At 35.4% G+C, this 72,089-nt stretch overlaps 5 protein-coding genes and 1 long non-coding RNA gene across 6 annotated transcripts in view; 4 read left to right on the forward strand and 2 right to left on the reverse strand.

Moving 5' to 3' along the window:
* The window catches only part of ferry3 (FERRY endosomal RAB5 effector complex subunit 3), a 17,510-nt gene extending 2,852 nt beyond the window's left edge, over positions 1–14,658 (forward strand). Inside the window, exons 5-14 of the mRNA XM_073831803.1 lie at positions 2,081–2,180; positions 2,279–2,400; positions 2,781–2,887; positions 3,752–3,949; positions 4,037–4,165; positions 6,431–6,502; positions 6,583–6,785; positions 9,190–9,247; positions 12,324–12,391; positions 13,865–14,658. Coding sequence (XP_073687904.1) covers positions 2,081–2,180; positions 2,279–2,400; positions 2,781–2,887; positions 3,752–3,949; positions 4,037–4,165; positions 6,431–6,502; positions 6,583–6,785; positions 9,190–9,247; positions 12,324–12,391; positions 13,865–13,957 — 1,150 coding nt within the window. The 3' untranslated portion in view covers positions 13,958–14,658. The remainder of the gene's footprint in view (positions 1–2,080; positions 2,181–2,278; positions 2,401–2,780; positions 2,888–3,751; positions 3,950–4,036; positions 4,166–6,430; positions 6,503–6,582; positions 6,786–9,189; positions 9,248–12,323; positions 12,392–13,864) is intronic.
* Positions 14,659–19,821: 5,163 nt separating this feature from the next.
* LOC141301667 (solute carrier family 45 member 3) lies at positions 19,822–53,221 on the forward strand. Its single transcript, XM_073831863.1, has 6 exons — positions 19,822–19,891; positions 38,839–39,173; positions 43,965–44,792; positions 50,220–50,485; positions 50,626–51,061; positions 52,217–53,221. The coding sequence occupies exons 2-5, from the start codon at positions 39,026–39,028 to the stop codon at positions 51,043–51,045; spliced, it is 1,662 nt and encodes a 553-aa protein (XP_073687964.1). The 5' UTR covers positions 19,822–19,891; positions 38,839–39,025; the 3' UTR covers positions 51,046–51,061; positions 52,217–53,221.
* A 1,435-nt stretch (positions 53,222–54,656) lies between these two features.
* Positions 54,657–61,606, forward strand: fgf6a (fibroblast growth factor 6a). The gene is made up of 3 exons (XM_073831869.1): positions 54,657–55,640; positions 56,160–56,263; positions 58,168–61,606. Exons 1-3 carry the CDS (start codon positions 55,304–55,306, stop codon positions 58,342–58,344), a joined length of 618 nt encoding a protein of 205 aa, XP_073687970.1. The 5' UTR covers positions 54,657–55,303; the 3' UTR covers positions 58,345–61,606.
* Positions 61,607–63,305: 1,699 nt separating this feature from the next.
* On the forward strand, positions 63,306–65,155 carry LOC141301675 (uncharacterized). Its single transcript, XR_012342211.1, has 3 exons — positions 63,306–63,517; positions 63,610–63,710; positions 64,036–65,155. It is a non-coding gene; the product is annotated as an uncharacterized lncRNA (long non-coding RNA).
* Positions 65,156–67,004: 1,849 nt separating this feature from the next.
* tigara (TP53 induced glycolysis regulatory phosphatase a) lies at positions 67,005–69,740 on the reverse strand. The gene is made up of 6 exons (XM_073831868.1): positions 69,522–69,740; positions 68,913–68,950; positions 68,620–68,741; positions 68,307–68,384; positions 68,093–68,203; positions 67,005–67,724 (listed from the first exon to the last, which is right to left on the reverse strand). Exons 1-6 carry the CDS (start codon positions 69,551–69,553, stop codon positions 67,338–67,340), a joined length of 768 nt encoding a protein of 255 aa, XP_073687969.1. The 5' UTR covers positions 69,554–69,740; the 3' UTR covers positions 67,005–67,337.
* Positions 69,741–70,974: 1,234 nt separating this feature from the next.
* ccnd2a (cyclin D2, a) overlaps positions 70,975–72,089 on the reverse strand; it is a 9,300-nt gene continuing 8,185 nt past the window's right edge. The window contains exon 3 of the mRNA XM_073831620.1: positions 70,975–72,089. This exon is cut by the window's right edge and continues 2,811 nt beyond it. The gene's annotated coding sequence lies outside the window, so the exon portion shown is untranslated.

Below are 72,089 nucleotides of genomic sequence, written 5' to 3' on the forward strand. Positions count from 1 at the left end.
ATGAGGAAAAATGCCAGGGAGTGTAATTTTGGATAATGAGCTCCCAACATAAATGCAGAATGTTACCGTACTGAGTAATTAACAAGTAGTGCTGGGCAACAATTAAACGCAATTAATGTGTGTGTGCTGTGTGTATTTATTATGTATATATGAATACACACACATGCATGCAAGTTATTTTTGTATATTAAATATATTTATACAAAATATAAATTATATGAATATAAATATATACATGTAAATACTTTCAAAAGATATACTCTATGTGTGTGTGTCTATATATATATATATATATATAAAATGTATAAACAGTACACACACGTATATTATATAAAGAAAAACTTATTTTGGATGCGATTAATTTGCATTAATTGCAATATTGTAAAATATTGGTACAATTTAAATGAACTGTTTGCTATTTCAGTACATTTTAAAATATAATTCACTCCTGTGATGCAAAGCAGAATTTTCTGCATCATCACGTCAGTTCTCAGTGTCACATGATCCTTCAGAAAAGAAAATTTTATTATTATTATTAATATTTGAAACAGCTCAATATTGTTGTGGAAACCATGATACATTTTACAAATAAATTATTTTAAATTTAATTATTACATAAATTCAATTTAATAAATGAATTTAATTAATACAAAGTTAAACTGAACAGCATTTATTTGAAATAGAAATCATTTGTAACATTATAAATGCCTTTACTGTCACTTTTAAACAATTGGATGCGTCTTTGCTGAATAAAGTTATTCATTTAATGTAAAAATTATTTTTTTTACTAATTACTGAATTATTATATACTATAAATATTAGATTTAATTCTAATAGATAAATCTTTATCTTTAAAATATTACCAAGTTAAAAAGATAAAAAGTTATTTTAAATAGAAATAATTTGTAAGATTAAAATTGTCTTTACTGTCACTTTTGAACAATTGGTTGCATCTTTGCTGAATAAAGCTATTAATTTCATTAAAAAATGTTTAGTAATTATTTAATTATACTATTAATAAATATTATATTTAATTATATTAAATAAATGTAATTAATCTTTAATCAATACATTGTTAAAAAGAACAGCGTTTATTTAAAATAGAAATCATTTGTAAGATTAAAATTGTCTTTACTATCTCTTTTAAACAATTGGATGCATCTTTGCTGAATAAAGCTATTAATTTCATTAAAAAATGTTTAGTAATTATTTAATTATACTATTAATAATTATTATATTTAATTATATTAAATAAATGTAATTAATCTTTAATCAATACATTGTTAAAAAGAACAGCGTTTATTTAAAATAGAAATCATTTGTAATGTTATAAATGTCTTTACTGTCACTTTTGAACAATTGGTTGCATCTTTGCTTAATAAAGGTATTCATTTCATTTAAAAAATGTTTAGTAATTATTGAATTATTATACTATTAACAAATATTAGATTTAATCATATTAAATAAATTCAATTATTCTTTAATCAACACGAAGTTAAAATAAAACAGGATTTATTTGAAATAAAAATAATTTGTAATGTTATAAATGTCTTTACTGTCACTTTTAAACAATTGGATGCATTTTGCTGAATAAAGCTATTAATTTAAAAAAGAAATTTGAGTAATTATTGAATTATTATACTATTAATAAATATTAGATTTAATCATATTAGATATTGGATGCATCTTTGCTGAATAAAGAAGAAAAATAAATTCTTAGAAATTATAGCATTAATATGTACTATAAATAAATATTAGGAATTATATAATGATATAACATGTTAAATAAATAAAAGTTATAATACATTTAAGCTTCTTCATGAGAAAAACCCATCCAAAATGTTCAAACACTTTGTTTTTTTACAATTTATTTCTTGCCATTTTTTCCTTTAATTTGATAAGACAGTAGGTAGACAGAAAGCGAAGTGGGAGAGAGAGATGGCGGGGCAGGATTGGGAAAGATCCACGAGTCGGGACTCAAACTCGGGAAGAGTTGCGCACAAGGCTAATTGCGCTGACAAAATGTCTAAACTTTAATAATAAATAAATGTATATAAAATATTTGAATTTGTCTTTACAGACAAGCTGTTGAGATGAACAAAGTCATGCAGGAGCTGGGAAAGACCTTGTGTGACCAGGATGTGAATACGGTGGCTGCCCAACACTTCGATGCACAGCAAGTAAGACCAATCTGACAGTCAGATTAAAGCTAACAATAATAATACAGAACACATCGATGACCCTTGATTCTTCTTTTTGGTCTTTTTGTGATGAGAAGGTGCTAGAAAACAAGTGGGCCAGTGAACTAAGGCAAGTCACAGGCATTCAAAAACAAGAGTATCAGGAATGGGTGATGAAGCTTCATCGGGACCTACAGAACCCCAACAACAGTACCATAAAGTGAGTAAAAGAGAATGTTTTAAAGATGCTGATGGAATTGAGTTGATCAATGATTGTGCCAGGAAGTCAATAGTAGTGGGAATCGAGTGAAGCAGAGGAGCAGAAAACTGCTGACACAGATATTCCTCTTGGTGATGACTCTGCAAATGCTGTCTTGGTGATTTCATTCAGTTTCATTCAGATGTTAGTGTTCTTGCCACCACATTAGATGTAGTTTCAGTTTTTACGTTTTACGACAGCCCCACTTTGACACATTGACACCATCTAGCTCACAAGTTAATAGTGTTACACTTGAGCCAACAGCAAAACAACTGTATTCATCATTGTGATTGATGGACGCTGAAGAACTTCAGAAGTCGAGCCTGTTATTTGTGTTTCAGCGAGGAGATCAAGGTGCAGCCCGGTCAGCTGGGGGAGGCAGGGGAAGCGGGGGCCCGGCTCTTCGAGGAGCAGCGACAGCTGGAGGAAAGCTTTACCATCCACTTAGGTATGGAGTTTCCTTGGAAACATTGGCCGCTACAAAACGCTGCATAAAAATACCCGCATACAACACACTGCCACGGTAATTTGCGCCCACTTCCAATGTCTTTTCAATCTGTCTGTGAAGTTTCAATGTAAAGTTTTATTCAACATCATTTTGTGAATCTTTTATGCTAATGTTTTCTAGTTATCTAGTACAATGACGTTCGTATATATATATAATGTTAACAAACACAAGTTGTGATTTTAATAATGCATTAGTAAATGCCAAAATTAACATGAACTAAAATTAATAAATGCTGTAGAAGTATTATTCATTCATAGTTCATGTTAACAGATGTAGTTAACCTTATTGTAAGATGTTACCATTAAAATTGAAATATCTATATTATTTGGGCTAAATAAAGTATTAAAAGGGACTAAGAACTTAATTTTTAAATCATTTTAACATTTAAAAAATTATCAATTTTTTATGCCAAAAAACAGGCAATTAAGTAAAGATCATGTTTCATTAGATATTTTAAAAATTTCCTACCATAAATATATTAAAACTTATTTTTTAGTAATAGTAAAATGCATTTAGTAGATTAATAATACATATTGCTAAGAACTTTATTTGGACAATTTTAAAGACAATTTTCTCAATATTTTGATTCCAGATTTTTAAAATTGTTGTATCTCACCCTAATATTGGTACCATACATCAATGGAAGGTTTATATATTCAGCTTTCAGATCATGTATAAATCTCAATTTAAAAAAAAAAATTGACCCGTATGACTGGTTTTGTGGTCCAGGGTCACATATGTCATTTAAAAAAAAAACAAAGTAAAATGGATACAAACAGATATAGTGCTTTGATATACTTTTAGGGGCTCAGCTGAAGACCATGCACAATCTGCGTCTGGTGCGATCTGACGTTCTGGACTTTTGTAAGCACCGGCGTCACAGCAGCAGTGGGGTGAAGTTACGTCGATTACAGACTGCTCTTTCGCTGTACTCCACATCGCTTTGTGGCCTGGTGCTGCTGGTCGACAACAGAGTCAACTCATACAGCGGCATCAAGAGAGGTATCGGATCTAATTTCTAAAGAATATATGTAAAGGATTTTGCTATTAACATAACAGTAACATCTGCAATTGTTCCTATGGCATCAGACTTTGCAACAGTGTCTCAGGAGTGCACAGACTTCCACTTCCCCCGAGTGGATGAGCAGCTGGACATCATCCAGCAGGTGGTGCTGTACGCACGAGCTCAGCGCAGCAGCAAGCAGAAAGAGCAGCCTGGTGAGTGACACAACAACTGTGTGTGTTTGTGTCCGTCCAAAACCAGCACCTCTGCATTGCACCATCACATATCCGACTTCAGTCCTACCGCGAGGAAGTGTTCAGTTTCATACGACAGGGACTAGCTACAATGAAACGCGATACACATTTTTTCAACATGCACAAATGTTTTGGCAGAAAGTGGAATGCTCTGGTACAGTTTGCATTTTGCTAACTGTTTGTAATAACTGTTATCGATCTAATGAACACTGTTACATAATTTCGATTGAAAGAGAACACATATTACCATAATATTATCTTTTAGTATTGTTTTTTTTTTTTTTTTTTACTTGATTTGCAGTGAAATGAACCACTGAAATTCACATTTTATTGTGTGGTATTTATATATACACATTACATTATATATTATATTACATATTTACTGTTTTTACAGTATTTTTTTAAATCAAATAAATGCCGCCCTGGTAATTTCTTTTTTTTTTGTGAACGTTTTTGAAAGACATCTGGAGATATATATATATATATATATATATGTATGTGTGTGTGTGTGTGTGCCCAGGTCACATTTAACACCAAAATCAAAAGGAAATAATATGAAATACATTTGTTTTTGCATAAATTATTTTATATTTTTATATTTTCTATTTATTTTTAAGCACGTCCTCCCACCTCAATTTTACAGCAGCCTGCTATACTTATTACAAATTTTTTTAAAGACTTAAATGTTTTAAATTGTTAAAAACATTTTTTTTTTTACATTTTATGCCCTTTTTGAACATTACAATTAAGCACATTTCTTCTTTAATTCAGTTATTATAATGCCATTAAAATGATATATTATTTAAATTGTAAATTAAGTTGTAAATGTATTTTACTATTATGCATTATTTTTATAGATTTGTATGTGGGTCAAAGATGTGCACGTCAAAATAAATTTACAAAAGTAATTTTATGTCTATAGAAAGCACATTAAATGTAAGTAAAGTGTCTACTTTTAAGGTTTCAAATAAATTTTTTGAGAATAAAATGTCAAAATTTGGTTGAAATAATGTTAAATTGTCATTCAGTGTAACACAATATTTATGTAAAAATTCAAACAACATGCTTATTCTGACTTGTACATATCAAAATATATAAAAGAATAAGGGAGCAAATTACATTTTATTGTGTTAAATGAGTAAAAAATTCTTACTGACAAATGGGCAAAACCTAGGATAGTGGCACATTTTAAAAATGTAGAATTACAACTAATTAGTATTTGGGGTAAAAGTAATTCATCTTTTAATACGTCATAAATTGATTTTTGTTGTAAATATGCTTGACAAGACTGTTACACTGAATGACATATTAGTGGGTGCCTTCTGTAAATTAGGGAAAAATAATTGATTTTTATTTTTTGCTCAGAAAAACAAAAACAAAAATGCAATGAAATTAAACAGAAAACTTATATATATATATATTTATTTATTTTTGGGGGGGGGGGGGGACTATTTAAAGCAGTATTACTCTTGTTTTTATGCTTAAACTCTTTTACATCTTTGACCCATGTATGTTATTATTATGTATTTGTTGGACTAACTTTCATGTGTATGAAAGCCCGTTTCCACCACTAAGTTATTGCGACTTTTTATCTCATAATTCTGACTTTTTTCCCAGAATTGCGAGATATAAACTCGTTTCTGACTTTTTTCTCAGATTTACATAATATAAACTTACAATTAGAAGTCAGACTCACAAAGGCGAGTTTATGTCTCGCAATGAATTTTTTTTAAAGATATAAGATATGAACTCGTAATTGCGAGTTATAAAGTCCAATTTTTAAAGGAAAAAAGACTGTTCTCAGAATTGTGAGTTTTATCTCACAATTGTAATTTTTTTTCTCAGAATTGCGAGACAAACTCATAATTCCAATAATTACAATTGTCATTTATTTCTCACAATTCTGACTTTATAACTTGCAGTTGTGAGTTTATATCTCACAATTCTGAGAAAAAAAAGTCAGATGTAAGATGTAAACTCACAATTGTGAGAAAAATGTCAGAATTGTGCTGTAAATAAAAAGTCGCAATTTTTGTTTTTTAAAATGTTTTATTCAGTGGCGGAAACGGGCTTCTGTAGATGTGTGCTGATTTGGATAAAAAAAGTGTCCATACAAAAAATCTAAATCTAATGACAATTATTGTGAAAAAAATAATCAAACTTAAAAATGACATATAACATATCTGAACGTATTACACTAATGCATTTCTTGAATTTGTTTTATAGAGATGCCAAGAAACGGAGGAAGTGAAGACAAAAACAAGATCGTAGACAGAAATTCCTCCAACATCCTCCCAGGTAATTAAAACATTATCTCATGTTTTTAGTGCTCTGTTTGATGATTCGTAACATTGGAGGATGCTGTGCTTTCTCTTCAGGTGAATTCTACATCTCACGCCATTCAAACCTGTCTGAGGTTCATATTGTGTTCCACCTCTGTGTGGATGACAATGTGCGTTCAGGAAACATCACAGCCCGGGACCCAGCCATCATGGGCCTGAGGAACATCCTGAAGGTCTGCTGCACCCATGACATCACCACCATCACCATCCCATTGCTACTAGTCCATGACATGTCAGAGGTAAGAGTAGATGGATGATCTTTCATTAAATAAACAGATTTAATGCTGAACTGTTTAGTGAAAATCATGGGGTTGTTTTAAGGTCTGAAGACCTGAAAATGTCCAAATTCTGAACTTTTGAGTTGTTACACAGTATTTGTAAAAATGGCATTGGAAGACATTGCCAATATCGTAGGGTGTTCAAAAACCTAACCAAACCTCAACTTACTATTCCTGGAATTTACAACAATCTGCATTCTAAGGGTGTTCCAGTGCTTTCCTCTGCCAACTACCATCATTTAAATGTTTTTTTGTGGGAATTGTTGAGGGTTTGGCCTTTACATTGGCATCTAGTTCTAGAACAAGAAAACAATCAGCCAAACAAAACATTCCAGTTCCAGTTTAACCACCTGCGTCACGCTACATATCATCTGATATATTTGCCCTCAAGATGCAAAAAGCATTTTTTTTTCACTTCAGCTCTGTGTTTCTATTATGCAGCATGCATTTCTATAATCTTTGAAAATATATCATTGTTCACACTTAATTACTGTAAATTGTTAACAAGCCAAAGCTTGTGATCTGGTTTGTATTGATGTGTTGCAAATGAAAATAACAGGCTATCTCTTAGAAACAATTCTATACTACCTTTGTGGTTAATAAAAGAAATAAATAGAAAGAAAGAAAAAATCTTTTAAAATGCAAGAGTAAATTTAGGCATTAAAATGTTATAATTTAGTAAAATAAAATAATGGATATTCATTTTTAGATGTAACAGTTTTATTAAATTATTAGTGATATATATTTTAAGTGAGAGTAACATGACAGCAAAGGTAATTGCAATTAAATAAACTACCAGTCAAAATTGATTTGATCCAAAGTACAGCAAAACAATAACATTTTTACATTTTTTACTAATTAAGATAACTGTTTTCTATATGAATATATTTTTAAAATGTCATTTATTTCTGTAATTTCAAAGCTGAGGTTTTAGCATCATTACTCCAGTCACATGATCCTTCAGAAATCATTCTAATATTCTGATTTGCTGCTCAAAAAACATTTTTATTATTATGTAAAAAACAGCTGAGGAGATTTTTTTTCAGGTTTCTTTGATGAATAGAAAGTTCAGAAGGACAGCATTTATCTGAAATAGAAATCTTTTGTAACATCATAAATGTCTTTATCATCACTTTTGATCAATTTAAAGCATGCTTGCTAAATAAAAGTACTAGTTTCTATAATTTCATTCCCAAAAGAAGAACAAAAAAAAAAAACTGACTGGAATCTTTTGAATTGTATAATATATTGAATGGTGTAGTGTATAATGTTACAAAAGCTTTTAATTTCAGATAAATGCTGATCTTTGGATCTTTCTATTCATCAAAGAATCTTGGAAAAAAAACAGCAAATCACAATATTAGAATGAATTCATAAGGATCATGTGACACTGAAGACTGGAGTAATGATGCTGAAAATTTTGCTTTGACCACAGGAATAAATTATATTTTAAAATATATTCAAACAGAAAGCAGTTATTTTATATAGTAAAAATATTTACATTTTTTACTGTTTTTTCATACTTTTGATCAAATCAATACAGACTTGGTGAGCAGAAGATACTTCTTTAAAAAAACATTACAAATCTTACTGTTCAAAAACGTTAGACTGGTAGTGTATCTAATATCAGCCGGTTTATATCCAGTATTTGACGTATAAATAAAATAATAAATAATACCCAATATTTTCCATTCTGATTAAATTGAACTCTTTAACTTTAGGTTTAAACCAGATTCATTTGTCTTTTTTAACTTGAATGCTCAGCCTCAAAACTTGTCTAATTTGGAAATGGTCTATTTTGGATCAAGCTGTCTGGACTGACCGGTGCTGGGTAAATGAAAGCCTCAATCACAGCCTTTCTAACCACAGGCCGATGTTGAGGAATGTTCAGTGTTCAGGAAATGTTTTTCATCTGAATAGGAACTGTGTGTTCTACCAGCCAAAGGCCAAGGATGGTTTTAAAGCCGATGGTTTTCAAGCTGTATCCAGACAGGATTCGTTTTAGGACATATGTCTGTGAAATAATTGTTACTGTAGACATCTGTAATGTTTATCATCAAACCCAGCAAGATTGCTTTGTTTACTGCATTTATAGATATCTGTAACACATAAATGACCTATCACTAAATTATGTTTATGTTTGTGTTATCAGGAAATGTTAAAAGAACAGCTTTACTAGGAGTAAATATACAATACAAATATACAATTAAAGAACAATGTGACATTTATTGGAGATCTGAATAGTCTTGTTTGAGAAGTTGTAGTTCTTTACTTTGTGTAAAGGAGTGGTTCAGTACGTTTGTAATCTGGTTCACCACATGGTTAAATATTATCTCAGTCTCTTCTCTTTTCCTCATCTATACAGGAGATGACCATTCCCTGGTGTCTGAAACGAGCTGAGCTGGTCTTCAAGTGTGTGAAAGGTGGGCAAGTAATGATGTCAAATGTAAAACAGGCAACTGTCACTGATTATTATTGTATTATATCATTATATAAACTGTGTTTACATTCTGCTTAATATTTTCCTTAAAGGAACACTCCACTTTTTTTGGAAATAGGCTCATTCTCCAACTCCCCCCAAGTTAATAAGTTGAGTTTTACCGTTTTGAAATCCATTCAGCCGTTCTCCTGTTCTGGCGATATCACTTTTAGCATAGCTTAGCATAGATCATTGAATCCTATTAGACCAACAGCATCGCGTTCAAAAATGACCAACAAGTTACGATATTTGTCCTATTTAAAACTTGACTCTTCTGCAGTTATATCAAAATCAAAATCAAATCAAATCACTTTTATTGTCACATCGCCACAGCACCTCTGCCTAGGTGAGTGAAATTCTTGGGAGCGAGCTCCAGACAGTGCAGGGACAATTTACATATAGACAGTTACATACCTTACAGGATTATACAGAGTGACAATATGCAACATATACATACATGCATACATACATAGTGCACACAGTGTACGATTAGACATATTTACAGTTAGCAATACAGTGCAAGTTGAGCTGTATTTTCAAGAAATGTGCAAAAGAGGTATTATTTATATGAAATTGAGCAGAAGAGAGATTGGGGAGGATAGCACATAGTGCAAAGATTTCAGTGCAGTTATAAACATATATTATTCATATTGTGAATGTGCAAATAGAGCAGAGTGTGATGCTACAGGTGGTTTGTATGGCCCACTCACCTGTGTGTAGCACACTCAGATTCCACTAAGGAAGATTGCAACAGTGCAAAGGTGCAGTGGATTATGTGTAGATTGGATATGCAAGGACAAGGATGTGTATTGGATGGTTTACAGTGTAACAGATATATTATTGTAAACCATCGTGTACTAAGACCGGCGGAAAATGTAAAGATGCGATTTTCTAGGCCGATAAGATTAGGAACTACACTCCCATTCCGGCGTAACAGTCAAGGAAGTTTGCTGCCGTAATATGGACGCAGCAGGCGCAGTAATATCACGCAGCACCTGAAATTAGTTCCCAGCTAGGTAACTTGCAACGAGGAATGCTCCTTGTGCATTCAGTTGGTCACGTTGTGCTGCGTGATATTACTGCGCCTGTGATATTAAATCGCAGCTTTACATTTTCCGCGGTCTTAGTACACGATATAACTGCAGAAGAGTCAAGTTTTAAATAGGACAAATATTGAAACTCGTTGTTCATTTTTGAACACGATGCTATTGGTCTAATAGGATTCAATGATCTATGCTAAGCTATGCTAAAAGTGATATCGCCAGAACAGGAGAACGGCTGAATGGATTTCAAACGATAAAAATCACCTGATTAACTCGGGGGGGAGTTGGAGAATTAGCCTATTTCCAAAAAAAGTGGAGTGTTCCTTTAATGTTGATTTCAATGCATTGGATTCTATTTGAGGAATTTTAGATCTAAAACATGGTTGTAATATATTTTTAGTTAAAAAAAGGAAGATACCCATTCTGCTTTGTCATGTAAAACCAGCCTTAATGTGAATATTCTTCCCTACTAGTAAATATTACAAGTAATTTTCCAAGTTAAACTCTCTGGAGCAAAAGAATATAACAAACAAACTAATAAATAAATAAGAAAAAATTAGATAAAAAGTAAATTACATTATTTACTTTTTGTGGTCAACATGTATAGTTTAATCAATCAGTTTTGTCTAGTGTTGTTCACATTTACCAGCACTGTAAAAAAAAAAAAAAACTGATTCAACTTAAAAAATTAAGTACGGAGCCCCTTACGTCACCTGTAGAAGAAAAATAATTAATCCGTGGGGACGGTTTTGCAATTCGTTCCCTCAGTTTATAAACCGTATTCACGAATTCTTAAACTGTTCCCTCGGTTTAACAAACCGTGCCCACGAATTTCCAATCCGTGCGCTCAGATTTTGTAAACCGTACCCTCGGATTTTGAATCCGTACCCACAAAATCATAATCCGTGCGTACGCTTTCGCAATCCGTTCCCACAGTTTGTAAACTGCTCTCACGGATTTGTGATTATGATAAGCTTTTCACCCAGAGTTAGATACATGCTGCTCTATTAATGTTATTATTAAATAAGGCTTATTATTACATTGCATTTAGTTTGAGAGCAAAGGAATGACAACATAACCTGTACATTATTTGTTTTGTATTGCTTTTTACCTTCTCCTCTCCAAAACTCGTTTTTTTTTTTTTTTTTTTTTTTTTAATTCAGGTAATTTTATATTTTGAAAGATATTATTAAATAAAACAAAGCCGTTTGAACAGCGCTCTTCACTTATTATTTTATTTTGGTACCATGACCGCACTTACAAAACAGGCTTCTTTTTAGCGTTTATTTTACATTAATAACCAATAGGATAAAACACATGGTGTTTTGGCCGCTAATCTATTGGTGATCAATATAAAATAAAGCTAAAAACTCTGTTTTGTCAGTGTTGCATAGTCTCATATAGCCTACTGAGAAATAAAGTTTAATAAATGCAAAACAATGCATCCAGCACTTAAACAGGTGGCCTGGTTGAATTTGGGGGCGGGGCCACAAATCCGTGAGAGCAGTTTACAAACTGTGGGAACGGATTGCGAAAGCGTGCGCACGGATTATGAATTTGTGGGTACGGATTCAAAATCCGAGGGTACGGTTTACAAAATCTGAGCGCACGGATTGGAAATTTGTGGGCAGGGTTTGTTAAACCGAGGGAACAGTTTAAGAATTTGTGAGTACAATTTATAAACTGAGGGAACAAATTGCAAAACCGTCCCCACGGATTAATTATTTTTCTTCTACAGGTGACGTAAGGGGCTCCGTAAGTAAGTGTTCATGCTGCCTTAAAATTTTAAGTTTAGTCAACATGAAATGTTAAATTGTACTACACGAAAATGTGCATATTTGAGTTGGATAAACTTAACATTTTAAGCCAGCACAAACCCTTACTTTTTTAAGTTGAAACAACTTTTTACAACGTGCCTACCAGTAATTTTCTCCATCATCTCAACATAAAATGATGTAATAATGTGACCTTTTCCAGGTTTTATGATGGAAATGGCTTCCTGGGATGGAGGAATCTCACGGACTGTACAGTTCCTTGTTCCACAGGTAAGTTTTGCCCTCTTTGACAGTACAACCATGTATTTTTTTTTTTTGTAAATCTAACTTGAGGATATGCACTTTATTAGGAATAGATTAAATTAAAGGGATAGTTCACCCAAAAATGAAAATTACCCAATGATTTACTCACTATCAAGCCATCCTAGGTGTATATGACTATCTTCTTTCAGATGAATACAAATGGAGTTATATAAAAAAATGTCCTGGCTCTTTCAAGCTTTACTATGGCATTGAATGGGTGTTGATATTTTGAAGTCCAATAAAGTGCAACCATCCATAATAAAAAAGTACTCCACACAGCTCCAGGGGTTTAATAAAAGCCTTCTGAAGCAAAGCGATGTGTTTTTGTACCAAAAATATCCATATTTAGAACTTAATAAACTGTAATCTCTAGCTACCACTAACTAGAGAGTTAGCTCCAATGAGAACTGACAAACGCAGAAGCGCAGAGGAGAAAGCAAAACAAAACCAGTCATGAATTAGAAATACAAAACCAGGATTTGTCAAGAAAAATGCTGGAGGATTTCGATATAAGCCAAGAGGAGACTGGTTTTCCTTTTGTGTAAACAAAACTTGGTTCTCAAGAGAGCATATTCTCACCAGAGCTTACGCTAATACAGTGTGTATTCTCAAACAATAGTGTCCATCGTTTGACACATGCTTATAGGCTCAAGGGACTCTTCAAATTCACAGCTGCTTGTTTTACTCTTTAGCACCTTTTAAAATAACTCCCCTAAACTCTTGTCTAAATGTCACACACACACTGTATACCTACATTATTGTTCAAAGGTTTTGGTTAGTAAAAATATAGTAAAAACAGTAATACCATTGCAATTTAAAATGACTGTGCAATTTAAAATATTCTGTTTTAATGTGTTTCGAAATGTAAAGTGATTCCTGTGATGGCAAAGCTGAATTTTCAGCATCTTTACTCCAGTCTTCAGTGTCACATGATCCTTCAGAAATTATTCTAATATGCTGATTTGATCAAGAAACATTTCTTATGATTCATTGGGGCAGCCGTGGCCTAATGGTTAGAGAGTCGGACTTGTAACCCAAAGGTTGCAGGTTCGAGTCTCAGGTCCGGCAGGGTTTGTAGGTGGGGGGAGGGAATAACCATGCTCCGGGTGTGTGTGTTCACTACTGTGTGTGTGCACTTGGATGGGTTAAATGCAGAGCACAATTTCCTAGAATGGGTCACCATACTTGGCCTCACTTCACCTCCTTTCCTTTCCTTTCCTTTCCTTTAGAAACCATGATTCATTTTGTCAGGATAGACAGTTCAAAAGAACAGCCTTTATTTGATTTTATTCCAACAATGTAAAAGTCTTTACTGTCAGTTTTAAACAGTTGAATGATAGCCTATATAGCTTGATTTGTTTAATTTCTAACAAAGGGAAATTATTTAGCAGTTTAAGAACGTGGCATCAATCTGTCTTTCTGATTTTCTTGTATCATCAGAGTATCTCGGAGGAGATGTTCTACCAGCTGAGCAACATGCTGCCTCAGATCTTCAGAGTCTCCTCGACGCTCACGCTAACGTCAAAGCGCTAAACAAACCACACAAACAGACGCATCAGCCGTTGTTGCTGGCAGTATGGAGGACATCTTGTCACTTTAGGTTCTTAACTTTCAGAGAAGTACAAACCATAAGCTGTTTTGATATGCACTGTCATGTGATCACAGGAGGCTTAGCACCATGTCCTGATTATTTCAGTCATGAATTGTGACATTTTTGTACATTCCACATCAAAAAACACATTAAATATGAGGGGGAAGTGTTCAGAGTATTAGCTCTTGTTATTCTGTGAGTGCTGTTTACCTAACACTGCATTGGAGACAGGTAATGCCAAGACAAGCTGTGTGTTTGTGCTGCATTGCAGTCAACACCTTTGGCCCCTGGTGTCATCGTTGCTCTCCACAAACACCAGATGGCGCTGTATTCGGTTGGTTTTACATAGTGTAAGGTAACCAAAGCTGCTGATTCCAAATGTCAAATGAAACCAACCTTCCAAGCTTTCTAAGTGATTTACCATGTGTTTGTATATTAGGTACCAGTTGTAAACCCTGGCATGTGTACAGTTATATTTGAACTGTGTAATCTTTGGAAAACCGTATCATCTGTTTTTTAATTGTGAACCTGTTTACCTGATTTATATTTTTAAATAGGCTTATTGATCAGGCTAGTGGGAAAATTATGTTCAGTTTTGTGTTTATTTTTTACAGCCTTTACAAAGAAAATCTGCATTAACTACTGTCTGTTAAGTGTTTTGTTGGATTCCCCCTAATGAGGATATTAGCATACGAAGTAGCAAAGTAGGGCTAATCTGAGAGTTGAAGCATTTGCATCTATTAGCCTTTTGTTCAATACTACTGACTTGCTAATTACTGCAGATCTGTTGCCTCATAATATATGTAATAATAAAATATTATATATGTAAGTAGTTTATCTAAATAAAATCTAAATAATATATATATATATATTAGAGTATTTCAGGCTTTTACTTGTTTGCATTTATTTAAAAGTAGAATATTAGGTTTTCATTTTCATAATAATTTTAGAATTTTAGAATTAACTCTTAGCTATGGAAGCCTTTTTCCACCACTAAATAATGCAGACTTTTTTCTTGCAATTGCATGAATTTTTCTCAGAATTACGTGATATAAACTCAAAGTTGTAAGTTATCACATTGCGTGATTTAAATCCAATTGCGAGAAAAAACTCACAATTCTGACTTTTTTCTCAGAATTGTGTTTATTTCTATTTATATCACTTTATTACACGCAATTGCGAGTTTTTAAATTAGAATTGTGAGACATAAACAGATTATATACAGTCTGTTTTTTGATTTTATATCTCAAAATTCTGAGAAAAAAGTCAGAATTACGATATACTCACATTTGCAAGAAAAAGTCAGAATTGCGAGTTCTTAGTTAGAACTTTAGTGACTTTATTTCTTGTAAATATATTGCAATTCCAACTTTTTTCCTCATAATTGTGAGATATAAACTCGCAGTTATGACTTTTCTCAGAATTGTGTGATATAAACTCGCAATTGCGAGAAAAAACTCAGAATTGCAAGATGTAAACTCACAGCTTTGACTTTTTTCTCAGAATTGTTAGTTTATATCTATTTATATCACTTTATAACACGCAATTGTGTGTTTTTAAGTCAGAGTTATGAGATATAAACTTGCAATTCTGATATAATATACGTTTTTTTTCCCCTCAGAAGTCAGAATTGCGAGTTCTTAGTTAGAACTTTAATTCTTGCAATTTCTTGCAAATGTGAATATATCGCAATTCCGACTTTCATAATTGTGAGATATAAACTCGCAGTTATGACTTTTTTCCTCAGAATTGCGTGATATAAACTTCCAATTGTGAGAAAAACTTAAAATTACGAGATATAAACTTTTATTTTATATCTCACAATTGTGACTTTATTTCTTGCAAATGTGAATATATCACAATTCCAACTTTTTTTCTCAGAATTGTGAGATATAAACTCGAAGTTCTGACTTTTTTCTCAGAATTGCATGATATAAATTCATTGCGAGATATAAAATCAGAATTACAAGATATAAACTCACAATTCTGTCTTTTTTCTCAAAAAAACTGACTTAAACTCACCATTTTGACTTTATAACACAAAATTGCAAGTTAAGTCAGAATTATGAGATATGAACTCGCAATTCTGAGAACATATCCGTCTTTCTTCCCACAGAACTGGACTTCATTACCTAAAATTGCGAGTTTATATCTCACAATTTTGAGAAAAAATTGTGTCAGAATTGTGAGTTCTTAGAACTTAGTTCTTGCAATTTTGACTTTATTTCTTGCAAATGCGAATGTATCACAATTCCAACTTTTTTTCTCAGAATTGTGAGATATAAACTCACAGTTCTGACTTTTTTTGCATGATATAAACTTATAGTTGCGAGATATTAAGTCAGAATTGCAAAATATAAACTCGCAATGTGCAAAAAACGTGCAAGGTATAAACTCACAATTCTGACTTAAACTCGCAATTCTGACTTGATAACATACAATTGCAAGTTTTATTCAAGTCAGAATTATGAAATATAAACTCACAATTCTGAAAACATATCAGTCCTTTTTTCCCTCAAAACTGGACTTTAAAACCCGTGAGATTATTTCTCACAATTCTGAGGAAAAAAAAAATGCAGAATTACGATATACTTGCATTTGTGAGCAAAAAGTCAGAATTGCAAGTTCTTTCTTAGAACTCTAGTTCTCGCAACTGTATTTCTTGCAATTGGCAGTTTATATCCCACTGCTCTGACTTTATAACTCTTAGTGGGGAGTTTACTGTATATCATGCAATACTGAGAAAGAAGTCAGAATTGCGAGTCTTTTTACTGACTTTATATCTCACAATTGCGATAAAAAAAGTCAGAATTGTGGAATAAAAACTTGCAATTACTTTTTTTTTGTATTCAGTGGCGGAAACAGGCTTCCATAATATGCTCTATTCCATAATTGTAGCTTTTCCACAATTGTTTTTTCCTTTTTTTGGGACCATTGTATAATTTTGGCCAGTATGGTTTCTCTAATAACTGTCAGTACAAATATATTAATTTAATATGATGTATTTTTGAGTGGATCGTATTTGATCACACAGGTCACAGAAGGGCACCAAAAGTTCTAGACTGTGCTGCTGTCCGTAGCAAAGTGAACTCAATCAGTCCCTAATGGCCCTGCAGTCTCGCTGTCATTGGCGCTCAACTCAGAGCTTGTGCTAAAGAAATGTGTCACCAAATGTCTCACATTCTTGGTATCAGTTAGTGGCGGAATCTGGTCTCTGGTTACCCCTGCCTGGGGTAGAGGACATAGGTGCAGGCTCAGCAGCAGGCCCCTCTAGCATAGCCACCTCCCCCTCTTTGCTTGCTGATTTAACGTCACAGCCCTGCTCTTTAGCCATCTGAGCCTGTACCATCTAACAACTGTGCCTGACAGAGCACTGTTTATTCAGCCAGGCCGAAACATTGAACACCCTCCCCTCTTGTTTTTGTGATGAGAGTAAGATGTGTTGGTTTTAATTAGAGCTTATCATCTGCACACTGTCTACATGTGTTGTCAATACACAAAAGGCTGGAAACAATAATTGGAAAGTTTATTCTCCTGGTGATTAAGTTGTCAAAAGAAGCTGACGCTCAATTTAATAATACAGTTTTCTGCTATATGTCATTTGAACAGCAATATAAGCCAGGCCCAGACATTCCTCATGGGATACGAAGGTGGCACAGACTGTTCTGTTAAGTATGCATGTCTGCGGTAACAGCTCTTCCTCTCAGAGACCAACACGAAGACAGCACAACTAAAATATTCTTATTTATAATATTATTAATATTCTTTATGTAGCTTTCTTGTATTCCAGCTATAGATAAAAAGAGTACTTTTGACGTAATCGTTTATCACATTGATTTCAATAAGATAATCTTGTTGTACCATATTGATATAAACATCCTTATAGAAAGAAAATATATTCTATTTGTTATTATTAATAACATGAAGTGCATTAAACATTACATTACATTGAGGTTTCTCTAACTGGGGTTTGTGAAGGGACTGCAGGTGTTTCATGGGTTTAATGAAAAGCTAATAATTAATAAAATCATCATAAAAAATGTAAATAAATACATTTAAAAAATGAAAAGTAAGAATTAGGGAGAATCAATACATTATGAATAATTTATTGCTATGATGGAAATAATGTGTAATCATGTAATCAATAAAAAAGTAACTGTAGTCTGATTACAAGTATTTTAAAATGTAATATAATCTAAGTAATCCAGATTACAAGTAATCAGTTACTTGATAGAAAGAAAGATGAATGGATGGATTGGCGGATAGATATATAAACAGACTGAAGGACTGACCGATTGACAGATAGATGGAAGGATGGATGGATAGATATATAGACAGACTGATGGATGGATGGATGGATGGATAGATAGATGGACGGATGAATAGATATATAGACGGACTGATGAACTAAAAGATAGATAGATGGACGGACGGACAGATAGATATATAGATGGACTGACATAGATAGATAGATAGATAGATAGATAGATAGACGGACTGATGTATGGATGGATAGATGGATAGATATATAGATGGACTGATAGACTGACAGATAGATGGATGGATGGACGGACGGACGGATGATAGATACATAGACAGACTGATGGACTGACAGATGCGTGGATGGATGGATAGATATATAGACGGACTGATGGATGGATGGATAAATGGATGGACGGATAGATATATAGATGGACTGAGATAGATAGATAGATAGATAGATAGATAGATAGATAGATAGACAGACTGATGGATGGATGGATGGATGGATAGATATATAGACGGACTGATGGACTGACGGATGGATGGATGGATGGATAAATGAATGGACGGATAGATATATAGATGGATGGATGGACGGACGGATGATAGATACATAGACGGACTGATGGACTGACAGATGCGTGGATGGATGGATAGATATATAGACGGACTGATGGATGGATGGATAAATGGATGGACGGATAGATATATAGATGGACTGACATAGATAGATAGATAGATAGATAGATAGATAGATAGATAGATAGACAGACTGATGGATGGATGGATGGATGGATAGATATATAGACGGACTGATGGACTGACAGATGGATGGATGGATGGATGGATAAATGAATGGACGGATAGATATATAGATGGACTGATGGACCGAAAGATAGATAGACAGATACATAGACGGACGGACGGACAGATGGATAGATACAAAGACGGACTAATGGACATAGATAGATAGATAGATAGATAGATAGATAGATAGATAGATAGATAGATAGATAGACTGATGGATGGATAGATGGATAGATATATAGATGGATAGATATATATAGATGGACTGATGGACTGACAGATGCGTGGATGGATCGATAGATATATAGACGGACTGATGGACTGACGGAGGGATGGACTGATGGATGGATATATATATATAGATGGACTGATGGACAGACAGATGGATAGACACATAGACCGACTAATGGATTAATAGGTAGATAGATTATATAAGAGGTATTTATAAGGATAAACGGATGGACGGATAGATATATTGATGGATTGATAGATAGATAGATTTTTGTTTTTCAGACACACATTCAGGCAACAGAATGTAAACTATCCCTGTGCCTAAAGTAAAATACGGAACTGGCTCTAAAAACGAAGAATAAACTGAAATTCCTTGCACTTCTTTCTCTTCTTCGGTGGTTGACCTGGGCTCAATGGGAGGATTTAACCCATCCTCTACACCTCCCTGGTCCGTGCAGTGATTCATGCTTTTTTTCCCTGATAATCTGAACACGTCACTGAGACCTTCCCACAAAGTTGGGAAACAGCGGAGCGTCCGTGGGACCGAGCGGACACACGAGAGCCGCGTCTGGAAGGTAAGACAAGCCTGTTCTCTTCTCTATACAAGTCATTATATAGCATAAATGAGCTTTACGTAGAGTCGTTGACGTGGTCGAGCTGAGAGAGGTTTCCGAATGAGTGATAAACGCAAGAAACTTGTTCATTGAATCAAAATAACTTCCGCTTCCTGCATGATACCCTCGCGCCGCATAAAATCACCGGAGTGGAGAACAGCAAACATGTTTGTACCGTTATACAAACACACAGACTAGCGTCGTTTGCAAGACGCTTGTTTTTATCAGTGAAGTCCAAGATCGAAACCGTCAACTGGTTTTCTTATTACGAAGTTTAACGTTTCATTTAAACTCTCAAACTTCTTGTAGCCTACTCTGCCTTTCCATTGCGTTTGTATGGAGTGCCAAGTGCCAGGGTGGCATCGACTGGTTGACAATTAGTGTCGATGAGTTTTTTTCCAACTGAAGTATATCTAAAGCGGTAAACATTTGGTGAAACCCCCGCTGTTTTGACACATGGCTGTGGGGGAGGTAAATACTTAAGTATTTTGAGACTTTGTTTAGTCTCTGCCTCATGTTTTGGCTGTGTCTCAAAACATAGCGAGCTGCCTGCCTAGACAGCATTTTTGGACGTCTTATGCGCTTGTGGCATATTTCGGCGTGCCAAGCGCTAAACGATGTCTGCTTTATGAACGAATCTTTTTTGAAATCTCAACTTTTAATCGAACAACTTTCTAAAATCGGTCTGAAGAAGACCAAGAACGTTATATTCATATAACTCGTCGACTTTACGAACCAATAACCATGTTTTTTTCGAATATATTCGATTCGAATTACAGGAATAATTGAAATGAAAAATGTAATAAACAACAAACTATCTGGCTTTACTGTAGCGTTCTGAACCGTGTAATAAACCACAATGTACTATAATAATGTAAAAGAATCGTTGACATCTCTATTGAATCGGTTTGAGTAGTCAGCATCTATCAAATACATTTTAAACGACAGCCAGCATTTCAGTGAATGTCTGCTGCACCAAATGCAAGATACTGAATGAACATGTTATAATGTCAAGTTCAGATGTTCATAATTCAAAACGGAATGAAGTGAAGCAGCAAAGGTGGTTATATTTGGTCACATTTCCATCCACCAGCACAGTTATTATGAGTCACCGCTGACAGCAAGACAATATTTATGGGGAGTCTAGACAAGTATTTATTTATAGCAGTCTCTCTTGACATTGTTTGCCTGAAACTATTTAATAAACAGAAAATGACACATTTGAAAGCTCATTGCTCAGTGGGAGAGTGGAGTGTGCCTTTGCTGTGTTTCTTTTATGCCAGACAGACAAACCTAGTTTAATAAGTAAGATTTTTTTTCATTAAGTTTAGCTGAGCATAATAATGCTTTAGGTCTTGAGATCCAGCACTAACAGGGCTCATCTGCTGTTTCCTTGAAAAATGTTTCTCACCCGAAATTCCCTAGCCAGGCCAGCTGTACTCAGCTCGACTAATACTACACAACAGCGGATCAGATCACGCAACCTGCAGAGCCTCTTAAGCCAGTCAAGGCGTTTTGTTTTCTTAATTACACATGCTCTTCTTTCAGCCCTCCAGACTGTTTGTGAGTGAAGCACCTTTACCACCATGCAAGATGGTGAGTTAGTAAATATAAAGAACACATTTTGGTTTGGCTTGATCCTCTGAATTATTTGAGTGATTTTAACATTTTAGTACTTTGCATAATAACTTCATAACTATTGTTAATGTTATTTCAAATGATATGTGCAGATACATTATATATAATTTATCATAACAACAAGAACAATAATAATAGTTATTAATATTATTATTATTATTATTATTATTAAAAAAATTCACTCTAAATGGCTGTAAGAAAAATGTTTTTAATGTGAAGTTGTATTAGTATTAATTAGTATTATTTATTTTACATTATATATGCATATTTTTATTTTAATAAATATTATTAATACTATAAATACTCTAATATAATATTAATACTATAGTATTATAATGCAAAATTGTCTTTAATAATATAATATAGTATTAATACTATATTATAATGCAAAGTTGTTTTTAATAATAATAATTGGTATTATTATTATTATTATTATTATTTGTTGTTGTTTTACATTATAGATGTAATATTTGTAATAAATATTATTAATACTATAATATTATAATGCAGTTGTTTGTATATGCATGTATTTATTTTCAAAATAAATATTAATACTATACGTTCTATAATACTACAATATTAATACTATAATATTATAATGCAAACTTGTTTTTAATAATGATAATAATTAGTAATAGTTGTTATTTTACATTATATATGCATATAATTAATTTTGTAATATTAATACTATATATACAATAATAATAAAATATTAATACTATAATATTATAATGCAATGTTGTTTTTAAAAATAATTAGTATTAGTATTATTTTTTATTTTACATTATATATGCGTATTCTTTTATTTTTAATTAACATTATTAAAACCACAAATACTATAATATAATATTAATACTATAATATTATAATGCAAAGCAATTTTTAATAATAATAAGTATTATTATTTATGTTATATTATATATGCACAGATTTTTAATTTTTAATAAACATTATTAATACTATAAATACTATAATAATATATTATTAATTCTATAATATAATGCAAAGTAGTTTTTAAAATTAATATGGATTATTATTATTTGTTAATTTACATTATATCAATAGATTTTTTTTATTAAAAACATAAACTACATGTGTTTATTAAATACTATAATAATATAAAATGAATACAATAATAATATAATGCAAAGCTGTTTTGCAATATAAATGAGTGTAAGAAGAAAAATAATTAAATGTTTTTTGTCTGAAACTCATTGCCAAATAGACTGTAATAATAAAATACTGCCTTATGTCTAGATACATTACAATATAAAATAATAATAATAATTATAATTATTATTATACATTTTTTGTTCATTTTATATATATATAAAATATATGCAGCAAACACATTATAATTATTCTTTTTAATTATAATAATAATTTTATTATTACTTCTTTTTTTTGGCCTGAAACTCATGGCCAAATGGACTATTCATCTATCCTCTGTATATCCAGTCAGTATTCCAGTCACCCTTTTCCAGTTACCCCATATTATCTCAACAAACGAGAAGCAGTTGACTTCTGGAATTTAGCTAATTGAGCTGCTGTAACTCGCCTTGTAACTCAACTAGTTTAATAAACTCTTGCTGGAGCTCAAATTGTCATTAAAAGACACAAATGCATTCCAGAAAGCCTCCCCTTGCCTCAAGGTCAGAGTTTACACCACTAACCTGTAATACAGAGAGCTATTGCCAGCTGGCTTAAGGTGAATGATGTCTCCACGTCTACACCAAACGGCCAAAGTTTGCAGGATTCGGATGGCCGCCAACCGGTTTTGGAAAGTCACCTTCCATTCTCTTGGCTGAGTTTATTCCTTTCAAGTTATTCATTCCTTTAATGTTTGCTGGACTGGATTTCAGTAAATAATTGGAGCTGCCAGCGAAGGCCAGGCTGAGCTAGCGATGTCTGCTCGAGTTAGAAAATGAAGTACATACTTAGATTGATGTGGTGTATTCTTAGGACTTGAAGACAATGGTGGTGAATGCAGATTTTGCGATGAAACACATTGCACTGCATGCCTGAGGCAGTGCGGTTCGAATAGTTTTATTTGCCCATCGTCCTAAGAATGCTGAAAAAAACCTCATATGACCCGTCTTGTGTAAAATAGCAAGAATGATTTGAAAGACATTGATTCGGATTCATTCACATTTAGCTTTATTCAGTCATGTCACCCTCCCACTTGTAGAATAACATGATGGCAAGATGACAATAGTGATGAAAGCCACTGAGCTGACACAGAATGTGGGAACACTGTGTTTCAACGTCGCTCTACCAACTGTTTATTTTCTGCCTCTGCGTATGTGGTCTCAAAGAACTTTTATTACAAAGAACTGGGGAGTTTCAGCCTTGTAGATAGGATATTTTTGGCATCCTTTGAAAAGATGCTGTTAGTCACAACAACTGACAAGAAACTACAACTGCTTTTTTGTATGTCCTTGAACAAATCACCTTTTATGTTTATGTATTTATATAAATTATTATTATAAAAAATATATATTTTATGTAAATGTAACATGAATAAAAATGCTTACCAAGATTGCAATTTATTTAATTAAAATATAGGCAAAAACTGTAATATTGTCAAATATTATTACAATTTTAAATAACTGTTGTCTATTTTAATATAATTTAAAATGTAATTTTCATTCTAATATGCTGAATTGATCTAAATTACAATATTTATAATCAAAAATAAATTTATATTTACACATACGGCTGAAGTCAAAAGTTTACATACACCTTGCAGAATTTGCAAAATGTTAATTATTTTACCAAAGAGTGATCATACAAAATGCATGTTATTTTTTATTTAGTACTGACCTGAATAAGATATTTCACATAAAAGACTCGAGAAGGTTCAAACGCTCAATGGTGCTTCAGAAGGAAACACGATGCATTAAGAGCTGGGGGTAAAAACTTTTGGAATTTGAAGATCAGGGTAAATTTCACTTATTTTGTCTTCCGAAGGGCAGTACTAAATGAAAAAATATATATATATATAAATTTAGGCAAAATAAGAAAAATGTACACATCTTGATTCTGTTCAAAAGTTTTCACCCTTGCTCTTAATGCATTGTGTTTCCTTCTGGAGCATCAGTGAGCGTTTGAACCTTCTGTAATAGTTCCATATGAGTCCCTCAGTTGTCCTCATTGTGAAAAGATGGATCTCAAAATCATGCAGTCATTGTTGGAAAGGGTTCAAATACACAAAAATGCTGAAAAACCAAAGAATTTGTGGGACCTGAAGGATTTTTCTGAAGAACAGCAGACAGTTTAACTGTTCAGGACAAACAAGGGACTCATGAACAACTATTACTAAACAACAACAACAACAAAAAAAAAAAAAACTTTTGAATGGGGTAATTTATTTTATTTTAGCTAGACTTTATTTTTGAATAAGACATACAGATATTCTTAGGCAATGCTATCTAGGTTTTTCCATTGTTTCAACTCTTTATGTCTTTGGTTATAAAGAAAAACGAGTCAAGGTTTGCAAACCTATCACCATGAATGCTTTCCTGGGGCTTTTAAAAGCTACATTTAAGGATTTGTTTGTAAGTTAGAACTGTTTAATGTGCCTCTGCCGCTCGTCAGCAACATGACTGCTAGACGTTTTGCATCTTAAATGTCCATTTTGTCTGTAATTCAATTTAGAACCCTTTCTCAGAGCGTTTTCATGGAGGCCTCATTATGGGTCGCAAAAAAGCATCCACAGATTTAATGTCTGCAGTGGAGGCCCCAGAGCTAAGCTATTTTTCTAATAGCAAGACATCCTTTTATGCAGAGTATCAGGGCAAAATCACAATGGCGTACATGGGGCCCTGAGGACAGGATAAATGAGACTTGTCTTGAGTCATTTTCCCATGGTAATAAGGCCAGATGTTGGTAGAGAAAAGCCACATTGACCGAAGGGTGGGAGAAGAGCCTCGTATGTAAACACTGATACTTCGGTTGAACAAACAGATTCTGTGTATGCCAGGAAACCCCAAGTTACGAAAAAAAAGAAGGAAGGGGATGAAATGAAAGTTTGTGATTTACTGTCCTTTCAAGTAACTTGGTGTCTGAGCGACAGTGTGAAATATGGGTTCGGGGAAGAAGGTCTCTTTCATGTAGTGAAAAAGGATAGAAGAGGACCTTTGATATCCGAGACGCACTGAACTCTTTGAAAGGATAAACTGTGATTTAAGTCAGTATGGCCATTTGCTTTGATGATCATTTCAGCTTGGCTATTGTTGTGCCATAAATGTTTTTTGGTGAAGCGTCTCCACATTTTGTTGATTCAGTAAATGTTTGAGCGCCTTATGTTTGTCTTTTTGACTGTACACATCCACACCCAAGTTATATTCCAGTGGCTTTTCATCTGGAATTTCTTCTTGAAAAGAACTTTGCACTGCGAGTTCAGCTGTTTCAAAAACCATGACATTAACGTCTACAAGAATAGACCAGGTGAGTTTTAAAAGGTGCAGGCAGTAAAAAGTCAATCCCTGGTTATGGATGGCCACATAAACATAGAAAGAGCTCCTGGTTGATTGTAATTTCCAAATTGCATCTCCTGTGTGACGTAATTTTCCACCCGGGAATGGGCTGTAAGGCTGTGCCTGCTACTGTGGCAACATTTGTTCCATTACCTACTGAAACGTCATCTAACTTTGGGATTTTCTGATTATATGAATTATTTTTGAAATAGAATGTACAATGAATTTTGATAGGCTACTGTTTACAGTATGTTGAAGGAGCTTTTGATATGTCTTGAGTTTTTTTTCTGCTTGATAGTACCTGTTTTACCATGACTCATTTGGTGAATGTGTACTCTTAAATGACTTAAATGACGTTCTGACTACTGACCTCCATTACGTGACTCTGGAATATTTAATTTTGATTGGTCAGTTGCAGCTTTCTGTAGTCAGTCTGCCAAACAAGTGGCTCTTATGAGTCAGTTCATTTAGTGAATCAAAAAACATATTACAACCAGTGTACTCTGTTTTCCGAATAAATGACTTTGGTGAGCCAGTTCTTTTAGTGAATCAAAAAATACAGAGCAAACAGTGTAATCTGATTCCATAACAAATTAATCTAGTGAGCCGGTTCTTTTTTAATGAATCAAAAAACATGGAGTGCTAACAGTGCAGTCTGATTCAAGAGAGAATGAATCTAGTGAGCTGTTTTTTTTTTGTTTTTTTGTTTGTGAATCAAAAAACAAAAGTGTAGTCTGTTTCCAGAGTGAATGAATCTAGTGAGCCATTTTTTTTTTAGGGAATCAAAATACAGAGCAAACAGTGTAGTCTGATTCCAGAACAAATGAATCTAGTGAGCTGGTTCTTTTTAGGGAATCAAAAAACAAACAGCGCAAACAATGTAGTCTGATTTCCAAATGAATGAATCTTATGAGCCGGTTCTTTTTAAGGAATCAAAAAACATGCAGAGCAAACAGTGTAGTCTGATTTCCAATGAAATGAATCTAGTGAGCAGGTTCTTTTTAGGGAATCAAAAACAAACAGCACAAACAGTGTCATCTGATTTCCAAATAAATAAATCTAGTCAGCCAAATCTTTTTAGGGAATCAAAAAGCAAACAGTGTAGTCTAATTCCAAAGCGAATTAATCTAACAAGGCAGTTCTTTTTAGGGAATTAAAATACAGCGCAAATGGCGTAGTATGATTCCAGAACGAATTGATCTAGTGAGCCGGTTTCTTTTAGTGAATCAAAAAATACAGCGCAAACTGTGTTGTCTGATTTCCAAACAAATGAATCTAGTGCGCCGGTTCTTTTCAGGGACTCAAAAAACATGCAGAGCAAACAGTTTAGTCTGATTTCCAAACAAATGAATCTAGTAAGCTGGTTCTTTTTAGGGAATCAAAAACAAACAGTGTATTCTGATTTCCAAATGAATGAATCTAGTGAGCCGAATTTTTTTAGGGAATCAAAAAACATACAGCGCAGACTGTGTAGTCCGATTCCAAAGCGAATTAATCTAGTTAGTCAGTTCTTTTTAGGGAATTAAAATACAGCGCAAACAGTGTAGTCTGACTCCAGAACTAATTAATCTAGTGAGCCGGTTTCTTTTAGTGAATCAAAAAACATACAGCGCAAACGGTGTAGTCTGATTTCCAAACAAATGAATCTAGTGAGTGAGTTCTTTTTAGTGAATTAAAAGAAGTAGCAGCGCAAACAGCATATTCTGCTTATAGAGCGAATGAATCTAGCGAGGTGGTTCTTTTTAGAGAATCAAAAAACAAACAACGCAAACAGTGTAGTCTGATTCCAGAATAAATGAATATAGTGAGCCGATTCTTTTTAGTGAATCAAAAAACAAACAACGCAAACAGTGTAGTCTGATTCCAGAAAGGATGAATCTAGTGGACTGTTCTTTTAGGGAATCAAAAAACATATGGCGCAAACAGTATAGTCTGATTCCAGAACAAATTAATCTAATGAGTCGGTTCTTTGTAGTGAATCAAAAAACAAACAGCGCAAATAGTGTACTCTGATTCCAGAAGGAATGAATCTAACAAGACGGTTGTTTTTAGTGATTCAAAAAACATACAGTGGAAACAGTGTAGTAGCCATGTAATAAACAGGAAAATGTAAATAACCCCAAGGTAACAAGGCTACATATTGTGCTTCTCTTTCCTTTTGAGATGATGTCTGACCAGCAGTCCCAGTATTTTTTCCCTTATTTCTTTTACTCGTACATAAGCCCTAAGGTCTGTTTTTCTCAGTAACTGGGAGTGTGTCGTCTTCTCAGACAATTTCATCATTCCTTGTGCTAACATAATCACTATTTAATGAACCAAAGATAGACAGCTTAGTCATCGCAATAAAGACCAATCCATAGGGAGGAGCGTTAGCACTCAGCACTCAAAGATATACCACACACAGTCTTAGTCACAAGTTTGCTTAAAGGTTATTATGTGAAGTAAATAACCAGTAACCCTTGATCGATGATACTGACATTTTAGTTATGTTTTGTATTTCATCACCAAATAGCGTAATAACTGTACATTTTCATGGTAGCTACACTGAGTCATGCATCTTTCCTTAAAGGGAAAATTTTAAGGGCCAATAATTTTCAAACCTGTATTACTCTATTACTCTAAAAAAAATGGCTTGGTCTGTTTGTGTGTCTGTACAATGAAAGTAAATGGGGTCCAAATTACTTTTTTCCCAACTGTATGAACAAAAACAGTTGAATTTGACAAACAATGTTGCATTAGGGTGGGGATTAGCATAAAGAGTCCATTTTGGTGTTGAGGTTTGGTTGGGAATGGTTGTAGAAGATTTTGGCCTCGGGGTTGGGAGGTAGAGGTGTGAGAAAGGCCTGTCCTTATGTGCAGTTTAACCTGATCTGGGCTATTATTGCAGGGTTTTTTAGCTAGGGAAATGAGATGGATCAGGGGGTTGGTGGGTGGGCTGGACAAGAGGAGGGGATGGAGAGAATACAGTCCTGAGGTGGAACTGATATGAATCCGTTCTTTGTTTCATATCAGTGTTGGGCTGCTGTGCTGGGGGCCACTTTAGTGTTGCTTGGGGCCTGAGGTGACAGGATTTTGGTGTCTAAGAGAAGGATTTCTGGGGTTTTCCATCACACAGGTTGGGGTAAATAAGAAGAATATTATAATAGGAGAGCAAGGGTGAGAATCTAAAGTTTGCAGAAGGAGTTGATGACATGGATGGTGTGTGCTATTGAATGTATCTGGTAAGATTTTATTAAATTTTTTGTATAACTGAAGCACTTTCTTTCTTCCATCCTGAAATTGCCTCAAAGCAAATTGTGCATGCTGTGAGAGAAATGTGTGTGTATGTGTGTAATCGGGCTGCTTTGAAAGTTCAAGGGCGATGAAGTCATGCTTTAGCTACCTTGAGAAGAATTCCAATGTTTGGTATTTTGGAAAGGCCACGAATGTTGATAAAACCTGCAATGCTTGACATATTTCTACATTTTCCTCTTCGTTTGTTTTTGTAAAATAAATAAAATAAATGTGTGTATGTGTATATATACATATTATATTTTACACGCACACGCACACGCACACAGACACAGATATCTAAAATTTAAAATGTTAAAAATGAATCATACAGCTAATTTGAAGTCTGTCCTTTCCAGAACTTTCCGGTAATTTCATAGCACTCCATTAGTGAGGATCAGAGCTTGCTTTATTGTGTCTCTCAGGTCATCGGCAGCCCACATTCCTCTCTCTTTTGACCTGATAAGTGTCTTTCTGTATCCAGTGTCTATCAGATAACTGAGCGCTCCTCTCCCGGGAGCTGCATAAAACCTGAGTGTGAACTGCCTCGGCAGATTGTGTGTCCGCACCTGAACCTGATACCATTGGGTGAGAAAGTGTGGGATCTTGCAGTTTAGTGAATACAACCTCTTGCTTTTGCAATGCATTGTTTGGGCACAATATTTTCAACGCTTCGGCGATATGAGTATATCTTGGTAAATATGTGTTTGTTTTAAAATGGTGGTTTCATTCAGTCAGATGAACACGACTGACACAGAAGAGAAGAAATTGTTCGATAAAGTCGTTATTTTTGTTTTCTTTGCGTACAAAAAGCGTTCATGAAATTACGGTTGAACCACTGATGTCACATTGGCTATTTTAACAATGTCTTTACTATGTTTCAGGGCCTTGAACGTGGTAGTTGCATTGCTTTATATGTAGGGTCAAAAAGCTCTTTCAAAAAGATTTTCATCAGAAGTATCTTAATATGTGTTTAAATTTGATTTTAAACTAAATGAGGTAGAGCAATTAATGACAGAATTTTCATTTTTGGGTGAACTATCCCTTTAAGTTCTGAATCGATAAATTAAAATTGACTATTTCAACAGATTAATGGAAGTGAGTCATTGTGATATTGATGTTAATCGTTGATTTTATATCACCAGCAAATATCTGTACCATCACAGTAATTTTACTTTTGAGTAATGAATTTACTTGTTTTTAATTAATTTATTTCTATACCATATTAAACTTTTAACCATTAAACTTATTAACCTTTAAACTTAAAAAGAAGGTCATATGGTATTTTAAAGTGTCCTAATATTGTGTTTGACTTCCCACAACAGGTTTAAATGCATCTAAGGTTAGAAAACATTGTATTTTCTCAGAATATACATTTAATATAAGAATCATTTTGCAATGATTTCGAAACTATTCTTTCGAAGCAGCAGTCGGTAAACCCCTCCCTTCCATAAGCATACTCTGCTTTGATTGGTCAGCGGGCCAAGTCTGTTGTGATTGGTCTTTTTCTATACAATGCAAGCGAATCGTCCACAGCTAAAGTTTAGCTGCTTAACTATAAACGCATAACAAAACAATAATAGTGGATACGTTAGCTGAGTGCTAACGTGACTAATTGATGAAACAACACAGTTTGTAAACCAAAATATGCCTAAGTTACATTCTTTATTATTAAACGAAATAAATTAGAACAACGACTGTCTACATTAAATCGACACATTCTTAGGAAATAGTGGGTTCACAGCAAATTATCAGAACTATTTCAGCAAGACAGTAATATTGATTTTCCTTGAAACCTAAAGCTGCACTAGGTATACATCAAATATTAGCACAAAAAAAACGTACAGGTTGTGGTTCGGAGATGCTTGTTGGTCCAAATAAAGGAGGGACAAACTTATCTTTCATTAGCAAGTGTTTAGCGAATGCCGCGTTGAACTCGCCAAGATTAGAGAAGCAGTTCTCTGTAAAATGACGAGCACACAACAAAAGGTTTGAATTGTATTGCTGTGGTGTCGTGGTTTTAACCACAAATTCTAAACATTGTCATCTTTTGGCAATGAAAACAAGACAAACTTTTGTGGGCAGGCGGGTATTATGCTAATGTGTTATCTAGTGATGTATATCGGTAATAGGCAGAAGATTCAAAAATATGACGACTATTAAGAGACAATATCTTTGTTTATCCTGCATTTTTTTTGATGAACAACTTTGCAGACTGTTTACATTGAAGGATAGCTGCAGTACAAACTGCAAAAAAGAAATCCATATGACCTGCTCTTTTAAATTACTACATTGCTCTAATCGTCACTTTAAAGGGGTTTTCAGGAATCAACATGAGAACAAAATGTCAAACTGTTATGTCTTTGAGTGAAGGTTTATCATATAATCGGGACCAAGTGTTGAGGGTTCACGCTAGCGGATGATAAGATTAATGTGCCTAGGTCATGCCATTGTCGTGTGATCTCAGTTAAGAGAAGAATTACGCCAGGACCTTCCCTACAATCAAGTCCAGGGAGGAGTCCAAGACAAAGTCCGAGATTTCGTGTTGACTGCTAAATAGCTTGTCTAAGTGGAATGTTAAATTGTAGGATTAGAGCTCCAGTGTTGCCTCGGTCTCATCTCGCTTTCAGCCAAAACCATGTTGAACATCATCTGAGGTTTTTGGTTGGATGTCCACTGTTGCTTGTGGTTCTGATGTCACTTTGGAGAAATGCTCTCCTCGGCTTTAAGCTCAGACATTAGGGCTGTTGTTAAGGGTGTTTCTAAGACTCTTAAGACTTGATAAAAGCTTAACTGAAAGGGCTTGATTCCTCAGTGTATCAAGTTACTAACATTGGCTCAATGTTCACAAAGCCTGTTTTGTATGGTAATAATGCCCTTCAGAGCCATTAAAGCTTATCTGCGGGGGCAGAGGGGGTTGCGGTATTGAATAGGTCTGGGATTGTGGTGTGTGAGACGAGCAATGGTGGTGTCAAAGGATCCTTAACCTGGTATGCAATGGTTAGAGCATGTTTACAAAATCAGGTTTGAAGATGTAAAAGCGAGGCCGTTGTGCTGGCTGAATGACCCAGTGCCTTTGCCTAGTGTGATTCATGTCACAGTAAAGGCACGGCAGGTTTAAAGCAAACACACGTGGCTTTCATTTGGCTTTCACATAATTTAAGGCACGTCAAACACGCTGCTAAATTCTATACGGTAGCTCCGCTTAGAACTTCCAGCTTCCCCTGTGTCTCTGAACCATGATACCCCTGGCATGATAACACTTTTAATGCCTCGTGAGTGACACATCTCCTTGAATTGTCAGTTTTCATTATGTCAAATTCTCCCCTTGGTAACAAGGGTCTGAAATTAACTGGAGTAACACAATCCTTCATGCTGACCTTAGTTTGCATTGCTAAAAAAGAATGTTCTGTGGCATAGCCTAATCTTGATTACCAGTGAAACATCTAGACTTGTCTCCAATTGTTTTATAAAGGAAAAATGTGAAAGCTTTTGTGTTAAATATTCAGTAAAAATGGGTTGTTTTGTATGTGAAAACTCCTCTAAATCATCCTTTTTGCAACTGAAAAGACATGTTTAACTAAATGTGACCCTGGACCACAGAACCAGTCATAATATCAAAATTGATTTATACATAATCTGAAAACATTAATAAGCTTTCCATTGATGTATGGTTTGTTAGGATGGGACACTATTTGGCCGATATATGACTAAAATCTGAGGGTGGAAAAAATTGAAATATTGAAAAGATCGCCTTGAAAGTTGTCCAAATGAAGTTCTTAGCAATGCATATTATTACTAGTCAAAAATTACGTTTTGATATATTTACGGTAGGAAATTTACAAAATATCTTCATGGAACATGATCTTTAATTAATATGACTTTTGGCATAAAAGAAAAAAGTATCATTTTGACCTAAACAATGTATTGTTGGCTATTGCTACAAATATAGCAGTGCTACTTATGACCGGTTTTGTGGTCCAGGTTCACAATTGTGTGTCTAGTTATACATTTACCAACATGATTCCTGTGGAATTTGCTTCAGATAAACAGTAATTTGCAGAAAGTAATGTTATGTTTGTTTCTGGTATGGTATTCATATACATTTTACATGGTTATTGATGTTGAACGATTGAATTTAACTTTAGTCATGCAAGGCCAGTCATAATGATACTAGATGATTTATTCTTCTAAAACATTTTAACAGTGACAAGTCACTGTCTTTTTGAGTGAGTCATTGATTTCTTCAACTGATTTGTTCAAAAACACTGACTCAATCAGGTATGAAAAATATATATTTTAAAACACTGATTCATTTAGGAACAAAACACAGCTACTGTGCATTGCTCAGAGACAAAATAGTGAAAATGATAGATGGATACACTTTATTGGACTATAAAATCTCAACACCCATTGACTGCCATTATTAAGATTGGAAGAGCCAGAACATTTTTAAATATAACTCTGATAGTGTTCGTCTGAAAGAATAACGTCATATACACCTACACTGTAAAAAGTTTTCACCAGTTTCAGCTTAAACACTTAAGTTTAGCAGCTGCCTTAAGATTTTAAGTTAAATCAACTTAAGTCATTTAAACTCACAAGTTATATCAACTCATTTTTATTGTAATAAGTTAAAATAACTTGTAGTTTTAAGCTGATTTAACTTAAAAACTTAAGGCAGTTGCTGAACTTAGGTTTTTAAGTTGAATCTCGTGAAACTTTTTATAGTGTAGGAGGGCTTAATGGTGAGTAAATAATGGGGTAATTTTCATTTTTGGGTGAACTACCCCTTCAATATAAACTTATTTTGTTGATTTTTTTTGAGGCGATTGACTTTTCCCTGTTAGTATTACTCTGCTTGACTATGTTTACATGTTCCAGACGGTTCAAAGCAGTTTGTGTTATTTGTAAAGGATTTTCTAACTTTTTGCAGGTTACAGTTAAGCAGTATGTGTCTTTTTTTTAGTAAGTCATTGAATAATTTGTTCAACCTGTTCATTCAAAAACATACTCATGAACAAAACAAGTGACATCTTATGAGTGAGTCACTGAATCAACTCAACTGATTTGTTCAAAAACATTGATTCATTTAGGAGATAAATTCTAACTAAAATGTAAAATGTATTTTTCTCCATATAGTGGATTTCTATGGTGCCCCAAGTTTAAACTTCCAAAATGCAGTTTCAAACTATCCCAGCTGAGGAAATACAATTTATATACTTTTTAACCTTAAACGCTTGTCTTGTCTTGGTCTGCCTAAACTCTGTTTTTTTTTTTCTGGTTTAAGACAGTTAGGGTATGTTGAAAAACTCCCATCTCATTTTCTCTACTTCAAAATTTCAAAATCGTCCTACGTCGCCATTTTACCTTTTTTTTTAAACAGTGTTTGATCTTCTTTGCATGTTCACTTTGCAAACACTGAGTTGGTACTTCTGCAGCGATGCAGGATGATTTTGAAATGATTTTTGATATTAAGGGAGAAAAAGAAATGTTTTCAACTGTTTTGAACCAGAGACGCACAGACTGCTCAGTGCTCATGCACATCGCATAGAGAGCATTTGAGGTTTAAAAAGTATATAAATTGTAATTAAAATAAAATAACCAATCGTTTCTCTAGACAAGACCCTTCTTCCTCAGCTGGGATCGTTCACAACCACATTTGGGATGGTTTGAAACTGCATTTAAACGGCATTTTGGAAGTTTAAACTTGGGGCACCATAGAAGTCCACTATATGGAGAAAAATCCTGAAATGTTTTCCTTAAAAAACATAATTTCTGACATGAACATCTTGGATGCATTATCTGTAATTTTTTCTTCTGGAAGTGGACTTCTCCTTTAAATCACTAAATAATGCTTATCTATGCCACAAATGCTGTTGATAGAGTATAACTAGTCAAAAACAAACCATATAGGCGATGGTGAGATACTTCAACACATCTGCATTAGAAAAGTCTATCAACTGCGACTCAGAGAAAACAGGCATTAATGTGCTTCTCTTTTGTAGTAGTTCTAGAAAAGTCATCAATAAGGTTGACCTTGAGGGCTAGTTCTGGATAGAGGTGGGGGGGAGTTGTCAAGGGATGGGTGAAAAGCAGGGGGGTTGTCTAGGCATTGGGACAGCAGGGTGGTGGTCTTAGTGAGATGGACTGGGATAGACCCCTGATGGGCTCCTTTCAGGACTGAAGGAATGGGTGTAAAATAGTTGCATCTGTGGAGCCCCATTTTGGCATATGCTTTGTGCTAAAGTATTGTGGTTGTTTTTTCTTCGGCCGTTCAATAATGGACTGTATGATGAGATCCATTAATGAGATATTTCACAATCTTCAGCCTTTAATGCAAAAATGTTCTCTTGTTAGTGGTGTAAGATGTTAAGACGTCCTATATTTAGATTAAACATGCTTTCTTATTTTTTTTTTTAAATACTTAAAATATAGTGCATAATACACTTAATGATGAAATACTGAATGCTAATGAAGTCTTTGTTATATTTTTTGTTGTTGTTTTGGTCTCTTGACTATAGCTCTATTTAAAAACCTGCTTAATGAAGCTCAAAAGCAAAATGAACTTGTGGATTTGAATAATTTCCGCAAAGTTTCTTCAAGATTTTTTCAAATGGAGATGTTATGCTTTCTATCTGCCAATGTTGAGCAGATGGCCCACATAGACGGAGGAATGTAACACCAAATATGAATTTAGCACCTGGTTGTTTTTCATCCTCCTGAAAGGTGGCGGCTGCTCTGAGTGTTCTCACACATGTCTCATAATCAGATGGCAGGGTGACAGTCAGCGCCAGAGAACCAGAGACACAGAACTCGCCGTCGCTCGTGGTTTAATATCTAAGCTCAGGAAGAGCTTGATGTAATCGAGAGAGAGTTTCAGCGCTTTAAACATTATTGAGAGCAACTTGGAAGCAAATCAAGTTACCTGAAGTGCTTGGAGTGAAGTAAGTGATCATATATGGTCTGTTCTTTTTCCTTTTGAAATCTGTTTTTTTGTCATATTTTCTAGTGCGCTTTTCCTCTCAGTCGAGTTCTTGCAATTTGCATTTGAAAAGCAAATAGCCTCACGCTGCAAAGTCAGAATGTGAAAAGCTTCAGCGTGTCTTGTGTTGTTTTGTGTCATTTTGAGAGAAGACGTCCTTCACCTGATTGACATGTCGTGCCCGGGAGAGTTGTGGGAGGAAATGATATTCAGAGAGGGAGTGCGTTGGTGTTGTATTTCGTATGAGATGCTTTGTTTGTACATGTATGGAGAAGAACCGGCGTTGTGGATGAAGTCATTGGTGGAGGTAAATGGTGAAGCTAACAGATCTGATGATAGACATGAACTGCTTGGCATAAAACCAACAGTTGCAACTAATGGTTATTTTGAGAATTAGCTAATCTAATTCAAAGGATTATTGATTTTTCAGATGATTTATGAAACAGTTAATCATAATCATCAGCTTTTAATGTACTTTTTCAGTTTTTACCTTTTTTAAGAGGCTATGTATGTGGCAAGAAGGCAAGTTGATTTTTTTGAAAATACTATTAATGAACTTAAGCCAACATTGTTCACATTTATTTTCAACTAAGCATCCAATCTTAAAAATCAACAAAAAAAATCTCTTTTAACTTTTTAGTTACACTTTGGTTTCTTATAAATAAACAAACAAATATATAATAATAATAATATGTTTATTATTTTTATTTTATTTTTTAGAAATTGGTGCCTTATTAATAATTGTACATTTAGAGTGACTGTTTTGTATGGAAGTCAGTTTCTGCCACAGGAAAAAAAAAAATTCTTTAGTAAATCATGCTTTTATGATTATGATGAATATAAAATGTCAAAATGATGACATAGAAAGTCATAATTAGAAGATCAAAAATAGATATTATGACAAAGGCTCAAAATATGTTGTCATATCTGTCAAATAAAAGTGAAGAATATAACATAAAAAAAGTCTAAATTGACAAATGTAAGATAAAAAGCCATAATTATGACAAACTAACAATAAAAACAAGTTGATGAATCAATTTTTTGGCAAGTTATTTTAAAGGACTTATGGCCAAACTTTAAATATTTTATTAGCATCAGCCTCAAAAATTAACAAAAACATATTTTAACATTTTAGTTTAAAAAAAAAAAAGAAAGAATTTTTTTTTTTAAGAAAATCTAAAAATGTCATTTTAAATAAAAAATTATTACTAATGTAATTAAAATAAATTTTACAATTATGACATAAGTCATAAGTCAAAAATTTAAATTGACACAAAAATTCTAAATATAATGACATAACTGTCGTATAAAAGTCAAAACTATAACATAAAAAAATCTAAATTGACAAATGTGAGATAAAAAGCCAAAATTATGACAAACCAACAATAAAGACAAGTTGATGAATCAGTTTTTACAATTTACATTGTAAGTTGTAAATTTACCATTTACAACTTACCATCCTACCTCAAGAATCAACCAAAATGTCTCTTTTAAAATTTTAGTGACCTTTGTCTTAAAAATATATAAATAAATAATAATACTTATAATAAATAATAAAATATAAAAATGATCAAATTTAAATTATGACACAAAAGTCAAAATATAATGTCATAACTGTCATATAAAAGTCAAAACTATGACATAAAAAGTAAAAATCGACAAATGTGAGCTAATAAGCAAAACTTATGACAAAAAAGGTTTTTGACTTTTTATGTATGACTTAAAAATGTCATAATTCTTGGGTAAATCATAACTACGTCATAAAAGTCTAAATAATTTTTTTATGTGGCAGAAATGAGCTTCTATATATTGTCACATCAAACAGAACTACAGCAAGTTTCCAGTAATTGATTGTCTTTTGTATTTTCACACAAATTGCTAATAGTATTTGACATTTGTAAATACATTTTGCCACTTTTGTTTGGAAATGAAGAAAATCTCAAGCACTAGATTAGTTTTCAGTTTTTTAGCTGAATGTTTAGCTGGATGGCTTTGAAGCTGAATCCATGTGTCTCGGCATGGATACCACTGTGAATTTATTTGTTTTCTAATAAACAATTTAGTTTAATTACTTTCAAACGTCTATTCAGACTCCTAAACTTTAAGTCAACAGCCATCATTGTTTAAAATTCCCAGTGGAATGTTTCAGAATAAGCATGAATGACCTGCTGACGAAAACAAACCCTGATATTAGTCATCAAAAAATCATAATTGCACCATCTCCCCCGGTGAACGAAAATCAACCACGGAGTAATGCTCTCCATGCATGGTTCTCCACTGGAAGTGGTAAAAATCCAACTCATTAACGTTGCTTTTCATGAACAAAGGCTGCTAATTAGAGGTGGCAACTGCAGTGATGGGGCCCAGTCAAATCAGCTCTGAGTGAACAAGCTAATGACAGAGAACGAGGGAAAGGCGGGCCGTCAACCAGGGTGACCTTAGTGTAGCCAGCGGGCCAGGAACAGGGAGAACAAAATCTGCAGGAATGTGGCCATCACAAAATCAGATCATGCATATCTTTTGTCTTTTCCTTTTAGATCAAGAATGCTGAAGACACAATGGATCCCCTAGTTCATCTGGGAGTCCGAATATCTGCTCTCCCGCACCCCACGCGCCCACCTCGTCCCTGGGCACCTGACCCTGCACCTTTCACCTTCTCCTGGAAGAGCGAGTAAAGTTTTCACATCGACGCACGGGAGAAAGGTGAACCCTTCCTGTGTAAATATGACTGGATGGAGGTCTCAGTGGCGTCTGGTCCTGCTCAACTCGCTGACATGTGGCCTGGAGATCTGCGTGGCGGCTGGGATCACCTACGTGCCCCCTTTGTTGCTGGAGGCTGGCGTGGAGGAACAGTACATGACGATGGTTTTAGGTAAGGTTTCAGCATGTTGAACCAGGGTTTATGATTGGTTAATAAAGGGCTGTGCTGTAAACAGTAAATCAAGGTTGTTTCCCACTAAGGAGTCGATCCTGTAATGGGGGTCATTATGATAATTACTGGCTAAATCACTCGCTGCCCCATCCAGGTGGTAATCAGGTGCTAATTGGAAGGCACCGGACTGCAGGAAGAGGCCCGGAGGCTCGAGGGGTCAGCAGCTGTGTGGAAGCTTGTGTAGTTTTACTGCATCCTGTTAAAATTCTGTGGGACTTTCCTCTGGACTTTCATCAGATAATATAGTCATCATGGGCTGCCTCAGAGTCGGAAGCTTCTTTCTCAGATATAGTTTGTGCATTTGACTTATTTAAAAGTGCACTTTTTCCTATTGCCATGTTAGGAGTTTTGCAAAACATTTTCCCAAATTTTACTTTAAAGGGATATTTCACCCAAAAAGGAAAATTCTGTCATTAAGTACTTACTCTCATGTCATTCCAAACCTGTAAGACCATCTTCAGAACACAAATTAAGATTTTTTTTGTGAAACCTGAGAGCTTTTTGACCCTGCATTGACAGCAATGCAACTGACACATTCAGTGCCCAGAAAGATAGTAAGGACATTGCTAAAATATTCTACAGTTGAGGTCAAAAGTGTACATACACCTTGCAGAATGCAAAATGTTAATTATTTTACCAAAATAAGAAGGACCATACAAAATGTTTTTTTAATTTTATTTAGTACTGACCTGAATACGATATTTTACATAGAAGACTTCTACATATAGTTCACAAGAGAAAATAATTGAATTTATAAAAATTTCCCTGTTCAAAAGTTTACATACACTTGATTTTTAATACTGTTACCTGAATGATCCACAGCTTTCAGTCCCACAGGTCCTGAACAGGTAAACCTGCCCGCTGTTCTTCAGGAAAATTCTTTAGGTCCCACAAATTCTTTGTTTTTTCACCATTTTCGTTTATTTGAATCCTTTCCAGCAATGTCAGTGTGAAAAGATGGATCTCAAAATCATACAGAGGACAACTGAGGGACTCATATGCAACTATTACAGAAGGTTCAAACGCTCACTGATGCTCCAGAAGAAAACACAATTCATTAAGAGCCGGGGGTTAAAACTTTTGATCATAATGAAGATGTGTACATTTTTCTTATTTAGCCTAAATATCATATTTTTTTTATTTAGTTCTGCCCTTCAGAACCTACAGAAGATACATGTTTCCCATAAGACAAAATAAGTTAAATTTACCCTGATTTTCATATTCAAGTTTTCACCCCCCAGCTCTTAATGCATCATGTTTTCTTGTGGAACATCAGTAAAGGTCATTGCACACCGATATTTTCGTCCGAAATTTTTGCACGTTAAAAATAAATACGACCTCATGTTGTGTCAGTCACGTCTCGGATCAGTTTCGATTTTTAGCATTTTCGCACCTGAATGATTTTTCTGAGGAACAGCAGGCAGTTTAACTGTTCAGGACAAACATAGGAACCCATGAACACCTATCACTAAAAGGAAAAGGAAAAAAACAGCTGTGGATAATTCAGATAACAACACAGTATTAAGAATCATGTGTATGTAAACTTTTGAACAGGGTCATTTTTATAAATTCAACTATTATTTTCTCTTGTGGACTATATATAAATGCCTTTTATGTGAAATATCTTAATATCTAAATAAAAAATAACATGCATTTTGTATGATCACTCTTATTTTGGTAAAATAATTAAGATTTTGCAGATTCTGCAAGGTGTATGTAAACTTTTGACCTCAACTGTATGTGACTTGGACTATTCAAACTGTCCACTGCGTTGCTGTCTATGCAGGGTCAAAAAGCATTTGGATTTCATCAAAAATATCTTAATTTGTGTTATGTATACCACCAGGCCACAGCCCTAAACAATTCAAAGTGTGCCGTTACAAAGAGAATCATATGCTTTTGTCTAACTGTTTAAATACATCAATGTGCATGATTGTTTTTATTCTTTTCATCCTAGAATACCAGCCCTGTGACTCTAAATATTTGGCCTCAGTGTTTGAGATTTTGTTTCAGCGTGCCATATGAACAGATGCATTATTTTGTGCCCACAAATGGCTTCCACATGGCTTTTGCTGTAAATGAATCTCTCTCCAAGACTATTTGCCTTGCAACCAAAACAGAAAAAAGCAGTTCACAAAACGTGCATGTGGTCACTTCGCACCAGACGGACAGAAGATGTGTGGTGTGTGTGTGAATACGTACCACACACCGCTCTTTGTCAACAGCTGCAGTGGAAAGTAAAGAAAGATCCTTTGTGCTCATTTCCATTCACAAGCTACATATACTCATAATGTCACTGACATTAGAAGTGCTTTTGTGTGTGGTTGTATGTGATTCCAGAGGTTTTGTTGGGACTGTTTCTAAATGGAGTTGGGTTTCGAGGCATTTTATTCATTTGAATGTTATGGTATCCTGAGACACAAATTTCCTAGTCTGGGCTTTTTGTTGCTTCTCTTTTTGTTTGTGACCTTTTCTCGAACTACCGACTACAATATATGTATACATTTTTCCCCTCAAATTTAAACCTGTGACCTTGGTGTTGTTAAAGCAATGCTTTTTCCACAGGAACAATTAGGATGACTATAATGAATTGCACTGTGTAGTAAAAGAGTCATATGATTAATTGTCTCGAACTGTTGCAAACAGCACAAAGGCACCTTTAAAAGGAAATGAGCAGAAGCCCACTCTCCCTCCACTTTGGGAAAAAACAGCTTGTGTTGACTTACAGGCGCAGTCGACCGACATTGTTAAATAAATCTCCTTAAAAGTAGCTAGTGCTGTGGTTCTCTACAGTATTTCTCACACTACACATGGTTTGTCAATACCTGCTCAGTGCCTTAAATGTGTTTGCATTAAAATTGTTTAGGTGTGATATTCCACACATGCTTCCATTTTCCGGTTTACAGCTCTTGCGGAAATGTGTTTGTGTAGTGTGTGAAAATTTGCAAACATTATAATTATGAACCATGATGGCAAAAAAACAGGATAAATTGCACTTAATAACACTATATACTCTACTGTTTAAAAGTTTGGGGTCTGTAAGATTTTTTTAAATAAAAAAAATAATATTTTCATTCAGCAAGGACACCTTGCATTTCAAAAAACATTTCTTGAGCAGCAAATCAGAATACAGCATGTGTTGACTTTGTTAAAGAAATCTCCTTAAAAGTAGCCAGTGCTGTGGTTCTCTACAGTATTTCTCACATTACACTATCATTATCAGGGGGCAGCCGTGGCCTAATGGTTAGAGAGTCAGACTTGTAACCCAAAGGTTGCAGGTTCGAGTCTCAGGTCCGGCAGGGATTGTAGATGGGGGGGAGTGAATTACAAGCGCTCTCTCCACCCTCAATACCACGACTGAGGTGAGTCCCTTGAGTCCCAACTGCTCCCCAGGCGCCGCAGCAATGGCTGCCCACTGCTCCGGGTGTGTGTTCACTACTGTGTGTGTGTGTGTGTGTGTGTGTGTGTGTGTGTGTGTGTGTGTGTGTTCACTACTGTGTGTGTGCACTTGGAGGTGTTAAATGCAGAGCACAAATTCCTAGTATGGGTCATGTGATCATGTGACACTGAATGTAGTGTCTGCTAAAAATTCAGCTTTGTCATTGCAAATGACTAAATAACAATGTTACTAATGACAACAAATTAATGTTTTAAATATACTTTTTCCACAAAACAAAGGATTAGTGTACTTCAGAATTAAAATTTCCTGACGTTCAAGATGTTTGTCTTTGTTTCTTCAGGCAAAAAGAAATTGGGTTTTTTAGGAAAACATTCCAGGATTTTTCTCCATATAGTGGACATCAATGAGGATCGATGGGTTGAAGGTCGAATCTGCGGTTTCAGTGCATCTTCAAAGGACTCTAACGTGATCCCAGCCAATCAATAAGGGTCTTATCTAGCAAAATGATTGATAATTTTCTAAAAAAAAAATCGATAAAAATATGTATACTTTTTAACCACAAATGGACTTCACGCATTACGTAGACCATTGGAAAGGTCACGTGTGGAAGTAGTGGGAAGTACCAACCCAGTGTTTACAAAGCAAATGTGTAAAGAATGTCAAACACCCTTTGCAAAAAAAGTTAAACAACGATTGGACGATTTTGAAGTTGAACCTACCTTTTTGAACCGGTGTACACAGATGAACTACTAGCCACGCATGACAAGGAGTGCAAGATAAGCATTTGTGGTTCAAAAGTAAATCAATCATTTTGCTAAATAAGACCCATATTTCTCGTCTGGGATTGTGTAGGGCCCCTTGAAACTGCAAATTGCACCTACAACCTGTTGATCCTCTTTGAAGTGCACTATACCGAGAAAAATCCTGGAATGTTTTCCTCAAAAACCTTTTCTTCTTTTCGCCTGAAGAAAGAAAGACATGAACATCTTGGATGACATGGGGGTGAGTAAATCAGGAAATTTTAATTCTGGAGTGAACTAATCCTTTAAGATTATTACAGTGTGCACTGAGTAAACTGACTCCAGTGAACTTTTAATTGCATTTTGAGCATGTTCAGGTCATCTTTCCACCACGCACTTGGATAAAAATGGGAATCGGTGCCCAACCAGTGCACTGAGTCATCTGCTTTAATTAGAAAAGCTGTGGAGATGAGGGAGCAGAGCCAGAGATTGGTCACCTTAAACTACAGGCAGCATTACAGCAGGCTGAAGACGAAGCCAAAAGATAGAGGCCATGGCTGTGATATTAATATCTATATACTTTTTCCTCAGGTATTGGACCTGTCCTGGGACTTCTCTTCATCCCCCTGATTGGCTCAGCCAGTGATCACTGCAACAGCAGCTACGGCCGACGGCGACCCTTCATATGGCTGCTGTCCTTGGGAGTTCTCCTAGCTCTTTTTATCATACCACATGCTGACGTGTTGGCTGCCAACTTGAGCTGGGGCAGCACCCGCCGTAACCAGGCTCTCCAGGTGGGCCTGCTCATCCTAGGCGTGGGCCTGTTGGACTTCTGCGGGCAGGTGTGCTTTACGCCCCTGGAAGCATTACTCTCGGACCTCTATCATGAACGGGATGACTGCGGACAGGCTTTCGCGATGTTCTCCTTCATGGTAAGCCTTGGAGGTTGCGTGGGTTATTTGCTACCCGCTTTGGACTGGAGCGGTGGAATCCTTTCCTTCTACCTGGGTGGTCAGGCGGAGTGCTTGTTCTCCCTCCTCATCCTCATCTTCGTGGTCAGCGTGTTAGTGACCATGAAAGTGTCTGAGGAACCCTTGTCCACCCTGGAACCAGGGCCGCCGGAGCCCGGACGTTGTTTTCCGCGCTCGTGCTGCTATCTGTTTCAGTGTAAGCTGCGGACTCTGAAGTCCGGCCCGCTCATGTGCCTGCTGAGGACTTGCTGGTCCATGACACCGGCCATTTATCGCAGCTACTGCCATGTGCCGCGTGTCATGCGACAGCTGTGTTTGGCGCAGCTTTGCAGCTGGATGGGTGTTATGTCCTTCATGCTCTTCTACACAGATTTTGTCGGCGAGGGACTGTACGAAGGAGTTCCCAGCGCGGCTCCGGGTACCGCTCTCAGGCAACGCTATGATGAAGGTTAGTACGTAAAAATTAAAATTGACCCTATTTACTTTCTGAAAGGAGAAGTTCACTTCCAGAACAAAAAAAGATCTGATAATTTACTCACTCCCTTGTCATCCAAGATGTTCATGTATGTCTTACATCGCTTTGTTTTGGTAAAGGACGTTTGATGATCTTTGCAGTTCACTTTGTAAACACTGGGTTGTTACTTCTGCAGCGATGTAGGACGATTTTGAAGTTAAAATAAGATGGGAGTTTTTGACCTAGCCTAACTGTCTTGAACCGGAACACACAGAGTACACAGAGCTAGACAAGATGAGCGTTTGAGGTTAAAAAGTATATAAATTGTACATTTTTTAAGAAAATAACTTATTGTTTTACTAGATAAGGCCCTTCTTCCTGGGCTGGGATCAATTAGAGCCCTTTGAAGTTGCATTTAAACTGCATTTTGGAAGTTAAAATTTGTGGGCACCATAGAAGTCCTCTATATGAAGAAGATTCCTTGAATGTTTTCCTCAAAAAACAATTTCTTTACGACTAAAGGAGGAGACAAGGGGGTGAGTACATTATCTGTAGATTTTTGTTTTGCAAGTGAACTTCTCCTTTAACGCACAATTGTGTTCTTTATTGTGTGAGTGATTCCTCTGTGCAAATTCATCTTTGTCCGCTAATATTACTTCTGTTGAAGCTATCTAGAAATTATAAAACAAACATTTAGTTCACCTCACACCACAACAAATTCTTTAAATTTTAACGGTATTCAGAACAGAACAGAGATGAAAAGTAAATGTATAAAACGACATTATCCGTTTTCGGAAAAGTATGAAAAATGCTTGGAATTTTTTCGCAAGACGCTAAATACAAACCAATAAGTACATATCACTGCAGTTTCCAACAGTAATAGCACTAGAGGCAGTAAAACGGCAAGCACTTGTAATTGTTTTCATACAGAGTTATGATTACAGCTCCATATGTTTTGCTTTCCGGACATAACAAGCTTGCTCGGTAGCTCAACCAGCACGGAACTGGACTTAGGATGCGGAATCCATGGGTATGAATCCCATGAAAAACTGATGATGAAAGAGCTGAAAGATGAGAGATTTTTACGTTTTTACATCACATTCGTTTGATGTAGTGCAGATGGTTAGTTATTTTTTTTAAACGCATGGAGCATTAGAGCTATAGCGCCACTCAACAGATATTTCAAGTCAGCTGCGGTGACACATACAAAACCAACATCACATAAAACTTACCATATGTACATTCATCTGTTCTGGGGGAAAAACCGAACACTCTTTTAGCGCCACTCAGTGTACATTTCACATTGAATATGTCATGAAATGTACATGGTGGTATGTATTTCGCATCTTGCGAAAAAGTTCCCACAGATGTTTATCATGAGATCAGATTGTTTTTACGGCCTAATTCTTTTTTCAAACTGAATTTCGTCGAAAAACATGACTCACAATGAAAGAGCTGAAAGATGAGATCGAAAACAAGCTAAAAAGGCATGTTTGCGATTGCATTTTTACATCACATTCATTTTTGTTCATATTATCAGGTAAGTTTAGGTGTAGTGCAGATAGTACGTTATTTTAAAACATCATGGAGCATTCGAGTTGTAACACCACTCAACAGGCATTTACACTATACAATAAGTCAATGAGGGAACAATTGCAAATAGGTGTTTAGTAACAGAGCAGTAAGTTTCTTAGCAGAACTTGTCTAAATTGAACAGTCTGAATCTGTTTTCTCATAATGTTGCATTTCAAGCAGGTCGTGTTTGATTCCCCAAGAGATTAATGATTAATGATATTATTCATTTCAGAGTCGCTCTCCGACTCATGCGTCATGCATTCCCACTCAGAGGCGTTCCTGTTAATGTTTTGTTAATGTTAAGGGACATTTTGTTGGTTAATGTTTGCACATACATTCTCAGTTTGTCTGGAGGCTTTCATTAAACAGCAAGAATAAAAAGAAAGGATATCAGTGTTTGTTTCATGGAGTTAAGCATAATAACGAACACTACCTTAACCTAATTTCACTGTCTGCGGTCAAAAGGCTTTTTTTTTTCACTGTCCATGAACTTGTTTTCATGGTGTAGGTGGTCTGTCATTTCCGTCCTCTGGCCAGATCGTCTGTCTCTACACCATGAACTTGTATTCACCTCCACATGTGGCCTCTGTCAGCCTGGTGCTTGAGCTTCCAGCAATGTTCATAAAAAAAAGCATGTCTTTAGCTAGTCAACAACTGGCTTACAAAATCTACGCCATGTTAAGCTAGCATCTGGACCTCTTCCGCTCTCCCGCTTTGACACCAGCAGAAAGCTCCTTTAGCAAAACGTTTTGACAGATGTGGTCAAGATCAGTGTGCAAACAAATGAAGTCTGTCAGTGCAGTCGACCACAAACTGTGCCCCTTGTAACAAAAAGTGTTTGAGATGGTTGTTCAGTACAGTGAATATTTCGGCCCTCTGCAATTGTGTTTAAATTATGAATTCCTTCTGTGAGGAAAGTTCCTGGCCTGTTTGAAGTACAGCGCCAAAGCCTGCAAACACATGCCTTAGTAAACATCACTCGTAGGATTTATTCAAAGGAAACATTCTCCATTATGCTCAAATGGGCAAAGCAAACCGTTTGAAATGACCTCATCTGTCAAAATCACAAGAGCTGGGGATTGTTGTTTACCTGGACATGCAGCTGTTGAAAAGAACAGTGTGCGCACCGGTGTGCTTTGAATTTGCACTATTTTGTGATAATTACCAGCTCACTGTGTATTATCACTGTATGGAGTCAGATTTTTAGGGGCCAAGCACCGAAGGTGCAAAGGCACCTCTTGTATCCGTTAGATTTCTTCTTCTTATTTTTCCTCCTTCTTCTTCTTCCGTTTCTTCCACTATAAGACTATGGCAGCTCATAAAACTGCTTGCGGGAAAGTTATGAAATTTAGCAATCTCAACATTAACCATAGCAAGTTTGAAGTCTCTAACTCAAACTCTCTAGTGCCACCACTTGTCCAAAAATTTTTTTTCCTATGAATCATTTGCGCATACACTATTTTTAATCATAAAAGCTATTTTTTCGAACTCGTCCTAGACGGTTGGTCTGATTTTCACCATAATTGTCTTGAATCATCTTCAGACCATGTTGACCAAGTTGATTAGTCAAACTGTTCTCGAATAACGCATGAACAAGTTTGATGAATTGCATGCAAAAATGGATATGAGGCTGTATCTCTGCAACGGTTTGGTGTATTGAGACCAAACTTGTTGTGTGTTGTAACAAGCATGACCTGAAACTACCTGCACAGTTTCAGCGTAGTGGTCGGGAGATATGAAGAATGGTTCTTTTGCTTATAACTTTTGAATGGTTTGGTCAAAAATCATAAAACTGACTCTTTAGATTTGGAGGAGAATGCAGAGTCAAACCATACTATATAGGGATGCACCGAAATGAAATTCTTGGCTGAAGCCGAATAATAATGAAATGCTTGGCCGAAGGCCGAATACCGAATTTCCATTTATTTTGCCAATTTTTTCACCATTACAATAATTAAATAGTAAAAAAATGCTTTTTACTATTTTGTATTGCTTTTCAGAGAAATAAATCAAATAACAAAAATACAATTTCAAAATATTTATTTAACACTAAACTAGTTTTTAATATTAATATTTTTACTAGAAATTAATATTAATGTTTCAAAGAATAAATCAATTATATTAATTTAAACAATTGTTATCAATCAAATATTATATTACTTAAATAACATATACATATATTTTACTGCCTTTGTTTAAATTGTTTACATTTTTATAACACATTATCTTGTGGATCCATCATTCACATTTACAACTCATGCGTTTCTCTTCCAGCAGGAGGCGCTGTCAGAATAATATTACACAAAGCAGCGCAGCAAATGACTTTGAAACGTGCAGTGCTCATATTTTTTCAATGGATAGCCTTTTGAAGTTTCATCGCAATTCTTGTCTTTCAGTCCCACATTTAAGACCACCTGAAATTATAATTAAGACTTTCTTAACCCCTAAATAAAACTGCAGTCATCAATGAAAATTAAGAGCTTTATTTAAGTCTTTCAAAAAACAAACCTTACACAAAATACGTTTCTTTTTATTTTTTTCCCACCATGTTCAGGGCACAAGAAAAATATTAGGGGACTAAATTAATATCAGCATATAAAGTATAATCGCCTCTTATTGTCTCTGAGAGAATGCACGTCAGATGCTGAAAGCACTGTCAGTTTTCACTTTCATTTCAACATATTGCGCAGTTTTCACGTTGCTTGTGTGATATCCATTGGCTCACCTCCATGGTTTAAAACATAAATATTTATAAAAATACAGTATATAGAAAGGACAATTCTTTAAAATATTGTGACGTAGCACCAACGTAAAGCCATTGTTTTTCACTCACTGAAAGCTACATCTGTGTCGATCTCTGCTCTCATCACTGGCTGCACGCACCACTGCAGACACACCCCCTCTTGAAATGTTTTGCAAATCGCTATCCGTGGGTCTTTCTCAGATATACTGAAATACGTCCACACCGCAGATGTGTTGCTTCAGACAAGCACGTGCAGGCTGCGGTTTCTGTTTGCGTCAACATACTGTTTCGGCCGTGTTGTTTCGGTGATAAAAGTTTTTCGGCCGAAAACCGAAAATGCCCTTTTGGGCCATTTTCGGCCGAACATTTTCGGTGGCCGAATATTCGGTGCATCCCTAATACCATACAATTTTCGCATGTCAGCCATATTTGGTGTCGGCCATTTTGAATTTTATCGTAAAATCCTATATTTTATGAACGCATTGGCGTAGTGTTACGAAACTGTATGTGTCTTTGGCACCATGCCTTGACAGTACTCAAAAAGTTTGGGGGCAGCGCCAGTTATATAGAGATTTCAAAAAATGCTAATAACGTGATTAAATGGGCCTAATGTAATGAAAGTGATCTGAATGTATTCCTTGGGTCAGGCTGAGAACATTTGAGTTATGCCAAAATTGGCTGAACTTCCTGTCCACCATTTTGATTGTTGAAAGCATACCTTTTCGAACTCCTCCTAGACTGTTGGTGTGATTTTCACCAAATTTGACTTGAATCATCTTCAGACCATGCTGGCAAAAAGTTATGGGTTTCGTGTCGAAATACGAAACGGTTTTCACCAACGAATTTGCTGGAAGGATGTCAAACTGCATCTGAGGCTTTATCTCTGCAAAGCTTTGACATCTTTACACCAAACTTTGTATGTGCCATTGTCATCTCACAGTGACCACGCCACATCAATTTGGTAACAGCAAAACCTATTGGTCAAGAGTGAAAGCATACTGAGATTCACCTGAATCAATACCTAAATGAATCAGAATTAAGTGTTAGTTCTAATCAGAACCAACCAGTTTCTCATGTAAAATTTTCTAACATCACCCCTACAGGTATCCGTATGGGCAGCCTGGGCCTGTTCCTGCAGTGCGCTACCTCAACCTTCTTCTCGCTGGCCATGAGCAGGCTGGTGCGTGTCTTTGGGTCCAGGACGGTCTATCTGAGCAGCATGGTGTCCTTCACCATCTCCGCTTTGGTCATCTGCTTGTCTAAGAGCGTCCTGTTGGTCACGGCTATGTCGGCCCTTACTGGCTTTGCCTATGCGACGCTGCAGACACTGCCTTACACACTTACCTGCCACTACCACAAAGAGAAAGAGGTAGGCATTCCAAACTGTTTTCATAAAAAAAATAAAAAAAAATAAATAAATATATATATATTGCATAATATATAGTCTCAAAATGTTAAGTAGATTTGTTATATATGTCTCACTTGCTGCTCATCACTAATGTCCTTCAGGTGTACATGCAAAACAGCAAAACCAAAAAAACGCACACAAATGGATTCACCATCACAAGGGATTCTGTTTGTCTGAGACTAGACAACGGCCATGGAGATGTCAACCACAAGAGTGGCATTTCCAACGGTCATGTTCATTACAAAAGAGATGAACCAGAGTATTACCCACCTGTGCATCAGAACGGTGCCCACCTTGGTCTGGAGTCAGAGGATTTTGAGAAACGTGGGGTGGGACTGGACTTTGCCATTCTGGACAGCACCTTCCTTCTCTCTCAGGTCTTCCCTACCCTCTTCATGGGCATGATAGTCCAGTTCACACAGTCCGTCACTGCGTACATCGCCTCCTCTGCCATCTTTGGTGCCATTGGCATCTATTTTGCCACCCACATCATCTTTGACCAAAAGGACCTCACAAGCTGAAAGAAGCAGTAATCATGTGAGTCATTTCACAGTTGACCTTTTACTAAGCATGTTAAATGTTACTGACTAATCTACGGGAAATTATGGTAAAAAATGAGATGGGAGGGAGGAAAAAATTATATTTGCTTTTTGTGTTCTTTCACAAAAGTATTGCGTTTTTCTGAGAAACTGCATTTGCTTGCAAAACTTTTGTGAAGGAAATAATATGAAGACTATGAATAATATGAAATAATGCAAATGTTTAGCTTTCAAATGCAAGTTTTTTGGGGGAACACAATACTTTTATGAGAGAACATGTTTACAAGAGAATACAACGTTTCTCAGAGAAATGCAAGAGAATGCAAAGTTTCTTGGGGAAAAGCAATACTTTAAATTTAATACTTTTGCGAGAGAATGCTAAATTTGAATGAATGTTACACAAAATTTCAGGGGAATGCTATACATTTTCGAGAGAATGCAAATATTTTGGGGGAACAGAATACTTTTATGAGAGAATGCAAAGTTTTTTGGGGGAACTCAGCACTTTTACGAGAGAACACAAAGTTTCTGGGGGGGACAGTACTTTTGCGAGAGATTGCATTCCCCCGCAAAAGTATAGCATTTCATTGAAATTCTGCAAAGTTTCTTGGGGAATGCAATACTTTCATGATAGAATGTTTTGCAATAGAATACTACGTTTCTTAGGGGAACGCAATGCTTTTGTGAGAGAATGTAAAGTTTCTTGGGGGAACTCAGCACTTTTATGGGAGAACACGTTTTGTGAGAGAATACAAATTTTCTCAACGGAATGCAATACTTTTGTGAGAGAATGCAAAGTTTCGAGGGATTGCAATTTTTTTGTGAGAGGATGCGAGGATTTGAGAGGATTTCTTGGGGAACCCAATACTTTTATGACAGAACACGTTTTGTGAGAGAATGCAAAGTTTTTTGAGGGAATGACAATGCAATAGTTTTTGCAAGAAAATATAAAGTTTCTCAGGGGAATACAATACTTTTGCGAGAGAACACAGATGGCTTGAGAGAGAATGCAAAATTTCAGGGAAACACCATTTTTCCTCCCAAATCACATTTTTATTAGAATAAAATCGTATTTTTATTCTAATGCAAGGCTATGGAATTGCTTCTTACTACATTTTACTGACTGCATTTTGTTCTCCTTTTTTCTTCATAGATCATGGGAAGAATTGTGCTTTCTCAGACCTCTATGGGACCAGTGGACACATCATAATGGACTTGATGTAATTCCTGTTGTGTTTTAAAGACTTTTTGTAAAGAACTATTTTAATGTGTATATATATATTTTTATATTGATAATATATACATATATTTATATCCCTATGGGAATTTTTATGCAACCCATTTTGCCGAGGTCTGTATTTATGTAGTACTTTAACCTTGTTTGACTTGTTCGTCAAACAAAAGTGTCTTATTTTTTTTTACCTGAAATCTTGGTCAGTAACCAAGACTAATAGCACAATGTTGTCATGTATAAAACCTCAATCTGGTATTCAAATGACAATCTGGGATATTTTCTACAGGTGACTTTACACACAGACCTAAGCTACCTATTCAAAGTGTTGCAAACCATCATCAACAATAACTTTTCTATATTGTGGCTGAGTTTCAGTAAGCAACTTTTACAAAACTGTAACAGTTAATGTTCTATTTATATAATGCATCTGTAAGTACACTCACCATTGGTCAGAGAGAGAGAGAGAGAGAGAGAGAGAGAGAGTGTGTGTGTAGCTTTATGTGTATGAGTGTTATTTGGTGTGACATTATGAAAATTATGTTCTCAGATTCTCAGGATGGACTTGTTGTCCAGTTAAAAAAAAATCATCAGTCCAATCACAGCACACTGATATAATAAAAGAGGTACTGATATTTTAAATGCTGAGATGAATGTTCTTATTCGTTTCTTTTTTTCCTGTGAATTTGTTGAATTATCACAACTAATGCAGTATGTCTATTGTTTACAGAGTAAATTCACTTTTTTCCTGTGTGATTTGCATCAAACTAATGCCATGAGCAATTTTGTTTTACTGGTAGGTTTCAGATTATGTCATGCCGTGTTGTGTTATTCCTGTTTGTCCTTTGCAACAGTGCATATATAAATCATTTTCACTATTCAATAAATTCCCAATGTATAATATAACTTTTATTTTTTGAATACTGTCACATAATTGAAATCTAGTATAAACAGGTTCATGTTAAGTTGAACTTCTGTTAACATTTCAGAAATTTCCTTTCCTTCTCTCTTTAGATTTTTATCAAGTTGACTGGCTGACATATCTATAAATAACTTCTGAAAATATTTTTCTGCATCATAAAACTTTAGTTCCACTGAATTAAATATTTATTCTATTACAGAAAAAAAGAACAAAAGCTCAATTTTTCATGCTCGTTTCCTAAATGTTTAAATGGTGTTTGGTTAATCATTTTATGTCAACCGAGGATAAAACTTTGGCATCAAACTAATTTTGAAGATGTAAATTGTGCAGTGTCATGTTATGAAGTGGACACGTGACATGATTCTGCTGGGCGCAACTACTTGATGTTCTCTTTTGTTTCTTGAATTAGACATCTGAAGTGTTTGGACAATTATTTGCTGTAGATAAATGGGTCAGGATTTTGCATGGAAAAAACCTGCATTGCGCTTTATTTGGCATCCATAGAGATTAAGCCTGACTCAGTTTTAATCATAGTTTATTACACTTTAGGGCAAGGCCCTGAATTCAGAGAAATACTTATTTGTCTCCATTCAGTGATGATTAAACATCTTTAGAAATAGTACAATACAGCTTCAACAATAAAGCTTCTTTACAGGCATCGATGGTTCCATGAAGAACCTTGAACATCCATGGAACCTTTCAAATGCAGAAAAGGTTCTTTAGAGTTCTTAATTTGTTGGTTCAAAATGGTTCCTATAATTACTGTATTTGCCTTTTTTATATTATGCTTTAAATTTATTTTACATTTTTAAACAGTATTGATATTTTAGAAACTTATTTTCCCTGTTGGTTTATTTAAATTAGAAAGTAATAAACATAATGTAATATTCTGACTGATTTAGGTTAATTCAATTTAAGAAGTGGTGAGTTTTAATATGCCAGTCTCAAATATCATTAATCCCCAAGGAAATTAAAATAAATAGCCTATTATTTTCTCCAAAAGAATCTTAGAAGTTATTAACTTCTGTGACCTCGCGCTGTACGGGACGATTATGTGTTGTATAATTATGCAATAATACACATAATACTGATAACATACAAAACTGAAAAATACTTACACTTTGTGTTAATCTGAGTGACTTTTAAGTATTGGATATTTAAAGAGACAGCGCCACCTGTTGGACACAGCCTACAGTCTTGAATTTTTCTGTACCTGTCAGGTAAAATATCTATCTATCTATCTATCTATCTATCTATCTATCTATCTATCTATCTATCTATCTATCTATCTATCTATCTATCTATCTATCTATCTATCTATCTATCTCTCTGTCTGTCTGTCTGTCTGTCTGTCTGTCTGTCTATTAAGTGCTTAGTCAATTAGGCTTCGTCAGCGATCAAAGGAGTTCAGATCGCGCTCGGACTTGCGTTCCGTCCAACTAAGTGTTTTTACCCAGCTGAATAAATCAATAGGGCACATTCAAAATATAGCTTAGTGAAAGCTTCCTGAGCAAACAGCGCAGGAAGTGTTTTGCAAGATTGACATGGCTCCGCGGTGACAACTGGCCTGTTTTTACACCTTCCTTCTAAATAAGGAAGCGGCCCGCCGTCGGGCATATGACCGCCGGTCCAATTTGGGAGCTGCCAACGAAGCCCATCACGCCCCATGTTCTCTGCCGCTCACTCTCGCGCTCACTCTCCCCGGGGCCGCTGGCGTGGATTGACAGCGATTGGGTTTTGGCGTTCGAACTGACCCCCGGCGGCGGTGAGGTCAGCGTGATGTCATCCTGAAGGTGAGTGATGTCATCCCGAAGATCTCCCAGGCAAGGTGAGCTTGCATTTTGGTGAGTGTGTGGTGCTCCCCATCTAGAGAGGTGAAACATGGTAATCATCATCGCCGCCACCGCCACCAGCTCAAGCTCTGCCGCCCTGCTCTTCTCATCTACCGAGGGGCTTATTGCGTTACACGCTCGCAGCCCCGACCTGCCTTCCAAAAATAAGCCCCTGCCACCATGCCGAAAGAAGAAAAACAAGAGTGGTATTTTTAGGGGCATTAATTTTGACCACGTGCCCCGAGGGTAAACCGGATGGCCACTGCGCAAAGGTTCCTCATCAGTATGTGCGAGAGCAGCGGGCGCTGGACGTGGACTGCGGTTGTTCTGCTGGGCTTTCTGCTTGGGATCGTGTCCTCCTACCCCACCTCGAACAGGACTAATGCAACTTCACTGGAGAAAAGGTGGGAGACGCTCTTCTCCCGCTCCGTTTTGGGGATCTCGGTGGAGAAATCGGACCTGAACTGGGAGACTGACTATTTGCTGGGCATTAAGAGAGTGCGGAGGCTGTACTGCAACGTGGGCATCGGGTTTCACCTGCAGGTCCTGCCAGACGGAAGGATAAACGGTGTCCATAATGAGAACCAGTACAGTGAGTTGCATCCAGAAATGTCATGCATGACGCGTTATACCAGGGATGGATGATGACTGAATGAACAGCTCAAATTTTTATTTCATTTTAGAATATTTATATGTTATATTCTATATTATATTTTGTAATGAATTATTCTAGAATAAATATTATTAGTATTATTATTATTGTCATTGTCGCATGTGTCCTAAAGCAATGACATATCTATTAAAATAAACCCTAGTGTCAATCACCGCTGAATTTCCCGAGGCTCAAACATGACACGAATGCTTGGACGAATTTAGACGCCAACTAATTTTACACAGCGTCCATCTGCTTGTCGTACATGCCAGAACTGCAGGGCTTTTTTCCATGTCACAGTATAAGAAATGAGCCAGCATGGGAGAAAATGCAGAACAAAGGCTCTGTGCATCCCCTGGATCCACCCACTTGTGCAGAACGCATCCTGCAGTTTGAGTAAAATGAGCTGCCCGTGTGCCACATTGTCATGTATGTAACACTGATGTTCTGTTCAATCAGGTCTAATAGAAATCTCAGCGGTAGAGAGAGGAGTCGTTAGTCTATACGGCGTGAAAAGCAAGCTGTTTGTCGCAATGAGCAGCCGCGGAAGGTTATACGGAACGGTAGGTATGCCTGTCGTTTGGTTTCATTGTATTGTGCAGAAAACGCCACTTCAGTCTTGCAGTGCTAAATGGGTCAGTGACAAATAAGGATTAATCTGGTCTAAGGTGATAAAACGTTCTTAGAAATAGAATTGTATGTCTAAAGTTGGTTTCATTAAAATAAAAACACTGAAATATTTATTTAATGACTCTGAAATGTCAAGTGGTGTAACCATTACGAAAAAATTAATGTACACAGTCAAAAATAGTTTTCAACAAACATTTTCTTTCATCGTTTGACCTGAACAAAATGTGCCTTTCCTTTAAGGTCACAACACCACCTGACATTTTTGACAAAATATCAAATTAGCACCGTCGGGCCGAACGGTTCTCGTTGCGAAACCGTGCCGTTCCATGTCAATCCAGGCCAGTTGGCACAGTTATGGTCTCTTTTTTAATTGTACTGTGCTGGCGCTACGAAATCAGGATTAGAACGTAACCTTATAGACTGGTGACTTAACGCTTGATACTACAGTACGTAAACATTGGCGCGAACGTGATAAGGAAGATGTTAGCCACAAAAAGAGTAACAGTTCTGAAACTAGAATTTATTGACATAAAATTAGACAATGAGTTAGCTAGAGTAATGTGTCTCACTTAACAGAAAGGCTTGTAGAAGATAAACTATACCAGAAAACCATTATCCAACCGTCAAAACAACGGCTTGTAACGGTACGGTGCAGAAACATGTTCACATGGAATTCGAAGTAGAACCGTTCGGCACGATATGGTGCAATCTTTTAATTCAAAAGCTGAAATAAAAAAAAAATCATTAAAATTTAACAAAAACAAACTAGTCATTGACCCAAATGCATACATTTGCTGTTTTTTGCTGTGTTTGATTCATTTTGCACTCAAATATGAACATAATGGTCTGGAATATGTCATTCGCTTTGGAAATGTCTTGATTCCTCGACTGTAGTTGATGATACTTTCAGTACATTGGCTTGTCATTCATTTTTAATATCTGTTGGCTCATATGAGCTGTGATGTTGTGCATGGCTTGAATGTAAATTTGGCCTACTTTGCACTTGGATTACTTAGATGCCAGATCTCACCATGAGTAACATATTAGCTCTTTGATGACACACTCTTAAAAATAAAGGTTCTTTATTGGCACTGATAGTTCCATGGAACCTTTCCATTCCCCAAAAGGTTCTTTACCAGTTTTAAAATGTTCTTCAGTTCTTTGGGGAACCAAAAATGGTTCTTCTATATATGGCAGAATAATCTAGCTAAAGATCTTCTCAACCTTTGTAATTCCACGGTCCTTTCTCGTTTATAGTTTGTGATAGTCAATCATTGTCAGTAGGAGTACCTTCTACGTCTTTCAAACACATAAATTAAAAGTGAACTTAGAGCTTTGTTTAGCATACAGACGATGTGCATGTTATTAACAGTTCCGCATTTTTGTACAAGTGATAAATCTGATGTGTTGATAAAAATCTGTTAATTAAAGTTACTTAAAGATTTACGCCGTTGGCACAGTCGGAGATTAGTTAAACAGACAAAGTCATTTTTTACGCAATAGAAATTGGAGATAAAACAGATGGACTGATAAGTTAGGCTCTTCTGATGTTTAGCTGATTGGCATCTCCTTTAGAAACAGCATGGGCCTTGAAAAAATATCTAACCTTCAATCCATGCACATGTTGTGAAAGAATTCACATTGAGAAGTTTTGAATTCTACAGAAACTGGAAATGACTTGCCTTGAATTTTAAAGCTTTTTTTCCTGCACTTTACCCTAGTTAGATTAGAAAGGAGGGTGTACTGAAAGTATGTGATGGAGAAGTGTTGTGTGGGGCTTAGAAGGAAGACGGGAGGAGTAATACCAAACTAACTATCTAATCCATACCATTTTTAGAGGGCCTTCCATGACGAGTGCAAGTTCAAGGAGACACTGCTGCCCAACAATTACAATGCATACGAGTCTTCCATTTACAAGGGCTTTTATATCGCCCTCAGCAAACACGGCCGCTTGAAGCGAGGCTACAAGGCTTCCCCAGCAATGACTGTCACACATTTCCTCCCACGTTTATGAGCAAACCTGGCAATAACACAATAATTTGCACATGTTGGATGTTCTCGTAGGTAACCCAAACATGCTAAGAGGTGAACTGCAAAGAACTAAAATAACACTTACGGTATTTATTCTCGTTGAAATAAGAATATATGTATATTTCGGTAGCTTACTTTGTGTCTGAACTTTGTGTACATGCCATTCTTTGCTGCTTATGATTTCTATTATGAATATTACGAGAGTCGAGGAGCTTTTTTTGCCCTCTCACTTTTTATGGGTGCTTGCCATAACTGGTGTAAACCTTACCCGGCATTGGACTAACATCCTTAGCTTTTACAGTGCAACGGATACTTTTTATTACCTCAGAGAGCCACGTCCGCGTCGAAAAAAGTTACGGAGGGAAAAAGAAATATCAGTTTACTCTGATCTTCATCTGTTTCACCATTTTTCTAGGGAGATGAAAGCACTTATTTTTCATGATTAGGTGGTGCCTTAGCCTTTGCTATTTTCCTCCTTTTATGCATGCAAGAAAGAGGTTTTTGATCCATATTTAGATTAATAACTAAATAGTCGACATTAAAAACCGATTGCATGCATCCTTATTGGGCGTTCAACTCAGAGAGGGCTATTTTACGCCTCGTGTAAGCTCAGAATTTGACTGAAAGTCTGTGGATGGCTAGTCCTGAAAGGTCTTGGGTGCTTCCATTTACATGAATACTGATTAAGCTAATGAAATGCATAGAATTGCATTAATCTTGAATTATGTGGCACGATTATATGATAGTGTAGCTGTTGTAGTGTAGTGATAAGAAAACCGTTCATTTCACTTATCCGATTAAATATAGCGTGCAATTAAACTCTTTTTTTGTATCGATACTCTATGGTCTATGTTTTACCTCAACAGTCAGTGAGGGCTCATTCACCAACATGTTAACTGCATACTTGAACTCCACCTCAAAAAGTCTTTGGAATGTAAAAACCAATACAACCGTCTTAATCTCTCCGAGATAACATAATTTGCTCCTTACTTTATGTTTAAATACCAAGCATAGACCTGAACACCTGTGCACACTCTTAAATTCCAAATTCAATTGACTTTGTCTAGAGAATTTGGTCAAGTCGCACTTGAAATTGAATTAAACTTCGGTATTTGTAGGCATTCCCCTTCCCTCGTCCACACTTTTTCCAGTTATAGAATTCTAGCAATAGTTTAACCAAAAATGAAAATTTGCTAATAATGTATTCACTCTCAGGTCATCCGAGATGTAATTGAGTTTGTTTTTTCATCAGAACAGATTTGGAGAAATTAGCATTACGTCATTTTCTGCAGTGAATGGGTGCCGTCAGAATAAAAATCCAAACAGCTGATAAAGACATTACAATAATCCACAAGTAATCCACACACGACTCCATTCCATAAGTTAATGTCTTTGACTTTAAGTGAAAAGTCCTCTATCCATAGTATTGCTTTCACCAGTGCAAAGAGAAAAAGTATGCAAAGATCAAGCAAAAACAGTTCCAAACAAGTATGTTTGTGAATTTTGATGTGAGAGTTTATTACAAACACACAGCTTTTCACTTCACAAGACATTAAGTGATGGACTGCAGTTGTGTGGATTACTTGTAGATTATTGTGATGTTTTTATCAGCTTTTGGACTCTCATTCTGATGGCACCCATTGGTGAGCAAGTGATTTAATTCAAAATTTCTTCAAATCTGTTCTGATGAATTTACAAACTCATCTATATCTTGGATGGCCTGAGGGTGAGTACATTTTCAGCAAATTTCCATTTTTGGATGAACTTCTTTAAAGAAATAAACTCCTTTGAATTTAAATAATACTAAATTATTATAAGAATATTCGGTTAAAGACTGAGGCTCTCATTTTTCTTTTCTTTTTTTCGCAGCTCACGCTGCAACAATCAAGATCTCTTTATATCTTTGCAACGATACCCTTAAAACACGTGCAAACCATGTCATGTTAGAACACGTGTTGAATTTCTGTCGCAGCTGCAATGTGCAGGAGAGAATAGGTTTGATAATCACTGCAGTACTAGCTAGTACATATCGACCTTGACTTCTCTTGCATTACTGCTTCTACTTGACCTCTTGAGACATCTTAATGCTACAAAGGAGAAGGATGTTATTTTTATAACAGTTATGGCTGGGATGTTTGAACCAGGTACACTGATATTTAGGTTATCTACAATATGCTCATGGAGTGTGTTTGTGACTTTTTTCTTAATGGGATATTTCATCCAGAAATGAAGATTACTCACCCTCATGTCGTTCCAAACTTGCGTGCCATTCTTTCTTCTGTGGAATGTAAGAAGATATTTTGAAGAATGTTTTGGACCCCGTTGACTTCCATTGTATGGACACTTTTAAGAATAAGAAAGGAACACAGGTTTAGAACGATATAAATAAATAAAATCGAATTTTCATTTGTGGGTGAACTGTCTGTCTGTTTAAGCAAAATGAAAACTATGGTCTATAGCTATGGTCATTTTTATGTTCTGGGAATAAAGAGAGATTTTCAGCTGTATTATGTTGAAAATATAAACAATATATTATTATTGACAGCTATGGATTTAAAATTCTTTGTACCCCAAATATGGCATGCAATGTGTTTGCTTCAATGAAACTGTCAAAATGACTGTTTTTTATGTATGTGATGACTGATGTTAATTTATTGCTATGTATCTCCACTGTACCCTGTCCTCTATCACATTTCTGATCTCTTTAAACTTAGATGAAATGAATAGAGTTTTGCATGGTTTTTAATGCAAAATGTCGGACAGAAATCTGTATCTAGAAGTTAAGCCCTCTAAACTAAGTGCTTATACAGAAACAGCTATTTCTCATATAAGTTCCACCAGTTTCTTTGTACTGTACTTTGTCTCCAGCTTTGAAATGGCCCCATTTGCGGCTTGGGAGATGATTGTAAGGGGTGGTGCATGTGTGTGTGTCCTTGTACGTATGCAACCTTTGTGTTTTCTCAGTTTTGTATTCCTGCACTGAGGGGCAGATGCCTCCTCCAAATTCCCCTCCTATTTTCTAACATATACCTCACCTTCTGCCTTAGTTCCAATTTGTTGAAATGATTGTACAATTGTTGGAGACAACAAACTTTTTTGCCAATCATTTTGTTCTCTGAAAAAAAATGAAAAAATTAGTAAGAATTCTAATATATTAAGAAAATGTTTCCTTTTATTTTTATACGTATGTGCTGTGCACAGCAGCCAACTGTATTACTGAAATGAAAATAAAAGGTTGTTTTTTAGCCTCTGTGTTTTTGCATTTTACTTTAATGATAATTAAATTAGGTTTTTATTTAAAGAGGTTTGAAAGATTTAGTTAGTAGGGGTTAAAAATACGGATGGTATTACTTGGGTTAGGGCCCCATCATGTGGTCAAAATCAGAAATGCATAAGATTTTTACGATTACCCTCCTGTTTCGTTCTATTTCACTTACCTTTTTATGCACAGACAAAGCAAATAACACACAAATAGGCTAGTAAATAACTAACAATAAATAAAATAAATGAATAACATTTTTATATTGTAAGCCTGTAGCATTTTCTTAAACAAAAATTTATTTTAAATAATATATATAACCAATAAATTTATTCGTCAAAACAGAGCTAGATAGATAACTACCTAGAGTGTGTAGCGTAAAAGTCCACACTAGCACTAGCAACTGTTGCTAGTAATTTGTGTATTTTATTCGGTTGCACTTTGTTAGGGCGTTTAAAACGTAAGTTAGACAGTAAGTCGTAAACTCTCCGAAAAGTAACTTAATGTGTAGTCGCATAATATGTCGCTTACCCTTAGTGCACAATTGTAGACTTAAAATACGTGAGTAGATGGTGTGCCGAAATGCCGTCAACCTTGAATTTAACCACTTTTACCTCATGTAATTAATGGAATAAATACGTTTCCATTTAAGATTTATAAACGCTTATACACCAAACAAAACATAAAAAGCACAAGAAGTGAATTAAAGGTGCAAAATAGTGTTTTCACAACGCATCATCACACCAGCACTGAATGTAAACAATACCACTGAAGCAAACTTAACTGGTATATTTTGCTGGTTTTGCTGCTGAAAATAGTCAATTATTCTCATGTTTTGCGTTGTACTAATTGGTTGGACCGAAAAAACAACAAAATTTGGAGTACTATAGACTGCAAAAAGTTAACAAATCAAGGAGAAGAGTGCAAAAACATTTCTGAGGCGTTTGTGGTTGGCTAAACCGAAACAGGATTTCCAGGGCAAGAATCTTGACCACATTTGTGTTTGTTCTGGTCAGGTAGGTGAACTATTAGGCTAATTTACTGCTTGTACGTATCTTTACCGCCTATTAACTTTAGTTTGTCAAAATAGTGTGCCCTTTCAGAGCAGAGTCCACAAATTGTTCTCTGTGGTTTAGACAGCAGACATTAGCAGTCCACCTATTCAGTAGTACATTACCCGTGTAATCCATGCTGTTGTTTACATCTGAGTATCGCCAAAATGGCGGACCAAATAGTCGCATAAGTGCAAACCCTCTTTTTGTGTAATTTATTCAATTGCACCATTTGTTCTTTAGAACGTAGATAGTAAGTCGTAAACTCTCTGTACTGTGTAGTCACATAATATGACGTTTACCCTCAGCGATCCGATCGCACACTTGAAATACGCGAGTTGAAGTTGTGCCGAAATGCTGTCAATTCCATTTATCCGTGAATTTAACAACTTTTGCCTTATGTAATTAACTGTAAAATGAAAGTGTATTTAGTAGTGCGTAAGTTGTAACTCCGTGCCCCTTCAAAACTAGGTTGCAACTTACGTAAGTCTGGTAAAAACCGGCCCCTGCTCACAAATGCCAGTTTTAGGTGATCATCTTGGTCAGCAAACATGACCTTTGAACTCATTTTCCCCAGTTATATAAGGTAGCAGTAAGATGCCTCACTGTATCCTGAGCTCTTGCCTGATCCAGTCTGATCATGCACACAGTCCATCTTCTCTGTCTGGCTGCTCTAAGCACCTCTACACTAATAACTTGTCATCCTATAAAAGAGGAAACAAGCCAAACAGATTTAACAAGAAAAAATCTGAGCAATATGGAGGACATGATCAGCAGATACAGATATTTCCTGATGATGAAATTTAGTAAAAGAATGAGGAACGCCATTTATCAAGAGTCAAAAGGTAAGTTAAGTTCATTTTTTTCATAAACAGGCACGTTTCTATATATTTTGACTGTTTTAATAACATCACTGGTGCTCTTTTAATTCATAAAGGAACTGCTTTACTGAAGAAAAGAAGCAAGGACTGCTTCTCACTACTTCGTATTAAAAATAATGTAATGTGCTTGGATACAGCTAAAAAGACATATATTTCAGTAAGTATTTGTTGTTTTAAATAATATTGTAAACAATATCTGACTTTACAATTTTTAAAGACTTTTGCTACCCTAATTACTATATTATGGATATATTATACATATAATTATTATAGCTAAAAACCTTAAATGACAAATAAAATACTACTAATTAAAAAAATAAAAACAGTCAATTATTTTAAAGTTAATACTTAAATGTTAATGTTATTTCTTAAGAGAATTCTTCTAAGATTCTATTTCAAATCATTGCTGTTCTTTTGAATTTTACAAACAAACAAACAAACAAACAAACAAAAAGCTTTAATAAACACATTATTATCCTCAGGTTGATGGCATTAATAAGGACTGCTTTAAAAAAATTCACGGAAAGGATTACCATCATGCTTTGTGTCCACTGAGGAGTGCTGCACTGATCAAGCTTGTTGGAGCTAAAAGCCACACTGAGGCTTATAGTGCAGAATTGCATCATTCTCTGCAGTCAAACAACCATAAAACACATCACAGACGGAGAAGAAGCCAGTATATTGACCCATCTGATCCTTTGGGATCAGAGAATCCGAGGTCAAAGACTGCTACTTATCGAAGATCAAATCAAGAGCATGAGCGCAGCAGTAATGTTTCTAAAGAGACTATCACTTCCTGTGATGACCCGTTACATGTTCTGCTCTCCAAGAGCCCTGTCAGTCCAAATTTGCAAAAACAGAAGAAAAACAAGCAAGTTGCACCATCTGATCCATTCTGAACAAATTACCAACCACTTCAAAATAAAGATTTATGATTTTACAGCCTTGTACCAAAGAAAACCATCTGTGGACTACCCAGGGAGGACTTCGTTTTTTGGATGATTCCTTAAATCAGTACACTGATCTAGAGAACTTACAATTTACAGTGAGAAACCAAATGGTTTCAAGGAAACATATAACCAAGAACTGGATATGATGCAATCTAGGGCCTCAGGACCTCAGTAGGTGAGGCTAGTATAGGTCACTGTTTGTCAGTCCTTTCACCTTTTTAAGTCGGTTAAAATTTAAACTACCTTGCAATGCTGTGGCAATGACATTGTTTTCATAAGAACTGTGCAAGAACCTTTTCCATTAATTGATGTAAGTAGTATTATGAAATGCTAAGTCAGTAGACTTAAATATCATCATTTCAAACATGTATGACATGGTGCTGGTCACCTCTACTGAATTATTTATTAAAAAGTACTAATACATTTTTATTTATTATATTTTGTATTGATGTCTTTAATTTAATATCTTCTCAGAAATGTATTAAATGTGAAAAAAAAACTTTTAAATTGTATTTTTTGTTGTATTAGCTAATCTTTTCAGCAATTCTTAGAAAAGTAATTACCAGTATTCACATTGAGTAAAATCTTTAATGCCCAATGTATAATATATAGCTAATGGATGCATTCAAAAAATAAAAGGATTGGAAAAAAACATTTTCTTAGCTTCCTGTCCTTGTTGATGTTATATGTGACCCTGGACCACAAAACCAGTCATGAGCGTCAATTTTTTTTAAAAATTAAAATTAAAATTATTTTAATTGTTACAATAAGACAATATTTGGCTGAGATACAACTATTTGAAAATCTGGAATAACTCAGAAATACTGATATCTAATGATGACTAATATCCTAATGATTTTTGTCATAAAAGAAAAATAATAATTGGCTATTGCTTGAAATATACCTGTGCGACTTAAGGTTTTTCCTAGCGATAAGAAGAGGAGAACAGAATGGGAAGATGACTGTGGACGAATAAAACTTCCTAAAGACCAGCATCTTTGTTCTCTCCACTTCAGCCCTGATGCATTAGAGGCTTTTAGTGACCACAGCTACTAAAAAAGCTTACAAACGGCAGAGACAAGAAACGCTAGGTGCCTGACAGGATGTAAACATGCCGATACTTATGACCTGTAAGCTCTTTCAATAGCTGTGGTCATCGTATCAGTATTTTATTTTTTTCAAGTTGTGTTGCCATAAAAATAGAGGGTTTGCACTTACATGTTGGAGATCCTCGGATGTATAAAAAAAAAAAAAAAAAACAGCATGGATTGCACAGTCTGAATATGTTGTTCTCCTAAATTTGAGCTGTCTAAACCATGGAAAAAATGTATGGAAGCTGCTAAATCATATAGAGAAAAACTTAGTAAGCAGGAAAGGGCGCAAAATTTTGACAAACTAGAGTTAATAGGTGTTAAAGATACGTACCAGCAGTTTTAATTAAGATATAAGCCTAATATTTCACCTTTCTGACTGGAAGTGATAAGAACAAACAAGAATGTTGTCAAGATTCTTCCCCTGGAAATCATGTTTCAGTTTGGACAACCACAAATGCCTTTTGTCCCTCAGACAGTTTTTTGCACTCTTCTCCTTGATTTGTTATAACGTTTGGCAGTCTATAGTACTCCAAATGTTTTTCCCGGTCTGACCGATTAGTACAGCCCAAAACATGATGATAATTGACTATTTTCAGCAGCAGTAATCAGCAAAATATCCAAGTTTCGTTTGGTTCAGAGGCATTGTTTACGGTCAGTGGCACCAAAATGGCTGATTGATGAAGCGTTGTGAAAACCCTCTATAGCAACAGGAATCGCCAGTAGCTTACTAAGTGCAACAATTTCACGTCATAATGGCGCCCACCATAGTCCAAAATATGTATAAAACGATGTGGATTTTTTTTTAACTTAAGTCTTACATGGGTTTTCTACAACATATTTCAGTAAGAAACATCATTTACGTCATATTAAGCCATACAAGTCTTAATACCTGGAGTTTCCTTTATTGCTTAATGATATGAGAACCGAGTGATATCAGTTGGCCTTGTTGATGTTTGTTTTAATGATTATGTAATTTTAAAAGAGGCAAACGTCTACAACCAACAATATATGCTTTCTTTCGTCAACAGTTTGTTTAAATTTAGGACACTATTTGGGAGCATTAGTTTGCAGAAATAAATGAATTCAAACTCCTAACAAACACATTAAAATGAGGTCAAAGTAGCTGAATATCTTCAATATTGACTGTTCTGTGCTGTTGAAGTACATGTCAGGACACTCTGCAACTGTTGTAATGTAAATATGAGGCACATTTATAAAAAATATTGTGTTCTTGCAGGAATGTTTTAGGTTCGGTAATAATTTAGGACAGGTTATTATAGTCATGGTTCAAAGATGAAAACAAAAACTCACTTTGAAAACTGTTGAAGATAACATCAGTAAGAAAACATTGCATAATATAGAAACTGCAGTGATACCAATGAGAAAAATGATAAATAACATAAGAACATAGATGGAGGACATATTTATTTAGTTAAAATGTATACTTTTATACATTTAAAATTAAATCAATAACTTACACAAACACTCCCTTACAGAATATTAAACACTTTTAGAAGTCAGTATTAAATACTGCCAGTGTATAAGTTACCACACATATAAAATTATAGGACTCATAAGTTATAACTGAAATCCCTTAGATATTTTTTTTTAAAATATTGTCTAAGTTATGTTTAATGAATACAATTAAGTGCTTGAATATGATTTAATTTCTGCATAACACAAACATTTTGTTGCTTTTTTACATTTTACCTTTTCGATTTTTAAACTGTTGTTCTTAATCTAAGACTTGATGTGGTCTCTTCTGTTGATGAACACACATTTCATGTCTGAAAGTGCAGGACCTGCATTACAACATTTCACAGTGATAATAAAGCGGCACATTCCGGTGTTCGGGCAGATGGAGTACCGTTGAGCAGGGTCTAAACCGCGGGGCATGGGACACTTCAGGTCCTCAAAGAAATACTTCATCGCTATGCTCATATAAGCCCCGTGACCAACCACCAAGGCATGGACAGGCACATTCAAAACTCCATCATCTGGAAGTCCTGCAGGAACCCTATCAGTTTCATTTGGTATGGATATGTTACCTTCTTGTATTTTGTCTTGATGGTCATTAGCTATTCGCTGGAACATAGCCTTGAGAAAATCCTTGATTCGCACCTTTACCTGAAAAATAACAAAAAAGGCTTTCTATATACTGTGCGCATACAACAGTTTAGATTACAGTTTATAAAGTCTTAAATATGGATTTTATAATATGGATTTGCTTCAGAATGCCTTTATTAACCCTCCAGAGCCGTGTGGAGCACTTTTTATGACTGATGGATCCACTTTATTGGACTTCCATATCTCAACAGCCATTCACTGCCATTATAAATCTTGGAAGAGCCAGGACATTTTTTAATATAACTCAGATTTTATTCATCTGAAAGAAGAAAGTCATATACACCTATGATGGCTTGAGAGTGAGTGGTGAGTATGGGATAATTTTCATTTTTGGGTGAACTTAAACCTTTTAAAAACATTTATTTTACCTGCTCCATGGTCTCTCCCTCAGGTGGAGTGAACTGAGGTAAAGGCTGCCCAGCTGCTTTAGCCATATTTTTCATTTCTATAACTCGACCTCCCTCGGCTATACCAAAACTCTGGTGAAAAGAAACTGGTTTGAGATCCATATGAAAAGCTGCTGAAAGGACAGACTTTAAGCAGACATTTTTCTTGTTTTATCAAGCAGTAGTCTGTACTTACTCTCTCTTTAAGTGTTGGATCTGCCACTATTTCTATATCATGACAGTTTCTGTTGTTCTTCACAATGATCTCCGCAGTCTGTAATTTTACAAAGACGTGAGTATTACTGACAATTTCTTTATCAAATTAAATACTTATTAATACTCACTTTAATGCTTACTGAATGTTATCCAAGGAAACATGCATTTCCAGCTCATTTGACCTGAATTTCATTTTGGTTATTTTGTCAAATTTGTGGAGAAACATCTCCCTCTACCTGTGGACAACTTGTATTTCTCTACTAGACTTTCTATACTAGAATGTTTCTGCTTACCTGCTTGGCACGTTTCATGTCGCTGACAAACACATTTGTGAATTTTACATTCCTGAGGTACTGACCAGCAGCCTCAGACTGCCGTATTCCAATTTCAGAGAGCGGAGAGTCTATTTTCTGACCTAAAAGCAAAGAAATGATGAATATAGTTTGTGGTTAGGCGAGCATATGGTGGGATACAGTAAATAGGATAATAATTAATGCTTATAATTAACAGGCTAATGAAATGAAAAAGGGGTACTGAAAGTTAGGGGTAACAGGTAATGTCTTTTTCCCTGAAAAGAAAATTTTACCTTGTAAAAGGCCATCTTTGTTGCACTGCGTCTCACCGCTGGTAAACCAAAATGGTTAGAGTGATCAATAAAAATTACATTACTAACTAAAACACATTAGGTTAATCAGTAGGGTTTTCCTAACTTTATTTATGGTAGTAGGCTGTTCACACATACACACACACAACAAGTAGAGATTCTACAAAACGTCTTGAGATAAAAGACAGCAGATTTTTGCCTATATCTATTTAACGTGGACAGTAAAGGTTGAACTTATTTTGACATCAAATTTCCCTCTGACCTTTCACTGAAAGAGCGATTTGTACTGACCTTTAAGCTTAAGCTACAACAGACATGAGTAATATGATATGTGAAGCCCAGTAAACTTTAAACGAAATTCCCACCAGTATATTTAAACTCTACTAAATGTCAGACAACCCTCATGTATTATTACCGATCTAGAGTATAACTTAGAACTAGCCTACAGCAAAGTACAATTAAAACTATTCTCTCAGATCACTTTTATTTACTATTCCTGAATCAATAATGCAGTGATTATCACATGGCAATAGCTATGAATTAAAAATAAATCTCATTCATGAAGTAAACAAAACAAATAAGACAACTTACTGTCGGACTAACGTTAACCCAAAAGCAAACATTGCTGCAGGTAACGTTTAAATATATGCAGTTAACAGCGTCGTGAGGTTATAAGATGCAAATCCATTGAGCCCGGAGACATACACAAGCTGTCACGCCTCCTGTTTTTTAAACAGTAGCCTAATATTTGCTGATTTGGGGTGACAGCACTGACAGCGCTTATCTCACTTGACTAGCCGGAAGTTTATACTCATGGCGGTCCGGGTCCGGTTCAATTTCACAAATCGGTTCTTTCGAACGAGTCAAAAACAGTAAAGCGATTCTTTTTCTGTCAAAACCATAGTCAAAACCTATTTACATTATTACGCGGTCCCATTAAGCGTTACGTACCAAATAAAGCTACATCTAAACTTTTTTGTTTAGTTTATTATTTGCAAATTAATTTATCCCAGTTTAACTTGTGGTAGCTGAAACAGTACTAACATGGATTTATATTTCCTGGCTGAAATAGTTATTTAATAAATAGTTATTTGTGACCACAAAACAATAGGTTACTGTCGTAACCCCGGTTCTCTGAAACATCGAGTGGAGAGATCCTGCAGAGGTCAGGTACGGATATGCCTTCCCATAGGTGGATCTCGAACACGAGATGATGAAAGAGAACCAGTCATAAGGATTAATTTTTAGAAACTGAGATTTATACATCACCTGAAAGCTAAGGTTTGTTAGTGATAAGCAATATACAACTAGCCTATTTGCAAAAAAATTTAAATACTAAGAAAATCGCCTTTAAAGTTGTTCAAAGAAAGTTCTTATCAATGCATATACTAACCAAAAATTAGGTTTTGATATATTTACAGTAGGAAATGTACAAAATATCTCCATGAAACATATTTACTTAATATCCTAATGATTTTTGGCGTAAAACAAAAATCTATCATTTTGACCTATACGTTTTTTTTTGTTGTTGTTGTTTTGTTTTTTTTGGCTATTGCTACAAATATACCCGTGCTACTTAAGACTGGTTTTGTGGTCCAGGGTCACATTTGTCAAAACCATGTTTACTGATAAAGCTGATGTTGTGTCTTTAACATTCTGCATCCGGTTCGTGAACATAGTTCAGACCGGTTGTGCTCACTAGCTCAAAAGATTCATCAAAAAGATCCGATTCAAAAGAACGATTCGTTCACGAATCATTCATACCTCATCCTGACGTAGAGGTTTGCAGTCACTGGCGCCAGCGGTCAGCGGAGCTTGGCGGGCTTTAAAATTGCATAAGTCTGTCAGAGTCTGTCATTTAACGGTTTTATTTTGAACTGTATCTAATCGACATTGCTTTACCAAGACAAATAGGTAGGTATTTTATTAAATGTTAACGTTATATTTCAGTCTCTCACCAAATTCCTCAGTTTATAAAAATTGACGTCGAAGTATATCAGTTTTTACCAATGATGTACTGAAATAAAGAGAACAGGAGACGGAATACTTCTTTCATGGTAAGTTTATTGACCTTAGCATACAGCATGTCCTCTCTTTTAACTTCATTCATGCTCTCAATGACAAATTATTTGAGTTCAACAGAAATCCAAAGAATATCCACAGAGTTGCCAAGTCCTAATGACTTTATCTCATAGTTCATCTCCTCAAAATCAGCTGTGATGGTCTCTGACTTGGTTGCCATTACTTAGCGGATAATTCTGAAAGGAAACATCGTTGAACAGAAAAATTCAACGTCTGATTTATTTTTGAAGTGTGTCATTTTCCATCTGGCCTGTGTCTGATTATCAACACATTCTTTACCAGGTTATAACATGCCGGATAGATTCCCATTGTTATTTTCAGCGTTAACTTTGCCAATAAAAGGGAACAATAACATAGGACCAACATAGCACCACTCTCTTTAAAGCAGATTTATTGAACAGAGGTTGTGCAACAGACATAATTGAGGTACATGATATGGTTATAGTGGAGGGAGGAGGGCTTTTCTCAATGTTGTTGCGTGTTTGATATTTACAGGTTTACATCCACTGATACAGGCTGTGTACATAAGACATTGTCACGTGTTCTTCACCTCCTCCGTCCACTATTTTTTGAAGTCCAGGTGGGAGCCTTGTAAGCTTGCTATTTCATCTACTTTGGAAATTAACTTCCACTGAATTTACTACATGAGACACAGCAGAAATATCATAACCTCTCATTTGTGCGGTCCTTTCCAGGTTCCCGAAAAAACTGTTGTGAGCTGTGTGAGGTAATGGGAAAGTCTTTTATGTCCAGTAAACCTGAGGTATAGAGATACCACACTTACAGAATGTGAAAGAGAAAGAAGAGAAGGAAAAAAGATTTAAAAGGTAAAGAAACATGCCTTAATAAGAGCACACTGTACAAAGAGCATTTCCAGTCGAATACTCATTTCATGTTCTTCTTTTACCCTCTACTTCTGTATTCTCAAAGTATTCTGTAAGCAGTAAAATAATTATAATACAATTGTTTATAAAATAGCAGCACACTGATGTGACATCACAACTATGTAATGTTATTTTTGTGTATACGATGAAACAAACAAAAAAAAAATCATAGCTTTTTAGCAGCGGAAAAAAA

This window comes from Garra rufa, chromosome 25, assembly GCF_049309525.1.
Source record: "Garra rufa chromosome 25, GarRuf1.0, whole genome shotgun sequence".
Taxonomy (NCBI): domain Eukaryota; kingdom Metazoa; phylum Chordata; class Actinopteri; order Cypriniformes; family Cyprinidae; genus Garra; species Garra rufa.

Coding starts and splice junctions, on each gene's coding strand:
- LOC141301667 (XM_073831863.1), top strand. CDS start 39,026: ATGACTGGATGGAGGTCTCAGTGGCGTCTGGTCCTGCTCAACTCGCTG. Junction 39,174..43,964: donor GTACATGACGATGGTTTTAG/GTAAGGTTTCAG, acceptor CTTTTTCCTCAG/GTATTGGACCTGTCCTGGGA. Junction 50,486..50,625: donor ACTACCACAAAGAGAAAGAG/GTAGGCATTCCA, acceptor AATGTCCTTCAG/GTGTACATGCAAAACAGCAA.
- fgf6a (XM_073831869.1), top strand. CDS start 55,304: ATGGCCACTGCGCAAAGGTTCCTCATCAGTATGTGCGAGAGCAGCGGG. Junction 55,641..56,159: donor CCATAATGAGAACCAGTACA/GTGAGTTGCATC, acceptor CTGTTCAATCAG/GTCTAATAGAAATCTCAGCG. Junction 56,264..58,167: donor GCGGAAGGTTATACGGAACG/GTAGGTATGCCT, acceptor TACCATTTTTAG/AGGGCCTTCCATGACGAGTG.
- tigara (XM_073831868.1), bottom strand. CDS start 69,553: ATGTTTGCTTTTGGGTTAACGTTAGTCCGACA. Junction 68,951..69,521: donor GGGTTAACGTTAGTCCGACA/GTAAGTTGTCTT, acceptor TTGGTTTACCAG/CGGTGAGACGCAGTGCAACA. Junction 68,204..68,306: donor ATCCAACACTTAAAGAGAGA/GTAAGTACAGAC, acceptor TCTTTTCACCAG/AGTTTTGGTATAGCCGAGGG.